General features: G+C 41.4%; 1 long non-coding RNA gene across 1 annotated transcript; it reads left to right on the top strand.

Annotated features, from left to right (window-relative positions):
• Window positions 1–13,745: 13,745 nt before the first annotated feature.
• LOC109282387 (uncharacterized) lies at window positions 13,746–39,910 on the top strand. The gene is made up of 2 exons (XR_002089356.2): window positions 13,746–13,893; window positions 30,542–39,910. It is a non-coding gene; the product is annotated as an uncharacterized LOC109282387 (long non-coding RNA).
• Window positions 39,911–72,089: the final 32,179 nt, after the last annotated feature.

Here is a 72,089-nt window from a genome sequence, read left to right as displayed (position 1 = left end):
GTTTTGCTGCTATTATGAGTAGTAGCTTGGCTCAGTAGAGTGAAGAACAGAAATTTTTCTTCTGCATTTCCTGAGGCGGTTCTGTTGCACATTGCTTCACTGCATGTTGACATACCTCAGGGCAGCAACTGTATCCCCATACTCAATACAGGGGTTTGGAGACCTTTCATACTCCCTGGGCATGTCTACACATACATTTGATGCAGCACCAGTTTACTCACAACTAAATTATCCATGAGTAAAGGGTCCTGGGCATGCATCTACACATGCAGGGAAGTGGGAGCATATTTGCTGCCAGTCTGGTCCCACTTCCAGGGGCCCTGTAATCAGCCTCTGTCACCACTGTGGAGAGCTCCTGGCTCTGGCTGCGGCTGCCAGCAGCTGGCAGCCTTCTTCAAAAGCCAGCCCTGCTAGGTGCTCCCCAGCCAGCCACTTCCCTGGTGAGGAGCAGTGTGTGCAGCACAGGGACAGCACGTGGCAACACTCTCCTTGCCACACCATAGCTGCTCCAGCCCTTGCCTCTGGCAGCAAAGACCAGTGCCCTGTGCTCCTGTTGGCCTGCCATGCAGATCACTGCCTGGCCTATGGCTGTTTCACCCATCTCAGCTCCCCCACATGCATCAACTACCTGCCCTCCTACCATGAGCTGTCTCAGGGCCATCGCAGTGCACCTGCTGCCTCAACCCCATTCACCTGACTGGACCCTGGCAGGGATGCCAATGATGGGTTCCAGATGCCACTGCCGGGGTCGCCATTGCCCTCCTGGGCCTCCAGCCCCACCATCCCTGGGTCTGCTGGACAGTCAGAACTGGTGGCTGCATGTCATCCAACACAGCTGAGATGACAAGCTGTGGCTGGAGACATTCTGTATGACCCAGGCTACCTTCTGAGATCTCCTGGAGTAGCTCTGGCCATGCCTGGAGTGGAAGGACATTGGCATGTAGCTTCCCCTTCCCATGGACACCCAGCTGGCCATCACGCTGCCCAAGCTGGCCATGCCTGCCAGCCTGCAGTACGTCAACCACCTTTTGGTGTGAGCAAAGCTGCTGCCGGGGAGGCTGTCCTAGAGGTGTGCAGCACCCTTTGGGTGCTCCACATGCATGACCCCCTGGTGATGGTAGCAGTGCTCCATTCCCTGGAATTCCCCCCATGCATCAGGGCCCTGGACAGGACCCACATCCCCATCACCTGCTTGCCCAATGGAGACTGCCCCTATTACTGTCAGAGGGGCTTTCACTCCCTGGTGATATAGGCCATTGTGGACCATGGCGTTACCTTCAGGCATGTGAGCACCAGCTGGATGGGCAGCATCCATGACACCCACATCTTCAGGAACTCCACCCTGCTGGGCCTGGTGGAGAGTAGATGCTTCACGCTGTGTGTGCCTCCAGGAGCCTCAAAGGCTGCTGGCACACCCTCACCGCCTGCCTCAAGTGCACCAAGAACAACCTCCCTGGGTCATTGCTGCAGTCCGTGTGCTGCATAACATCCGTGAGGCCTGGGGGCAGCTCTTCCACTAGGCCTGGGAAAAGAAGGACACTGGGTGGAGGACACGTGGCAGCAGGAACACCACTTGTAGTGGCAGCAATCTCCTGCCAAGGTCCCAGGACAGCTGAACACCCAATAGAGGGAGCCAGAGCACTGGGTGCGGGAGGCACTGGCAGACCATATCCTCCAGCACTCCCCACTCTAGGCTACCTAGACAGCTGCCAATGTACCCCCACCTACCCCCAGCAGCACACTCACTGCAGACACATTTCACAAGAACAAGTTTTTATTCCCCTTACATCAAACAGAGTCCCCCTTCCCCACCCCAAGTGGTGGGAATGGGTGTGGGCATGGGCTTCAGCAAGGAGGATGCCATCGGGTATCCTGTGTCAGCTCTCTGGGCCTCTGTGTGGCTGTCCCTGTGCTGCTAGGCCTTGGCAGCTGCCTGCAGTGCCCAGCACAAAAGCAAGGCACAGGACTGGCAGCTGTGCAGAAGAGGCAATACACTGTAGCACCTGCAGGCTGTGTGCGGCTGGAGCTAGCCCTGCCAGCCAGAAGCTGCCTGCAGCTGGGCCTGGGGGCTGGCAGGCCCAGCAGGAGGCTACAGCAGCCTGGAGTAACTTGCATGCCTGGATGCCATGGGCCTGGCAGCCACATGGCACTACGGTGCCAGGCAGTGGTGCCAGGGTGCAGATAGGCCAGTGAGGCTAGCCTGTGGCCCTCCCAGGGGGACACAGGACCAGGTGTGACTTTAAGCTGCCTGCTGGTTTGCCCCAGGGCTCAAAATGCTTGCAGATTTCCAAGGGCCTGAGGCAGGGGCTGGCATAGAGGCAGCCCAGCCCTGAGGTAGGAGAGGCTCCCAGCCCAGAGCTTGAAGCCTGGGGGCTAGCAGGTAGCAGATTTACTTGTGATTAGCCATTTTTACTGCACAGTATGCATATGCACATGTAGACGAATATGTTTACTGTGCAGAAAATAGGCTACTGTCCAGTTAAGCATCTCATGTAGACACGCTCCCTGTGTAGATAGATGTCCAGATAGGAAAATAACTGCAGTATAGTCATGGCTTAAGCACCAGAATCTGTATGTCACATTCCCCAGCTGGACTGGGGGGTTTATAGCTCTGACTATCCTCCCCCATGTGGATTGTTACCAAAGTACTGTACTTGATCCTGTCTCTGAGCCCTCTTCTCAAGATACTGGGTCTGAACGAGGTACAGACACTCTCTCTCAGTCCAGTTCATCAGGCACACTGCCTGACCTATTCAAATATTCCTTCTTGGCCTATGGGCTTCAGAGTCCAGTTGCTTGCTCTAGGCCTTAAGGACAGTGCTGACAGGATAAGCACAGACTTTCCCTCATGGGCACCCTGAATATTTGAAGACTTCATGAAAGTTAAAAGCAGGGAATTCACAGGCTTTTCAGAGGAATGTCTAAGTCAATGGGGTGGGGAGAGCCTTTATGGCAGGCATGCCACAAATTACCCTGCTGAGTGCCCCTCCTACCTATTCCCCTGCTCGGTCTGCTGCTCTGATTTCTGCTTTCTCCCTGCTCTGCTTTCTGCTTCTGCCTTCCCTGATGCTGTGCTGCCTGTCCCCTACCTCACCTGCTACAAGCCACATGAAGTTACCTGTGCTGCAGATTGGCCACCCCTGGTCTAAGACATATACAATTCTTGACAGATAAAGCAGAAGGGCTACATCTTCTGCATCTATCGACAACCCTCAGGGCCATATGTGTTAGATGTCACTGGTTACTGTGCAAGCCACTGATTGCTTAACACTATTCACTTCCATTGCTTTCTGCTGTCATTTCCACACTTTCTTTGGTGATGTGTCATCTGCCCACTACTAGTATTGATAACCACCTTACACAGTGGGAGTAGAATTGATTGGCTCTTATCAGGAACAGGAGGTCTCTTTTTCAGAGTCCATTTTTTCCATCTGCTTATCTGAACACCCACACAGCAAAGGGGCTGCTTGTGGAGTAACAGTCATAGAATATGGCCTCTTACATTTTAGAGCAATTTTCTGGCATAGATTCCTAAAATCTATGTCTAAACTTTATATTTTTAGTATCTGATTCTTCTACCATTGGACATTTTTCTGTTTACTTTAATCTGAGTAAGATGGAGCATTTACTACAGAACAAATCAATTCTGTATTTTTGAGATGTTTGTTTAAAAAAGCAAACCTAAAACGCCATCCCTTTTTTTCTTTCAAATAGAGCCTGTCTATTGGTCTAGTGGAATAGCTTTCTGCACAAACTGTATGAGTGTTTATGTTCAGAGTCATCTTAATGTCATGTTTGCAGGGGCTAAGGGTACCTCAGAGGTAGTGATGAGAAATGGGAGAAAGTTAGTGATGCTGACATCCTTTGTAAAATGCTTTCAGATCTACTGATGAAAAGCACTATGTAAGAGTTAGGTAGTATTATCATCATTACTGAAAGTATAAACACAGATTTAAAGAAAACATCTTAAAATACTTTAGATAGTGTTAAGCAGGCATCAGGAGCCCAATATAGATGGTTCTGTTTAAATTTTTAAAAAATGAAATAACAATAGATTCAACTGACCTGATGTAAAAGACTGCAGGTGCATGAGAAATAAATATAACAGCAGGCACTAGAATTTATTACCAAGCATATTTTTACATTTTACTCTAGTTCAAAAGGCAGTGTTTGTTGTCACCAGCCTTTTGATCAGAAGTTTAGAAGCATGAAGGAGTGCAAGCAATTGCATACTGTAGGTATGACTGACAGCTTGAGATTTCAATGTACACTCATGTTTATAAAACTCAGAGAATTTTCAATTCTCAGTTGGCATGTGCCAGGTGAAGAGGCGTAGTGAGGGAGCCAGCTGTCCTGAAGAGATGCTTGTTGTAAAATAAACAATTAATATAAAAGCATCATATAACAATATGCAGGCAAGAACATTAATCCTGGAAAATCCCACATTTTGATGCTCTATAGCATCATTTTAGGTGACAGATGCCATAAGTCAGTTTATTGATTAACAGCAAAGTATTGTAGAAACACAATGGGAGGACTTGTCAACAAAAGGCAAGAGGAGGGAAATAGAGTATGGTCTAAGGGGAAATCCATATAGCATGAAGAGTCTTTGCGATATTTGTCTTACCAGTCAAGAGAAATGGGTTAGCCCCAGATATAATAATTTTGTTTTGGAGGAAAATCTATTTCCAGAGAAATAAGGGTGAAATGTTTAAGTTACCACTGACAAAGGTTTGGGTTATTAAAGTATGCCACATAGCCTATATTCAGCAGTACGGCATTGTGCTGCATAGAGCAATTTAAACACACAGACATGCAGGAGAAGGTGGCTTACAGGAAACTGATTGAACTTTAATGGCCTTCTACTGTCGGGAAGCAGAATTCTCTACTCACATGAACAATGATGGAAACAGACCACTGCATATGCAAGCTAGACAGAACTTAATGATGTCCTATATACTTGGAGTAGGGTTACCTACAGGAATTGTTAAAACCACCAATTATCTAATGCACTGAATTCTATCACAAAAAGACAGGCTATTGATTCTAGTTGGGCTATTGTGGTAGTAGAAGGAAAGAGGTTCCAGTCCACCAGTGTCATTCTTTGTCACTCCACAAAGAATGACAACACTGTAATTCTTTGTGGAGTGCCGATGTGGTATACTAGGCCTTTTCATTACAAATGTATCCATTCATGAGAAATATGTAGGACTCGCTCACACAATAATGCAGATATTGGAACTAATATGCTAGGTAAGCTGAAGTCATCTGAAGGGGAAGCAGTGAACTTTGCTGCCAGTGTGAAAGGCTGCTACAATAAGTTCTCCTGATGTGGATTGTTTCTTACAGTGTTCTGAGCAAAATCTCTTTCTTTCCTCCTTTTATTCTCAAAGAATTAAATGGTTTGACTGGATGGCTGTCTACTCTGGTTGCCTTATACAACATCTGGTTCTACAAAGATTTGAATAGAGTTTTTCCTTTATGTAAGTCACCCAGAATGTATCTCTTATATCTTGTAAGCAATAAGAAATGCCACTGCTCAAATTCTTGGTAGTGCTAGATTTGTCTCAGCCATTCAGAATCTAACATTATACCGTCTTATGTTCCGAGTTGTCCGGTTGTTCCATTTTCATTTGCTGATTATCCCTAAATATCAGTTTGGAACTAGCAGATCCAGTCTTGCAACTATGCAAAACACTGACTCTAACTTCTAAACAAAAAGAGGTAGTAAGTGACATGAGTCTGAAGGAGGAAGGCAGGATAGAGATACACCTTATAGGCTACACAAATCAGAAATGCATAATTTCTGATGAAGTGATCTATTGCTCGTAGAAACTTATGAACCTCTGATTCAGGTAGTTTTTAAGGTGCACGTTTATCTTTCTAAGAATAGCAATGTGATAAGGAACAGCCAGCACAGATTTGTCAAGAGTAAATCATGCTTCACCAACTTATATTCCTTCTGTGATGAGCTTTGTTGCTGGAGAAAGTCATAGATGTGATGTATCTTGACTTAGCAAGGATTTCAGTTACCATGTCCCTTGATGTTATCATAAGGAAGCTAAAGAAATTAATTCTAAAATAAACTTTTATGAGATGGATGTATAATTGGTTGGATCATTGTGTCAAAAGACTCATAGCAAGTGGTAGCAAGTGGGGTTCACTAAAGGTCACCTGGATCCAGTGCTGTTTAATATCTTCATTAATGCCTTGGAGGATGGCTACCTAGCACATCTGTGGATGACAGCAGGATGGGCTGGGTAGGAGATACTGGGCACATCTACACATGATGTTACGTCATCGTAGCAACATGCTACAACGACGTAGTGTCAGCAGGCACAAGCCATGATGCTGCAGCTATGTCGCCATATCGATATGCCCCCTTCTTATAGCATGTTGCTATGGCAACGTAGGGGCTAAAAATAACCATGCACCACCCACATGGCACAGTATGGGCTGTTACTGCACAAAAGGAAGTACTAAATGACGGTGTAGTAACAAAGGTGCTATAGGGACATGTGTAGATGAACCCACTTTGGAGGATAGGATTAAGATTCAAAATGACCTTGATAAATTGGAGAAGCAGCCTAAAATGAATCAGATGAAATTCAATAAGGATAAGTGCAAAATACACTTAAAATAGAACTATCTAAGTACGCATATACAAATTGGGAAACAATGGGCTAAGTTAAAGTACTGCAGAGAAGGGTTTAGAGCAAAGTATAAGCTTTATATGAGTCAACAGCTTGCTATAGTGGTAAAAAAAAAAGAAAAAACAAACAAAAAATCAATAGCACACTGGGATATATTTACAACAGTGTAGAATGAAAATAACAGGAACTGATTTTTCCACAGTATTCAGCAGTGAGGCCTCACTTGGAGTACTATGGTTACTTTTTGGCACTGAACTGAACTTCAAAAAAGACATGGGCATAGTGCACAAACTCCAGAGGAGAGCAAAAAAAATATTAGAAGTCTAGGAAACATAACATACATGAAAATGTTAGAAAATTGGGACTGTTTAGCCATGAGAAGACAAGGCTAAGGGGGGATTTGGTAAACTCTTCAAATACAAAAGGCTGTTATAACGAGGATGGTAATTGGCAATTCTTAGTGTCTTCAGGGAATAGGACAAGGAGCAATGTCCTTAAATTGCAATTTAGGTTGAATAGAGGAAGGGACTTTTTTAACTATGAGGGTGGTTAAGTACTGGAACAAACTACCTAGGCAAATCTCCAGCACTACAAGCTTTTAAATGCAGTTCAACAAACAGTTAGCTGGGATGGTTTAGTGATGGTCCTGCTTTGAGCAGGGAGTTGGATTAGATGACCTCCTGAGGCCCCTATTTTCCAATGATTTTGTTATTGTTTTTATAGCTAATAGTCCAAACTATGCATAGAGTATCATTGAAAAAGAAATGTCATTGCTTCTTGAGGCTTATCACAGCTTGAATATAGCCTAGAAATAAATGCGTCCTAACTTCCTAAATTATACCTGCATTTTCAACTAGATACAATATTCTTCAGTGCCTGTCCAAAATTGTAGGCTGTGTGTTGAATTGACTGCCTGATTAGCTATCATGCTAGCCCCAATATGTGGCTGTGATTCAGCTGCGGGTGAAATGTGTTTGTATGTCTTATCCTGGAAAGCTTATAAAGTGCTTTGGAATCCTTCAGGATAAACTTGTTATAGAAACAGATCATCACAAACAAATAATTGAAAAAATGAATAGCACCAGGCAAATTTAATTAAAGTGTATTCGAGTTTTGATATAAAGGGTGAATCTGTTTTCAGATTAACCAGTGTAAACACACTAAATTGCTTTGCATTCAACTAATGTGACTTTATAGAATTGGTCTTACATTAATGTTCAATGATTTTTGTTGCACATATAGTCTAGAAGACCTCAAACCAAAATCTTATATGGGAGGCAGTTGATTAGAAAACCAGGTTTAGGTATAATATCACAGATAGGCCAAACAAAAACATTTTCACTTACTGGAGCAGAGATCATATCCAAATCCAGAACCACATGTGCCATCCCAAATGAAAGGCTGTGCCATTCCAGATGAAAACTATTCCAACTTTTCTAACTAGTGCAATTGGCATCCTTAAGACAAATTGTTATCACTTTAATGAGCATCAATTGACTAACAAATACTTTTCTTCCTAGACCCAGCCGCACTTTCATTTAATTTATTAATTTCACATATATTAAATATAGGATGCATCAAAAGGATGAAGACTGTTCTGCAACATCATTTGAGATCTTGACATTTCATATTGGAACAGAACCAAAATATTTTGAAAGATTTCCACAGACACTTAACAGTGTCAAAATGTCTTCCTGTCTGTTATCTCTCTTGCCAGATAGCCCTGAACCTCAGAAACCATCCAGATGGAAACTGTCAAGACTAATATGGCTCTGTAAAACATTCTGACAAAACAGCATAATCTGGTGGAAATACACTTCACTGAGACTGTTCCAATCAGCTCTATTAAATATATTGTGCTCTGTGAAAAGTTAGAACTTATTAAAGGCAGAATATAATTACGATACAATGTGGTTAAGATGCTGCAAGTGTTGCTGAACCCATTCAGCTTGTGTCAAACCATGTTATGGTGTCTAGGCGTTATCTTTTCTCTACCTCATAGTAAGCCGAATCTTGATAGGTGCTGAGTATCTGCAACTTAGTTTGAGAGTTACAAATAAACCAGACCTCTCATGATTTTTCCCAACCCTATTTCTGGTAGATTTCAAATCAATGTAAGCCATTTTTTTTACTTCCCTATAACATACATATTATAACTCTTTCTAGGCCAATATACTAAAGTAAGTTCTCTTTAAAATGCTTTTATAAATGTATTCACATATTCCAAATCATATGCACAAAATTCCCTATAGAAAAATTAAAGTTCTCATATGTTCCACTCCTTTTCTGATTGATTTTATTATGTTAATGCAATGACAGACTTAGCACTTTGAACATGGTGTGGGGTAATGTTAATGTGCCAAACTTTTAACTAGCTAAAGATGAATGAATTCATTAAGGTAAAATATGAAACAGCCTGTAGTAGTATCACCTATTCCTCAAGCCTAGTCAAATCCAAATCTTTGTATAAATCTGAATAAGTCTTCTCCAAAATTCCATACAACTTATTTCAAGATTTTGTTTCCTCATACTTTTAAGATCTAAGTTAGATTCTGATGTTCATCTTGTGTAGAACAAAGTGGAGGGAACATGCTATAGAAGAATACTTTAGGACAGGAGTTGTCAACTGGGGGTACACATACCCCTCGCTATACTTGGGAAGACTCTAGCGGGTATGCATGGGTGGGTGGGGATGGAGCACTGCCACCCCCCACCCCCACCTCCACCTCCTAGGAGCAGGCCCAGGGAGGCCAAGGGCAGTGGCACCCCTTTGTGGGCTGTCCAGCCCCGGACACAGTGGGGGAGGAGCTTGCATGCAAAAGCAGCCACGTGCCACCCCCTCATCTCCTGCTCCGTGTCCAGCTGCTGGGGTACACTTATTAAAAAAGATTGAAAATCACGGCTGAGTGCATTCAAGAATACAGCAGGGCTTTTGTGCCTGCTTAGCCGCATGGACCCACAAGACCATCTTCATTCTTTTTCTCCCAGGAATTCTGTATGAGAACAGGATATGGACCCCAGAATTACTATTTTCCATTTATATGATTTAACCACTGTAACATTCCCCTTTCCCTTTAGTAACTATCTGATTTTCTTCTGTTCTTATGTATCATTTTGCTTTCTATATACTTAATTGCACTGGGACACTACCATTGCCAACTACTGTTCTACAGCTTGTTTAGATGCAAAGGTACTAGTAAATGGCATTTCTCTTGGATTTGACTTGATTTTTCTAAGAAGTTACAGTTTATTGTCTCAGCTCCATGGACTCATGCTTGAATCCAGCTCTGATTCATTATAACAGCAGCCACTAATCCAACTAAAATAATATAGCCTGGAATGAGACCTTTTTCCCTTGAGCGAATTCTGCTGTGTTCTCTAGATTCTAAAATAATGAGTCACTGAAATAACATATTGCTGGAGAACTCTGTGGAAAACAATTATTTTCAGTTTAATTAAAACATTTTAAAATCAGCTTGACTTATGTTTCAGTTTATTTGAAAACTGCTGCTTTCATCCTTCTTTATACCGATCTCTATGAGAGACTAATTAGATATTCCTTGTGAATAAACATAGCTTTTAGAGGCCAAAATCTACCAACTTACATGACTAGCACTTGGACTTTAATGAGACAATAGAAAACATGAAACAATAGAAATAGCAGGCTCAACAGGCAAAGGATTGAGTTGATGATAGAAACTAAACAAATCTCTGACTCTTAAAGGTATAATAGTCCTTCCAAAAAAAGACTTACTAAGCCAAGCATGGGGAAGCTTACAGTACCACTGTCTGATCTGCACCTGTTTTATAGATAACTGTGGGACTTTAATTTGCCATGCTGTCAAGCATCTCTTTCACAGGCACCAAATAACATGGAAGATAATCAAATGACAAATCACAGAGAAGGATATAGGTGAAAACCCAGTCTAGAAAATGTCCTTTAGCACTGGTTTGACAAGTTCTAGTTGGTGGTATGACAAGAAATATTTATAGTTGTCCTAAGAGTGGGAACAGAGGGGATGGGAAAGAGAAAGAGATACTAGAAAGGAATTGCTAGTCAAGTTCTCAGGGCTTTCTTCATTTCACCAGTGTGACTTTTGCAGTAAAGAGTATAGGCATCATCTCTTTACTTTACACTTTAGTGCGTAAATTCAAAGCCCATCCTCTCAGGTTTGTGGACCAGTTGGAATCATAATTCTGGTTCTAGGACCACTTTTAAAACATAATTCTGGTTCTAGGCCCACAGCAAGAGGAAACGTTGCAAAAATTTGGGCTACTGAAAATATTTGCACACATTGGGCATGCCTGTATTAGACAGGCATGCCCAATGCCTGTATTATTACTGTATTATTACTGAGACACTGTATTACCATAGCAACGCACTATGGCGACTTAGCACTGGCAGGCGCAAACTGTGACACCACAGCTAGGCTCCCATAGCAACATGCTCCCTCGCTATAGCGAGTTGCTACGGTGATGTAGTGGCTAAAGATAACCCGTGCACCACAGACACAGTGCAGTACAGGCTATTACTGTATTGTCATTTAGTACTTCCAAAGGAAGTACTAAATGACGGCTCAGTAACAATGGTGCCATAGGGGCACATGTAGACATGCCCAATAAATAGTGATGAACAGAACAAGAAGCTCAGAAGAACCAAATTCATGATAAAGAGCTACTGAAAGGTCTCTAGTTACTTTTACCTACTCTGAAGACAGTTATCAAAAAAGAAAGTCTAGCAAATCCTCATTAGCCTTGTTCCACATCTCAGCCCTTTCTTAGCTTACCTTCTTGAGGGTAAAAGAGGACAAGTTTGCAAGTAGTTTCATACAACTATGCACGGGTTTGTGGCAGGCAGATCGTGCCTGACCAATCTAGTCTCTTTTTATGACCAGGTTACGAAACGCCTGGACACAGGAGGAGGGGTGGATGTCATATACTTAGACTTCAGGAAGGCCTTCGATACGGTATCCCACCCCATACTGGTAAACAAGTTAAGAGGCTGTGACTTGGATGACTACACAGTCCGGTGGGTGGCGAATTGGCTGGAGGGTCACACCCAGAAAGTCATGGTGGATGGGTCGGTCTCGACCTGGAAGGGTGTGGGCAGCGGGGTCCCGCAGGGCTCGGTCCTTGGACCGATACTCTTTAATGTCTTCATCAGTGACTTGGACGAGGGTGTCAAATTTACTCTGTCCAAGTTTGCAGATGACACAAAGCTATGGGGAGATGTGGACACGCCAGAGGGCAGGGAACAGCTGCAGGCAGACCTGGACAGGTTGGACAAGTGGGCAGAAACCAACAGAATGCAGTTCAACAAGGAGAAATGCAAAGTGCTGCACCTAGGGAGGAAAAATGTCTAGCACACTTACAGCCTGGGAAATGACCTGCTGGGTGGCACAGAGGTGGAAAGGGATCTTGGAGTCCTCGTGGACTCCAAGATGAACATGAGTCGGCAGTGTGACGAAGCCATCAAAAAAGCCAATGGCACTTTATCGTGCATCAGCAGATGCATGACGAATAGGTCCAAGGAGGTGATACTTCCCCTCTATCGGGTGCTGGTCAGACCGCAGTTGGAGTACTGCGTGCAATTCTGGGCGCCACACTTCAAGAAGGATGCAGATAAACTGGAGAGGGTCCAAAGAAGGGCCACTCGTATGGTTAAGGGCTTGCAGACCAAGCCCTACGAGGAGAGACTAGAGAAACTGGACCTTTTCAGCCTCCGCAAGAGAAGGTTGAGAGGCGACCTTGTGGCTGCCTATAAGTTCATCACGGGGGCACAGAAGGGAATTGGTGAGTATTTATTCACCAAGGCGCCCCCGGGGGTTACAAGAAATAATGGCCACAAGCTAACAGAGAGCAGATTTAGACTGGACATTAGGAGGAACTTCTTCACAGTTCGAGTGGCCAAGGTCTGGAACGGGCTCCCAAGGGAGGTGGTGCTCTCCCCTACCCTGGGGGTCTTCAAGAGGAGGTTAGATGAGCATCTAGCTGGGGTCATCTAGACCCAGCACTCTTTCCTGCTTATGCAGGGGGTTGGACTCGATGATCTATTGAGGTCCCTTCCGACCCTAACATCTATGAATCTATGAATCTATGAAAACTAGTAAGACTATATCTCGTGCCTAATTCACTTGCTCCAAATTCCATCATCTACTTCTGCTTTCACTGGAATGCAACATTTTTTTGTATTGCTTGTGGATTTGCAGAATCAAGGCCATTGCCAAAAACCTTCTCAGTTCTGCTAGGGAAATAATGTTAGAAAAAAGTTTTTTTCAGGTTACAATATTTATTTTTTTATTTCACCAGATCCCCTTACTTTTCCCCTTGTAATTTTGATCACCATTACCATTTTAGTTCAAATGGATCTCAAAAAAAGCAAAGACTGATCAAAAAATACTTTATCTCTAAATGTTCCTATCCTGGAATCTTATGACACTTTGAAATTATGTATTTGAGAAATTCCTTTCAAGAGGGAAACTATATATATATATATATATATATATATATATATATATAGGTGTGTATGTGTGTGTGTATATATATATATATTTATATACGTATAATCAAATGATATATATGTATATATAAATACACACACACATACTATATATATTCAGATACTTTATCAGCTATGAAGCCACTAGAATATAATATATTTCCATATTGATACATATAACATGCATGCCATAGTTATTCATGCTGCTCCAGTCTAATTATGCTCAAATTATATTCTTCTTTGAGAAATAACCATTTTGGGGAAAAAAATACTAATAACATGTAGAAATGGCCCCAAACATTATAACAACATTCTGTAAAGCTGGAATGTGTTTGGTCTATTGCCATGAGATAGTATTAGGTTTAAAGGGTCATATGGTACTTGTTAACCACACACACACACACACACACACACACACACACACACACACACACACGATGAAAGCTATTAAAAAATAAACGTGTCAAGTGTTTTCTGAAGTTTTCTCCTGTTAGGAACAGAAGGCAATTGTGTTGTAAAACCTGTGCCATAAAAGTTACTAAATGTTAACTTTTTAAAGGCAATCATTGAACCTGTGCTCCACCAGAGAAATCTTATGCCAGTTTAGTTATTAAGGACAGACTTCTACCCCAGGTAGTTAGTCTTACTTAGGGTGATATTTACTATAGAGAGAGTGGAGGATAACTAAGAAGACCACTTGGAGTTTGTAATAAGAAAATACAACTTGATCCTAGACAACAGGTACATACATCAAAATATGGGGTTATTTGTAGGCTGAAGACTGACTTTGTAGTTCAGATGTGCACATCTGGAGAATATTGCTATAGCTAGACTGAAAATAGCCAGATATGCCTGTTAAGTGGAGGGGGATTCAGAATCAGAAGATGTCATATATATATATATATGTGTGTGTGTGTGTGTGTGTGTGTATCATAAACTTCAAGAGTTTTTGCTGCACCAATAGTGCAATAAACAAAATACTTGAAAACATGTATAAATGGGTTTGTGAAGTCTAAAGAAAATTACTGCATATTTATGATTTTTAAAATCTCAACAAGGTTTCATGCTTATTTCATACTGTGACAAAATAGTAATCTAAATTGCTTTCTTTTTTCCCTTTTCTTTTATTCTTTGAATTTCTGAGCACTGGATAAGGTAAACCACTTTGTCTAAATTTTGACATAAGGAATTTTGCCCCAGCTGAGTTAATTTGACATGAGAACTTCATTTATATCAGCAAAGACAAAGACAGAATTGTGTTGGGAATCTAATAGTATTGATCTGTGAGAAAGTTATACTGCTGAGCTCTCTATAATTATGTGTCACAATCCAGTTTGCAACTGAGGAAATTTATTTTCAACAAGTTTCCATTAAAAATAGTTTTTATTGAAAAGAAATAAAATTCAAGTAACATGCACATGCTTGTACAGAATCAAAAGTCCATAATTTCTGCAGTGAGCTGCAGTTAAACTGGTGCTGCACATTCCTCCAGTATGTAATAAGTGATACTGGGAGTTTATGGCAGTCTGTTGTTTTGCATTATTATTAGTTCTGACTTCTGCAACAAAAAAGAGAAATTTCTAGTTACTGCAGGCTGACACCACTTGATATCCAAACCCATTATGTGTCATTGTACTCAACAGCAAAAAAAATAATGTACCTCACAACTGGAAGTGCACCAATGTGAATAGGGCAAATGATCTCTTGTGCAGCTGTAAATATTCTCTGCTGATGAATACAGATAACCTCCATATAAGTTACATGGGAGAGTTGCATAAATAATGCATGCAGTATTGGAAGTTGTTTAAAAATAAGGCCCCAAATACATTTCCTCACTCCGTTAAACAGCAAATAATATGAGCCTACCCTTGTTTCTTTCTTCCTTAATAGCCTCGCTGCCACTCAGCTTTTGTCTTTCATTAAGACTCCTGCTGGTGCTGCTTTAGGTGCAATATAACATAATGACACTGAAAACAGTAGGAGGACTTAACCCCACTGCACTTTTCCTCCATCATAGAAACTAGTTTATCTGAGATAGGATCCGACACAATGGAGGATAGACTTTTTTTCATGACTATTTAATCACTTACAACCCTGACAATCTCAGTTCTGAGATTATGACTGTGTCTTGCTATTGGTATAAGAGAAGAAGAAATCTTGAAGCTACTGTAACAAAAGTATTTATCTCATACAGCCAGTGAAGCCATAGCCTTTTGACTCTGTCTCAATGTTTTGTTCTCAGATAAATGACATTTGTTGTTAATCTTTTTTTTTCTTTCATCCCTGTGCCCTCTCTGTCTCTCGGGGAGTGCACACCATGCAATTTCCTTCTTTTAGAGCCTGTGTATTATAATAGCTAAGCATAGCTGTGCATCTTTTGTATGGCCACTAGATATAAAACTCAAATTAGAGCCTGTTAGTGTATTGACACAGAAGTTAATAAACAGGACCACAGTGAAGATCCCTATAGGTGAGTATTCAAAAGAGCTTAAGACACTTCAATGAAATGGCCACAAATATTCTCATCCCGCATTGTCCTCAGTGGGAGTTGGTGGATGCCAAATATTTTTGAAAAAAAAAATCTCTCAACTCAGATACCTGAATGGGAGCTGAGATCATCTGAAAATCTGACAGGCACTGAGGGCACTGAGCACCTTTGAAAATCTTGGCCCTAATTTCCAGAGACAGAATTCAGGGCCAGAATTTTATTCACACAAGCAGCATGTAGATAAGTAGTCTGATTGACTTGGGAGAGGAAGTGCTATTCGATGTATATCCTATGCTCAATGAGCTTTGCACTAAAAGCTGGATTCTTACACCCTTGTATATTAAACTCAGTGGGATGTCTTACAGCAGGAGATGTTAATTTTCCACATTCCAAATGTACCAGGTGAAACTGGAATATATTTAACCTATTTTCTTTAAATATGTATTCCTTCCATTTAGTAGGTAGATAAATTAGCCACTTGGTTTAGATTCCAGAGCAAATATAAGCAAAGAAATTTGTTAGTGCTAATGATGATTTAGCCAAGGTAAGCACATTACTCCAAAAGGGGGAAACTGCTGCCAACATAGGTTTTGTTTTCCTTAGTCAAATTAATTGTTTATTGGTAGCTGATTACTTACATACGTTGAAGTGTTTTGGATAAGAGAAAGTGATACATATTCATTTTGCCTATGTGCAAGAAATACTATACAGATGTTGTACAGTTTTTACAGGTGATCATCTAAATAAATCACACAATGCAGCTCATACAGGAATCTATATACTTCAAGGAAACAACATACAGAGGTAGCCAAGCTAGCTCTGTAAGCTATATCTTTGGAACCCAAAGCAGTATAACCCTGTAAGCTAATGCAGGCCAAGATATACTGCTTCTTGTCCTGGGGTTATCAAATGCTGAGCAAGCTTAGGTGCCTCTGCATAGTGTTGCCATGTACCATGCAGATTTATTCAGTAAGGCCCCCTCTGCACATTACGTGTATTGCACAATTAACTGCTCAATTGCACAATTACCTGGAGACCAGCTACACATGCAAAATAGCTATCACACAATAAAAAGCTCCAACCAGCTATAAAGTTAGACCTCAAAAATGTGTACTAACTTTATAGCTGGTTACTATCAAACTTAATTTGCACGTGTAGCAGGGTCTTCCCTGTGGCTGGGAGCCCCATCAGCTGACAGGACTCCCAGCCACAGAGGTGCACCATGCCCTGAGCCCTAGGGATTGTGGCAGCTGCAATCCCCAGGGTCTGGGAATTTCATGAATGCTGATCTTCTGGCCCCAGGGGTTTTCCACACCTCTGGGGCAAGGGGATTGCCCTGCAGTGATTCTCTGGCCCCAGGGGTTTTTCACACTCATGGGGCTGGCAGATTGCCCTACAGTGATCCTCTGGACCTGGGGGTTTTACACACCCCTGGAGGCAGAGAGATCACTGCAGCAGGGGTTCTCCAACCCCCAGGTATGCATGGGGTGCCCTGCAACTCAGAGCCCCTCAACTGAGCTCCCTCTGTACCAGCAATATAGTATGATGTGATCTAATTCACTATCTCACAATCGTGCCTGCTGCCATGCATGTGTGGCATGGCAGGAAGCACAATTGTGTGACTCATGCATCATATCTTTACCTGCACATGTAGAGGAGGTATAAGTCAGCTTTTACTTCTCCAGTGTAAATAACGGGGATGTTCTCTAGTCCTGAGGATGCACAGGCAAAGCAAACTGTTGACACATAATGCATTCGCTATTATGTTCTGCTATGTATTATGTTTTATTATTCACAGCTTGCCCTATTATTCAATTAATGATTTGAGCGAGGAGTCCACTAATTTACCTGAATAATGTTTTCTTAAGGAAATCTAAAACCAAGAAACAGAGACATTCTCATAAGATAAATCATTCTCATACAGTTTTTTAAATAGAAAGGGATATGTGTTTTTGAATATTTGATCAAATAGCTTCTAGTACACCCAAATTCCTTCATCTCTTACTGACTTTTCTCCATTATTTTCCAAAAGGATTCCATTAGCCTTACAGTCTTAATCAGAATGAATATTTTTAAGGGTAATTAAAATGGACTCATTTGTTGAAGTTAAGGAATGTGATAGTGAGCCTTACTGTAGAGTACTGCTGTAAACATAGTATAAATGTGATCTAAAGCAGTGAACTCCAAAATTGATATACAAATTCAAAACAATGAGCAATAGTAAAGAAAAAGTTGTTCATTAGTTTTGTTAACCTTCATAAGAAGAGGTCTGGCATACCCTGAGATTTTTCTGGTTTGTTTATTTCTTTCTAAAGCTACTGTCTGAAAGTTCCTTATTGATCATATTAGGACTGTATTCTTCATGTGCAGCAAAGATTTTTGCCAGCACAGCTGTAAAGTGCATGCATAATTTTCCCCACATTGAAGAAGTCTGCCCTGATAGATGAAGTATATAAAAAAAATTGTCATTCTGTGGATTTTTTCGAGTTCGCAGTACCATACTCAGGGTGCCTCATTGTCAACACATACTAGAAGGTCTGATGAGCCAATCTGCTCAAGTTCATCAATTTCATAGAAGAAGAGTAACATTGGAGTGCCCACAAAGGATGCTGCTGTCACAGTAACAAAAATAATAGAGGCCTATATAGTAACATAACAAAGGGGTGGCGAGATGGGAACCCACCCTGGGCACCAAGTTAGGACGGGTGCCAGAACCCTTCTTCCCCTGCAGAGTTCATGCCCCAGGAGGCAGAAACTCCAAAACAGGTCCCAGTTACTGCTGCCACTTTAAGAGTAACAGCCAGGGTTTGAATTACTCAGGAGCTTGGGGGGGGGCTTCTAAGATATGAGAGCCCTCCCATAAGAGATGAGAACCGTGCCATGGGATGGTTGGCACACCTTTTCACCCCCCACAACAGCCTGGAGCACATGAACCATCACACACAGCCCCCAGCCCATCATGCACCTTTCTAAGCAGCCCAGGTGGTGGTGGCAGTGGCCACTTGCAACAGCCACTGCTGCTGGCCTCAGCCCTTTGGTACTGGCAGGGCCTGCGGTCAGTTTTTATTAAAAAAATACTCTTTGATTTGGTCAACTAAATGATATCCAAACATACCCTGCACAACTCTGACCCCGGCCAATTTTTTTGGTAGACCCCCCCCAAGAGTCAAAGTGCAATTCGAACCCTGACAAAAGCTGGGTGGGGAGTTGGGGAGGGGGGGAGAGAGGTAACAAAAGTGGGAGGAGCATGCAGCAGCAGCTGAGCTAGGGACTGTTTAGGAGTTTCTGGCATGGGTAAGACTTCCCGTTTGAGGAAAGGGATCATGTTCTTTATCATTGTTTTACCCCAAATAATAAGACTTCTGCTCCCTGCCGCCCCTGCTCTCAGAACTGCACACCCTCCACCCCAGTTCTGGGGCCCTGTCCCCTGCCTTCAGAACCATGTGTCTCCCCCTTCCTCTATCTTCAGGGGTTTCCCTGAGTAACAACTCTATTTATTATGCCACTGGGCCCATACTGACTAATGCCAGTCAGAAAATCAGAGAAACAGCAAAACAGTATTGAAATGTGGCACACCATGTCCTTTCCAATGTGGGCCTGTGGTCAGTTTTTATTAAAAAAACTCTTTGATTTGGTCAACTAAATGATATCCAAACATACCCTGCTCCCTTAGAGGCCTGTGGAATGTTTATGAAAATGTATTATTTTAATACAGAAGAAAAACCCTCTCCTTTTTCTCCCATTTTTTCTATCCCATTTCTTCCCCATTCTTTGGCAGCCTGTAGTCAAAACTACACTAAGGCTATGTAGATTACCCGTGACTATTTCAAAGAATATGCAATACCCGGCCAACCAAAATGGCACAAAGATAAAGAAAATATACTGCATCTCCAAGTTCACAATTCAAAGGATCATTTATGAATAACCTATCCCTGGCAAGGCTTTATCTGCATTCTCTGTTCTTCTTTACAATACTTCATACTTTGCCCCATGAAAGCGTTGCTTTACTTCTGATGCTGTTTTATTAGCGTCATCTTGCTTTGTTTTGTTTCCAGTTTCATATTATTATTTACCCCAAAAGCCTTCTGCCAAGATGAAACATTGTAAGATGATCACATAGTTAAAAAAGAGCCAGTGAGGCTGTTTCCAAAGTCAACATATGTTTCTAAAGTAAATGTAATTTTTAACTTTGGGAAGTTGGATATAACATTTGTGTATATATGTACCTCTAAGTGCCTTACTTACTAGACCACTTTTACTTCTGGCTAGAAGCAGCCTATATGAAAGTTAAAAGGAATTGAGGAGCTTAAGAAAAAATGTATAGTAATCTTACACTACTGTTTTGAATCATTTTTCTCCACAGACAAAACCATGACTTTTAGTGAGACAGGCAAAGTGAAGATAGATTGGTGTATGCATATAGCACAAGAAGTTAAAAAGGTGAAGTTTAAAGACCTATTTATATTGCGTGAAATCTTTAAGATATATTAGTAAAAAAAGGCTTATTTTTCATGTGTTTTCCTCTGCCTCTTGTTTTATTTATTTTCCTCTTGTTTTATTTCATGTGTTTTCTTTTCTCATTTTATTTATTGCAAGAGCTATTTTCAAATAAAATAAAATAAAAGGATCACTTTGGTTTAGTATGTTACCTTATCCTTTTGCTTAGTAAGCTTCTTATAATTTTGTTGATATCAACTATTTCTGATGTCACAAACAAGGAGTTATTACAAAGGCTATGATTTTATCACACTCTGTTTTAGTGAATTTCATGGTGGGGAAAAATTATACTAATGGAAAAGTTATCATGTGTGCTTGCTGTGTGCTCTTCTACTCTGTAGTATTGCCTCATGGGAGATGAAGCTTGGAGAGTCAATGGCCCCATTGCTTCTTATAGGCTAGCACCCTGACTAAATGATGTCATTCTCTCCTCTCGCTGAGTGGTAGTGTATCATGAGAGTCATTTCCTGTAGCGCAGTGATTCTCAGTTAGGGTGCTGTGGTATCCTGGAGTGCCTTGAGATACTTTCAAGGTTGCTGTGGGATGCCATGCAATGTTAACACTATTAGGTATGCAAACATGATTCACAAGCTAAAACCCAGAGATTTAAAATTCATGTTAAAAACAGTCTGGCCTATTGTGGTCTTTTTGAGTTTGTAAAGGAAGACCTGTTTTATTAGTTTTTCCTGTAGTCAAAATATGTGAATAGTAAGAGCTGGCATTTTCTGAGGGTTGTCTTGAGACTAACAAGGGGTGCCTCAAGCTGAACAAAGGGTGCCTTGAATTTGGAAAGGTTAAGAGCCACTGCTTTAGAGTCACAGTCTCCATGATCTCTGTGACCACCTGGAGAAAAAAAACCAAAACCTGTAGTCCTAATTATGAACTTAGATCAGTAATAAGGGGCAAAATCAGCTAAATTCTGCATATTTCTTAAAAAGAGATAGGAGAAACAAGTATACATTGTAGAGATGTTTTCTAAAAGGAATATTTTCCATTTTCCTTTTGACTTAAAGCATAGCTCTATTATGAAAAGTATCACAGTTTTACTCAAGAGAGCTTTTCACAGAGGGCCAGATCCTCTGATGTAGCTTTTGGCAGATGATCAGACAGTGCAGTGGAAAGATGCCTTTAAGCCAGCTAAAGGCTGCCCTATAGCACTTCATGATTACAGGGTGGGATGCACTACTGTCCTTTCTAATGATAACAGTGAGTGCAGCCCAGTCACTGCTAGACCACAGAGAAAAATTCTGCAATTTATCCACTGGTTCTCAGTTGCCTGCCTTGGTACCAAACATGTCTACTTGACCTTTTGTTTAAGGGTCCAGTGCATTTGGAATTAAGGTGTATATATGTGCAGTCTGACATACACATTCACTTATCTCAGCTTAATTCATTATCCATAGCTCAGGTGGCTCCATCTTATTTTCCATTTCTAAATTAGTACACCTTTAAATGCTTCCAGTATGTTCCCTTTCCCTCTGAATCTTCCCAGCCTACCAGCTTTTATTATTATGACACTTGGGGCAGTCTCACTCAACTCACCCTCCTTTCTTTTACAGAACTGATCTTTTAACAGATCAGTGTCTTTTGACTTTCTATTTCTCAACATTAGCAAAATAGGCTTGTCATTAGCACTGTAGTTGAGAAGTCCTTCTTTATGGCTAACAATCTGGATAGTGCGTTTGAGCAGATACTTTTTTTTTTATCTAGGCCATTGATTTATCTTTTCTGTCTGGTTGTTTTAGCAAACCCTTTGCAGCCTACTCGATTTAATTTTATATTGTCAAATAGCCAGCTACACAAAGCCAAGTAGAGAAACAGTCATACGTAATAATCAACATCTTACTAGTTCATTGCACTATGATTGGCTAACTATGGCCCAAAGAGTTCATATTGGCAGTTGGAAATTGCTGACAGGAGCTCGCTCACTATGCTCCAGTTTTATCAAGCTGTCCCACCCTCACTTAAACCTGCAGAAGGGCCTAATAAGGGTGAGATTACACATTACAATTAGATCATGTTAAAAGAATTTAGAACTTGAATGATCATACATTAATGCTCATTAACTAGTACTAAGTGTTCTTTAGGTATTTTAAAGTTGTGTTACTTTGGCCCAGGATTTTCTTTGAGCTGGGCTACCTAGCTTGAGTTACATTAACTTCTGGGTGTTCACCTGAGATAAAACCACCAATTGGCAGTCCTCCAGTGTTCCAGGAAGCAACGCCCCCAGGTGGACTAGCTATCATCCAGAATTCAATGGCCCTGGACTGACAGCTGGGAACAGTCGGGCAATAGGTAGGTGGATGGGGAGGTACAGAAAATGGGTGAAGGTTGGTAGGTCAGCCAGAGGGAGGGGTACATGTTGGCAGGATTGGAGGGAAGAAGAGGCAGGAGGAAGGGGGTAATGTGTGGGTAGGGAACTGTTGGGTTGCTGCCCCTTCTGCCCCCCAAATTGTCCCCCTGATCCCCAAATCACTCCCTCCAACCCTAGATCACTCCCCTGCCACCCCAATTGCCCTCTCTGCCTCCCATCCCCCATTGGTCCCTCCACTCCTGGATCTCTGCCCTGCCACCCCAATCAGCCCAAGAGTGCTGGAGGCCTGGGGCGGGGGGGGGGGGGGGCAGGGTCGTTCCTCTTCCCTGCCTGCTCCTGGAATACCTGCAGATTACATTGCTCCAGCATACCTAGATACAGCCTCCACCAGGCCCTGGAACTGAAGGTGAGGCAAGGGGCCAGGAGCTGGTTCTAGGTGGAGCCTGGCACAAACTGCAGAAAGCCCAGGAATAGGCAGTGAGGGGAACTTCCACCCACAGCTCTGCTGCTGGTGTTGCTGTCCTTGGGCTGACTGGGAATTTGTGTGGTTGTGTGTGTGGTGGGTGGGGGGGATCATGGGGTAGAGGAGGAATCCAGGGTACAGGAGGGATCCAGGGGCTGAAGGGGTGCAGCAGGGTCATTTGTGGGGTGGAGAAGGTGATCCAAGTAGCACAGTGGCTTTCCATCTCCTCACCTACACCATGGCTGGAGAGCTGGCAAGCAAGGCAGGCATGGAACAAATAGCCACATCCCTGTTCACGAGCCCTCTAACAACAGGTCCAAGCAGTTCACATCAGAGAGGGCATTAACCCCAAAAGTGTGACTGATCAGTGACACTAGTTAACATTAATGCAGAGCAACATTACTTAGAATTAGCTCTTGCAAACTCTAATGTGTGATCTCACCCTGAGAAGATGTGCTGAGCAGGTGTAGCTCCATGCATTCTACCTACACTGCTTCAGCTGGTCCTTTTTTGCAGCTGGCCTGCATAGATATATTCTTTTGGCTGAGAGAAGTTTGAGTATGTTGCTGTTAGAGTACAGAAAATAGCTTAGGCTTGGATTCTTCAAGGGGCCTAGCTTTCTTGGATGCTTTTAAATCTTGTATTTAGTTGCAATACCACCTTTATAAAAAATTAAAAGAAGGGCTGAAGATAGACCTATTGCTAATGGGCTGTAGTGACAGCCACAGAGATGTTGTGTATGTACTCTTTGGTCATAAAAGTCCCCGTCCTCTTGTCTGTCACAAATCTCCCACACAAAATATATCATCACTATATCTACCCTATAACCATTTGGGAAATGGGATCATTTTCTTTATTATCATTATACTTTTGGAAGTACTAAATGAGGGCACAGTAACAGCCTGTACTGTGCTGTGTCAGTGGCACACGGTTATTTTTAGCTGCTATGTCACCATAGCAATGCACTATAACGAGTGAGCTCATTGCTATGGCAATGTAGCTGCAGCATCACAGTTTGTGCCCGCCGATGCTGTTGCCATGGCATTACTATGTCACTGTAGCGTTACTTGTAGATATTCTCTCAAAGATTATACTTATGCTCCTTGTCATCACAATGATTAGGAGTCCCAGTCTTAAGATCCAGTACTGGGCTGTCAGCACCATGAAAAACAGGACTCTGCAGGATCTCAAGGTGGACACGCATTTATGATTATGGATTATTTTAACATTTAAAATACTATTATTCAGTTTGAAACGTTCCACACCCAAAAGGACAGCTGCTCCTCAGGAGTTTTACAGCAATATTTCCTTTAGGTAGATGCCTCACATATCTTCCTTTCTGCTCCAGACCTTTGCTGTCCAGGTTAAAATCTCTTCAGGTGTCTTTAACAGCAGCTTATGATCGTGTATCTCTCAACCCCAGCTCAATATGACTAAAACAAAACCCGAAAAGACCCCTCCCTACTACCTCATTTCTTAATCACTGTGGACAGCACATCCTGCCTATAATCCATGGCCATAACCTGATTATGATCTGAAACTTAGGCTTTGCTCTAGGTCTTCACATCCAAGTCATGTCTAAGTCTACTGCATTCTTTCTGCATAATATTGCTAAAATACAGCCTTTCCTATTCATCTAACCTGCTAAAACTCCTGCCCAAACATCATGTCTGGGGTACTGCAAAATCCTTTTCTCTGGCCCTGACAAATGCAGTTTTCCCTGCTCATATGTACCCAGAATGCTACAGGAAAGGTATTTTTCTTAGCCCGCTGCTTGATCATATAATTCCTCATTTTTTTCTATTGGATCCTTCTTCCATATCAACACAATGCTTGTCTTCATTTTCAAGGCCTATCCCATCCCTAACTCTCATCCCATATAATACATGGTCAAATAAATGGCCATATTAAGTGGCCTCTACTTTGCTGTGACATGAGCATCCATTGCCCTCTTATTAAACAAACTTTTTTATGTTTCTTCTATCCTGTTGGTCATGTTTAGGAGAAGCACCTCGCCTCCATTGTTCTTCAAATCCTCATTCAAATTCTCTTTTTACAGCTGCATACGTGTTACAACAGGTAGACTAATGACATGTTACAACTGTCATGATGATAATCCTGTGCCACTGTTACCTTGTACTCCACCTTGTCTATACCTATTTTTTTCTCTTGCCTCATTTTAACTTCTTTATGCAAAGAACTGTCTTATTCTGTGTTTATACAGTGCTTAGCACATCGTGGACTTTGTACGTGACTTGGCTTTTGAAATCAGGCTTTCAAAACTTGAGAAATCCACATCATTAGGTACTTTTGAAAATATCATGTTTTTTGTTTAATTCTTTGGTATTATTCTTCTAGTATACCTCTATAACGTATTAAACTGCATGGGGCTTGAGTCACTGCTGTGTTACTGCATCTTTATGTTGGTGTAATTGCAGTGGTCAGACTCACAGCTACTAATTAGGAACATAATATCTCTTTGAAAAAAATAAACATCTTGCTTTACATTTTAGAACAACACATAGAAAATGACAGAGCTACTATACATGAGCTATCTGTAGTTTAAGTTTAGAAACTCAACTCTATTTTCTTTTTCTATTTTGTGTTTTTATTCCCCTGATGAACAGTTTTTCCTATTCATTTTAATGTGCTGTGATGCAACAGACATCAGCTCAGTCTTACAGTAGGTGTTTGCTTACCTGCTGTGAAATGAAAAAAAGATGAGGCATATTTTACAGTGTTGTAGAGACTGAGATTGGTATGCTGATTTTCTTCCACATACCTCATTTGACTGTGAAGACACGCTATATAAGCATCTGAAAAAATCAGCAATTTGCTGTGAGTACTTAAGCTAGTCTTAGCATACAGTTGTTAGTATTGTTGTATAATTTACTGTAGTCAACTTTCAAAGCACAATTCAAATTATCTAGCAAAGTTATGAAGAAAAACAAAACGAAACAATAAAACGATGTATTTCAAGTAACAGTCAATTTGTTAAAGAAATTCATTTTTTCCCATTTATTCTATAGAATAAACACTAAAATAGAGATGTGTGTTTTCTTCACATTAAATCATCACATATAGGTGGATAAAATTACTGTTGAGCTGGTGCAACTGCTTTTCAAATAAAAGAGTCTCTATTTCAAGTAGGGAAAGGACAACTATGAAAGGAATATAATTTTGGGTCATCTGCAAATTTTGTCACAAAACTGTCCATCTCCCTGTTCCAGGCTGGTAACTGATATATTTAACTGTACTAGTCCTTGTAAATATTACCTAGTGGGAACCTTGGTGTATTCTGTTGTATACCTTTTGCTTCTATTGAAAACTTATTATTCATAGCTACTTTTCCCCCCCTGGACATGTCTACACAAGGCGTTTACTCTGGAGTAGCCTAGCTAGCTCTGCAGTAAATGTCTCGGCATCTACATGTGCAGCCCTGTTAGGACACAGGAAACTAATAAACTCTGTAGTAGGTTAGTAATTGTAAATACAAGCTTTATCTTGCTGCAGAGTTCTGGGGGGGGGGGGGGTTTGGATGCAGAAGTGCATGTGTAAACACTCACCTAGCTGGTTGGGGTACACAGGTACTTTAGTGTGGGGGCTGCCTGCCCCTTGTGCCCCAAGCCAGCCCCTTCACAGAATGTTGAACCAGGGTGGAGCAGCCCTGGGGTACAAAGCTGGCCCCCTGGACCTCCTGCCAGCCAGGGCTGCACTGCCCTGGCTCCGTGTACTACGGTCCCAGGCACTCATGTAAATGAGGCATCCAGGAGCAATAAACTCTGATATAATATGCACCTGAGTTTATTTCTGTGCATTAATATGCACATGTAGCTAGACCCCCTATATCCTAGCCAGTTACTAATGATGGTACTTCTTATCTTATGACTATTTAGTTTCTTTAAGAGCCTCTCTTGTGGATTTCTGTTAAAGGCTTTTCGAAAGTCTAAATAAAACATGTCTTCAGTTCTCCATTATCCTATATATTGCTGACCTCCTAAAATAATTCTGTGCTAGAGATTATACCTGATAATGGAATAGATTTTATGGGTCCCAGGATTACCATTGACACCTGTCTTCATGAAAGCAGTGCTTTAGATTTCAGGATTATTATGTCACTCTAGATGTACCCTTTTCTGAAAACCTACAGCTCTATCAGAGATTTTTAAACAGTAACCTAACCAAGGTCTATAGTCCATAAACTCCTTCTGTCCACTACTGTAGCCATGCTTATATTCTAAATAACACAGTAAAATAATTAAATAAAGATTATTCATGGATTTAAATTCATGCATATTTTTCAGTTTTTGACAGGAGTATCATTTTATGAGCAAGAACAAGAACAAATTACACTACCGCCTGTTACCTGCTAATGCAGGGGTGGGCAATTATTTCAACTGGAGGGCTGCTTACCCAGTTTTGGCAAGCTGTCGAGGGCCACATGTGTAGCCCCACCCCTTGACAGGTTCCTCACTATCTTGTGATTGGAAGTCCCACCCCCTAACCCCTGACCTTTGCCACCAGAAGTCCCTCCCCTTGCTCCCAAAAGTACTCATTTCAGCAAGGGGTTTTGCCATCTTGGAATGAGAAAAATACCAAATTATATTCTAAAAAGCAAACATCTAAAATATTAATTTGATTTCAAAAAATATTTTGTCCTGTTTACATTTGTCTGTGTAGTGTGCATAGAGGTAATTGTATATAATAGCTTAAAATAAAGTCTTACTCTTGTATATTGTGGGGGGGGGGCTCAGGTTTGTGGGTGCAGGGGCATGTGGGGCATGTCTTTGGGGGGTAGATATGTGTGTGGGTGTGGAGTGAGGGAGCATTTGGGTGGGTTTGGGTGTGGCTATGTGGTGTGTGGGGCTTTGTGGGGGGCTTTGTGGGAGTGAAAGTGACTGGAGTATATGAGGGGGTGTGGATGTGGGAGTCTGTGTGCATGGCAATGCGAGGGGGTGTGTGGGTACATATGTATGGTGAAGTGTGCGTGTGGGACTCACCCTACAAACACATACATGCACCTGGCTACTGGTGCATCTCATGCTCCCTGGTCCTGGGATGCAGCTGGGAGCCTTGTGGTGCCGGAGCAATGTGGGGGCAGGAAGGCAGGGAAATGGCTGAGGGTGGGGCAGGGAGCCAGGAGCAGATAAATTTTTTCTAAATTTTTAGGGGCCCTGTTGGCAAGATAGAATAGTCTGGCAGGCAAGTTGCATAGGGATGGAAGAAAGGAAAAATAAATTTTGAGATCCATTTAACCATTGCTTTCATTTGCCTGCTGTTTCCTGTGAGCACTCAACCAATGGTGAAGAGACATTAGGAAAAAGGGTCTCCCTAATTACTGAGTAGGTTAATGGAATGGTGCTTATATGCCCTTCTCCCTATTCAGGGTACTATTTTACATCCATAAGTAACCCATCAGTCTCTTGGGATTCCAGTAGGATCAGCTTTGGCAGTTTGCTATGAGCATGGCTCCAGTTCCCTCCTAGACACTAGAAAGGTTCTTGTTCTTTTATTTAATCCCCTGCATTTTATATATTTTTTTCTCAGAAGTTCAGAGACTTGGTAGTTAGAATAGGTATAATAAGTTCATGTAGTCACAACTTGGTAAGTGGCCAATGCTGGTGCTCATTTTGTAGGTATCTGACTTCCTTGAAAATGAGAATTAAGTCCAAACTAGGGGAAGACAACTTATGCAGAATGTGGGACTAGAGGTCCTCGTATCTTGTACAGCAAAGGGCTCACCTATTTTGTCCACACCTTCAACTATCCTACAAAGGAAGGGCTGGAGGGATTCCAGCAACGGTTCTGACACCAAATTAAAAATTTGGATAATGAGGTGAGAGCTAGATGTATCTTTCCATTATTCAGTATGGATTTCAGACGTCAGGTTGGGTTGTCCTGCAAGAGTTAATGTTGAATATTTCCCTAGATGTGATAATAAAGTTGTAGCCTATTTAAGTCACCTTCCTGATGTCTTGTCTTGTTTCCTGGGGTGTCCAGAACAAATATATATTGCTGCTCTACAGAACTAATCTTCTCTCACAGTGATAATGTGTATACATGTTCATGCATTACTAGACCACAAATGGCCCAGGTGGTCAAGTAATGCAGTAGGTTGTACAAGGAAGATTAGCTTGAGTATATTAAAGCAGGATTTATAAACAGATTCGTTAGGAAAGTCATGTACAATAAGTCTTTCATTTTCATCATTTTAGTGAACATGCACAAAAACTGTCACTGTTACAAAGAGCTACTGCTCCTCTGGCAGAGACAATAAGAGAAAACAAATGCAATGGGACACTTTGGAAAAGTCATTTCACTATTCAGCATTTTTTGCTGCCATTTAACATTTCACACACTTTCTTTCAAACAGCGAGTTTATTATAAAAGCGTGACTTGTCCCAGATATTTGTATTGAGATTCACTAAGCTCTGTCTGTTCAGACTACTATGCCTTTCAAGCTATAAAGCAAAATTCGTAGGATTTTGTAGGGGTCTGTTTGAGCTTATAAAAAGTTTATGAAAGGTTGGTCAACTGGAGATGAACTAAACTATTTAACTCTTTTGTCTTTTATTTGCACTCCTGAGTTTTCCCAGTGTGTGTATGATATAGAAAATGACAAAATATAAGTACTCATTTTTCCTTCTAGGAGGTGGGAAGGGCACTTCATTAACATATGGATGCCTGTCCACTAGAAACAGTTCTGCAATCACCAGCTCATTTAACACAGTCTACATTTTGAAATAACTGTCAAACATAAAAACTTTCAGTCAGAATGAGCCAGATTTGTGATCTAGAGGTGAAAGGCTCTGGAGTTTGTTATCCTGCCTTGGAGCTAGGTTTTATCATTTTCTAAAAAAAAAAAAAAATCTCTTCTTTCATTGGCTCTAAAACTGAGAAAATATATGTGTGCAGAATAGACAATAGATTCTGTGTTTGTGCGTGCATGTATGTGTGTATTCTGTTTATATTCCTTTTTTTCTGTCATGTGTACATATACACCCATGCTCATACAGATTTATGAAATTTTTAACTTTAGATAAAAGACAAAGGGACATTTTGCTATATTTCTTCTTACAGAAAGACCACACAAATACTTCCCAGCAGAAAAAGCTTAAATTCCTATTAAGAGAACAACAAAGCAAGACATACAAAAGTATCCATGAGAGTCTGAGCTGAACTGGCCACAAGATGGCTCCTTTTCTGGAAGCAACATAATTGTTAAATATGCAAAACTCCAGAAAACAAAGGCATAAGAATGACACAGAAAAATAGATGACACCATTCTCTGTTAGCTGTTTTAAGTACTATATAAATTGACATACCTATGCCTTTCTAATTAAGATCTCTGAATGACTTTGTTTAGTAAGACATGTCATAAAAATTGAAGAATACCTTGTATACTTGCAAACAGTTAGGCAAGTAATAGTATTCTACCATTTTAGCAATCTGTGGTTTTAAAACTATTAAAAGTACATAACTATACTGGTGTCAGCAAAGTAGTTGCAGAGATTTAGAGGGTAAAAGCTAATAGTTAAAAGTTTTCCCCACTCTTTGAGAGAGAGGTTCTACCCTGCCTCCATGGTGATGTTCATCTTTATTCAGATCTCACTCTCATTCTGTGCAGGTCCAGCTGAAACTTCAGAAAGAATACTTATTCCTGTGCATAGATTCTCCAGATGAATCAAGACTGACATCCACGGCAAATAACAATTTCCGGTCTAAAAATGGGGAAAAAAGAGAGATTGCTCCAAGGAAAATTTCCAACAACTGACAGTGACAAGTCGACTGGAAGATTTGAAAGAGTAAGCGTGACTTCCTCTGATGATACATTGAAAAATCACCTAGTACATCACAGCTGAAGAGTACGCCGTGCAGTTTTTAAACTTCTTTTTTTAATGCTACCATTGCTGAACTGAAAAATCACTGTACAGTTTTATTATGTTATGGTAATATTAGTAGGCTAATTTAATTGAAACCGTCACCTTAGCCACTTCATTTTACCTTCATTTTAATTATTTGCTCTAGCAAGGTATTACTGTAGTTGAAAGAGTGAAAGAATGTAAAATTTCTATAAGCATTCATTCCAAATCAAGACCTGTATTGATTTGATAATATTCACAAGCTTTTTTTTATGTTCCATGTGTACTTGAATTAATAAGTTTTACTTGTGCTCACTAGAGCACTTTTTATGCCTGAATACTCAAATATTCATTGGAAGTGAATTTTGAAGTATACTTTCCCCATTTCTAGCTGCAATTTGTTTTTTATTGATTAGTTACATAAATAATGAGTAAAAACTGAGTAAGGGCTTCAGGGTGTCAACCATATTAGATGGCAGCACTGAAATAGAATATTACATTCCTGTATTATGTTGATGTTTCCATTCTGAAACACTGGTATTTCAGAATACCAAAATAGCTGAAATACAGTTTTATGTTTGCTTTTACTACTGTAAGTCAATAACATAATGAGGTGCTTTTTATAGAATGTTATGAATAAAAACTTCTGATAGTGACAGGAAACCAGAAAGAGATGAATTAAACTAAGGATGACTGAAGATCAGAGTGGGTGATCTTCCTGCAGTATATTTCTTGTAGCTTGTTATAGCTGTACTGTGTGCATCATGTGAGAGAAGATTATGGAGAAGACGTCTCAGTTTTAACTGCCTATTTTAAGAGGGAATAACTAGACCATCAACTTGATTCCAGACTAATATATTATATACAAAGACTTGCCTCAGATATTATGTTAATATTCTTGCAAGTTCACTGAATACCACTTTAACAATATCAATATAATTACCCTATGTAATAATTGGAACAAGTGGGTTTGATCCATTATAGTTAAGGCCCATGTAACTTTGTAAAAATCAGAGTAAAAAAACCCAAACAAACCTCTGCCTGCAAAATTCACATATATTTGATTGTTTACATTGATGTGGGAAACTATAGCAATAATAATTGAGATTTAATGGGTGCAAATAAATATCTAAATGCCATAGGATCTACCACATACAGGAAAAATGTGTGTTATTAATGAAGATGTGACCTTGTATTTTCACAGTGTCTGATTAAGTACACTGTGTTGGCTGCTCATCACATTGTTTGAATGGGATTCACTTCTTCCTCCTATGGAACTTATGGCCACTATAGTCACAGTTCACCGACAAGTGATGATTTCAAGCTTACTATTTCACAGGTTAGAGCAGCACCTGTATAGTAGTAAATGTCACTGGAATACGTGTGAAATGGGCTTCAGGCTCAATAAGTGATAACTGTCTCCCTGATGCTCCCTATTTCTCACTATCAGTGCTACTGAAGGTGGCTGCTGCTATGAGCCTGTTTGACTTGGGTAGATAACAAATAGCAAATACTGATTAAAAAATACTTCATAAACAAGCCATGGATGTAATTTGATACCACAAACTATTAAGTGAACAACTTGAAATAATGAAAAAAAAATCATGAATAATCACAATCTCTCTACATCTAATTTACTAACAACAAGAATAAAGGGACTGTATTCAGTGAAAAAATAATTAACAATGAATAATTTGGATGACTCTTCTATTCATTTTCTTCCACTGCTTTATTGTTCCCTGTCAAACTCATGCATATCCCTTTTTTCCTCCATACAACTTTCATCCTTGATGGATAGAGTTTGTGATTTGGCAGCCATCTCCAGCCAATGACAGTATGAGATCACTTATGGAAGCTACTGTGGCTACCTGACTAGCTGGGGACTAGGTCATTTTAGTCATCCACAGCATTTGATTCACAGCTTTTGAAAGACTTAAGAATAAAAAAGGGGAACTGAAAATCAAATATATTCTATGGCATGCATTCTCTTAAGAGGATAATTAGCTATTTCATTAGAACACCAGATTTAGATGCAGACCAAAAACAAAGTATGAATCAAAACATACCTAGAACTAGTCTATAGTTTAGGCTAAGGATGGGCAAAGTCTGGCCTGCAGGCCAGATACGGTCAGCAGAGGACTCCATTTCCCAGCTGCTCCTGTGCATGGTTGGGGCTGCTCAAGGCATGGGGACCAGCCCCTGCTGTGCTGCCAGGGCATGTGGCAGAACAGGGCAGGGAGCTGCTCCAGAGCCACTGGGATCTTGTGATGGGGGCAGCTTGCTCTGGATCCAGGGCACAGCCATGATCTGTAGCCTGCATGCTCTGAGCAGAGGCACTCAGGCAGGGGATCACAGCTCTGCCCTGGGTCCTTGCAGTGGTGACAGCCTGATCTGGAGCAAGGGCAGGGCCTCAATCTCCTGCCTACATGCCCCTGCCCAGAACATAACAGGCTATAGATCACAGCTCTGCACTGGATCCAGAGCAAGCTGCCCCCATCATAAGATCCCAGCAGCTCTGGAACAGCCCCCTGCCCTCCGCTGCCGCACACCCTGCCAGCCTGGCTGGGGCTGGTCTCCAAGGCAATCCCAGCCTTAAGCTTTCACAGTGCAGCTGGGACTGGGGTCTCCATGGAGACTGGCACCAGCCTTGCAGGCAGGGGCTGCTGGGAAATGGAGTCTGGCCAGATCAGCCATTTTGTTGTCATGTCCCACCCCCTGCCCCCCAGTTTAGGTTAATTTAAGATAAATGAACCAGAATTCCAATCAGAAAGATGCCCCAAATCTGAAACACTTGAGTTTGTATACCCATATGTGGACATAAGATTGACAGCACGGTATCATCTCTAACTGTAAGTAAGGCCCTGCTGCTCGTTACATATATTATGCAATTAACGGGTGAATCGCACAATAAATTTAGACTAGCCACCCATGCAAAGTAATTATCACACCATAAAAAGGATTATCTAGATATAAAAGAGCCAACTAGATATAAAGTTAGTGATTGACAATGTGTAATAACTCCAGAGCTGGTTTCTATCCAGTTTTAATTTGAATGTGTGGCAGTGCTCTAAGCTCCTTAGCTATAACTGGTCTCCAGTTTAAGTTATACTTTTCTCTTCTTGTAAAATGGCCTGAGCCTTTGTTGGAAACGGGAGCATAGAAATCAAATAAAAGAGTAAATAAATAAATATGTAATATGTAATAAACTTTTGGCCGCTGATTTTTCAAAATCCAAAACCTTACATTATGAAAAGAGTTATAAAATGTTTGGTATTCACCAAATATATTAAGATGAAGAAGACGAAAAAAATATGAATTGCTTGCTAATCTTAAAATAACCCAAAATTTAAATTTTAATTAACAAAAAGCATATCAAATAAAGGTAGCAATGGACATAGAAAACACAGGGTAGTATCTACAGTTTCCTGCTGCACAATATGGATCTAGTGGTAATTTATGGTGATTAGACAAGTAATCTCACAGGCAACACCTTACATTTTCTGTATACACCTTTGTGATTTCTTTTACAGTTCTTTAAACATAAAGGTTGAACAGGGCACAATTATTTTGCCTTCAACTTATTCATGTAATGCAAGTGACAAGTTCCAGCAGATAGAGTAGACATCAGTGTCACTTGCTTTGTTTAAAATAGTGGAAATTTTGACCTGTATTCCCATGAAAACTGCCTTATCCATTCATCTTGATAAGAAATGTACTATTTCTCTGCTTATGTTTTACTCTAACAAGAAGGCAGAGCTATTCCAGTGTTGCCTAATATTTATTTTTCTTATAGAATTAAAGTTGGATCCTTGTAAGGGCACAGGATGGGGATGGACTGTTGATGAGTTCTACCTGAATTAATGTATAGGACAAGTCTTTAAAACAACTTCATTCATAGTTTATTTTATGTTGCCTTATTTAACAGTACCCAGACATATACTAGATGTTCTACAGAAAGCTACAAGACAAAGTTATTTCCACACATACTTTATAGTCTAACTTTAGAGGCAACACAAGAGGTAGTGGTGGGGAACAAACAATTGTTGGGAGTTGAGGAGGAAGAAAAAAGTTACACACTAATAAGGTCACATAAAGCAAGGTTATCTCTAAGCCCTCCTCAGTCACATGTAGTAAGAACCCCTCCTCCTTCTGCTCTCCAGCAAAAATAAAGGCAGTGAAAACTGAAGCTCTGAAAGTGCCTCACCTTTGAGAACTACAGTCTGCATTGCTCATAGTTTGCTGAAGAGGGGAAGGAGTTCTTACATAGTGGTGTATTACAAAAAAATGCTCCCTGGCTCTCACAAAAATCAAGCTGGCTACCTTTCCTTCTTTTTACTTTCCAACTTGCCGAGAGTAGCTAGTTGGGTACACAACTGTGAGTAAGCTGTATCCCACAAAAAAAGGGACAAGTTATTTTACTTGTGACTATCGTTCCCAGTAAACAAGCAGGTACATGGAGTGAGGGGAGGGAAATGGACCATGTCTTTTTGCAGCAGGATGCATTCATAGAGGAGGCCCTAATGAGGGTAGCACTGTTATGTCCTGCCACTTATACTCAGGTAGAAGCCTAATGGTTCAGTGTACAACTGGTTTGTCTTCTGACATCCCTTTTGTGTCACAGATCAAAGAGAAAGCAAAAGGGACTAAAGCAGGAGTGGGCAAAGTCAAACCCATGGGCTGAATTGGGCTTGTGATGGACTCCATTTCCCAGCTGGCCCTGCCCATGTCTTTCCAGCTGGTTTCCATGGAGACTCCAGGAGTGGTGGGGCTGTGACAGCGTGGGGCTGGGGTTTCCATGGATATTGGCCCGAGCAGCACTGACTGGGTGGGGAGCTGCTTCGGGGCTGGGATCTTGTCCTGGTGACAGATCATGCTGGAGCCTGGGCAGAGTACTCTGCTGCAAGATCCCAGCCCGAGCCCTGGAACATCTCCCCACTCAGTAGCCATGCACCCTGCCAGTACTGCTTGGGTCAGTGTTCATGGAAACCCCAGCCTTGCCCTGCCACTCCTGGGGTTTCCATGGAAACTGTTTGGCATGACATGGACAGGGGCTGCTGGGAAATGAAGTTTGGCTGCCCACCCCTGGATAAAGCTTACCTGTACTCCTAAAGCCATGCTGCCACTACACTTCCCACTACTTGACTTGTTGTCCCTTCAGCAACCACAAAAGGTGCTGCTTTTCCAGCTGTCCTTGCAACTAAATGGATGTATCTACAAGTGCATGTTACAGTGCAGTAGACTAATTTGCTGTTCAGTAAAACATCACTGTCTACTCATGCACAGCAAGGGGTAGATGTAGACTAATTTACAGTGCTGTCAGATAATCCCATTAGACACAGGTACTATCTACCTGAAGAGTAAATTCATGCACTTAAATACATGTGTAGATGGTGATGTCGGGATTAGTTTACTTTGGCTCAAATTGCACTGTAGTTTATTCAGTCACATTAATTGCATGTATAGACATTCCCAATGGATGCCATTTAGGCATATCCTGCTCTTGTTCAACCACATGGAGAGGAGGAAGGGGAACCTTACCTTGTCCAATATCCTCTTGGTTCATTGCTTAAATTATTATGCTTCAAATTATTACTAACCTCTAAGCCTGATTTGTAATATTAAATATTAAGAATTTTAAAAATCCTTCACTTCAAGCTATAATTTCTCATTTAAGTCAAAGCCTCCTAATATCCTCTGTGAGTGTACTTTGTGAATGTCCTATACTGCAGAGACTGTAAGGGGCACTTGAGGACTGCTTCAGACTGCAAGAGCTATGTAGGTGGCAATAGTATAAATGAGAGTCAGGTCCTTAACATCTGATCTGGAATCATAATCACAAAATATGAGAAATATTATTTGAAAGAAGTAGGTGCCAGACTGAATGTTATTAAATATGAACTAATAACAAAATTACTCTTGTATAGCTCTTTTCCTCAGAAAACCTCAAAGTCTTTTACAAAGAGGCTCCTCTTATTGTTCCCATTTTTCAGATGGATAAATGTGAGGTACAGACAGTGGAAATGATGTACTCAGGTGGCGCATCTACACATGCATTTGATCTGATATCAGTTTACTCGCAAGTAAACTACTAACAAGTAAACACACCCAGGCAGATGTCTACATATGCTGGGAAATGGAAGCAGATTTACTGCTAATGGCAGCAAACTGCTCCCACTTTCTGGGGCCCTACAATGGATCCCTGCCACCACCAGGAGGGTGCTAGGCAAGGAGCTGGTAGGGAGCACCAGGCCAAGAGACAGCTGTCTCCTGGCCAGGGCTGGGAGATTACATCCTGCTTCTGGGGCTTGCTGCTGCTGGGGTGAGGACAATGTCCCCCTGCCCCAGAAGCAGGGAGCTCCTGGTCCTGGATCCTAGATAAGGGGCAGGGGTCTTGGAAAGAGCTGCATGGGAGGGGCAGATCCCAGTTCCCTGCCCCAATCTACTGGTGAGGTAGCTAGCAGCTAGCTCACTGCTAGCTGCTCCACTGGCATCTCAGGACAGGGAGCTGGGACCTACTCCACCCCTGCATCTCTTTTGAAGTTGTGTGCCTTGATTGCCTGATCAGGGCATGGGGCTGGGACCTGCCTCTGTCCAGGACAGTTCCCAGTCTCTACTCCATGATTATGGGGCAGAAACTGAGAAGTCTGTTCCCTGCTCAGTTTCATGAGTGTGGAGTTGGGCAGGGAACAGGCTGGGGAGCTTGTATAAGCAAGTACTTAATGACTGCACAGTGACCCAAGTTACTGTGCAGTAGTGCCGTCAAATGGCTTTTTTGTGATGCTATTTTGCAGTAGCCCCCAGACTGCTGTGTAGTAATGTTGCGTCATGGGATATGCCATGCGACGCTACTGCGCAGTAGTCTCAGGCTACTGTACAGTCAATGTCTTGTGTAGATGTGGCCACTAGGTTTATTTTTTTTGGTACAAGATAGACTTTTTGTGTTTGGTAGAATTTCTCCATCAGTTATTGTAGTGGTCTTATTTTATATTACATAGTTTGAGTATGAGATTTATTTTACTTTTTAATGGATGCATCTACATGAGACGTTTACTGCAGTTGCCTAATTAGCTCCACAGTAAAGTCTCGGCATCTACACATGTGGCCCTATTAGGTCACAGTAAACTAATTTACTGTGTCATAGGTAGGTACTTGTAAACATAAGTACTATCCTATGGTGGCATTCGTTAGTGCACAGAAATGCACATGTAGACACTGATGGAGTTGTTTGGGGCACAAGGGTGTTTCAGTGCAGGGGCTGCCTGCTGGCTAGCCCCACCCTCGAGCACTCTTGTACCCCAGCCAGTGCCTCTGCATCATGTTGAAGTTGGTTGGAGCACCCTCCAGCTGGCAGGCTGACCCCCAGGGCCCCTCCCAGCCAGGGCTCCTACAACACACCTCAACATGGTGAGGTCCTAGGCGCACCTTCAAACATGGCGCCCAGGAATAATAAACTCCAGCACGATATTTGCCAGAGTTTACTGCATCACAATTTCATGTGTATATGTACCCAGTAATTAACAGATAAAATCTGTTATAATAATGCATTTATATATCATTGCCAAATAAAAGGTAACCACCAGATGGTACATTTTATGTTAAGCTGAACAGCACATTATATTATGCCTTTGTTCCTGTGTTTAGTAAGATGAAAATTTATTCTAGAGCTACATTGTTCCTTATATTATGGGGTTGGTGAAGCTGATGATTTTTTTTTACATGGAATATCGAGCATCAACCATAAACATGGTGAAAATTAACATCTTAGGGCTCAGTTGTAGTGTATGGTTATGAAACAGCAGTAGATTTGCTCTTGTTACTAAAACATCAATTCCTACTATGAGGATTTTTTTATAAATCCACAATATTGAGGATTTTTAAAATATTTTTTTTATATTGATAAGAATAGCATAGAGTTAGGCTGGAATTACATTTTGTTATTCTGTCTTACTTTGTTATTTTATTGTGTTTTATAAGGCGGAGGGTGGGGGGGGTCTGTGATCTTTTGTTGTAAGCAGCCCTTGGACTTTTAGGGAAGAGGTGGCATATAAACCAAACACATAAAAACATAAAGGAGCAAGAGTAGTTATAGAACTTAACTTCTCTTGAAGTGCTGTTCCTGTCTTTGGATGAAACTGTTTCCAACTGAAGTTAGTGGGAGTTTTGCCATTGCTATCAATAGGGCCAGGATTCCACCCCCTCCCCGCTGCCATATTAATAGTATCTCAACCTTTTACTAACACTGTCATATTTGCCAGCATTTCTACAGTATTTGGCTTCAAAGTTTTGCTAAATATTAACATTTTGTATGCTGAATCAGAGGGAACACTGAAGAGAATGTGGTATATTAACAACATATTTGATTCGTTCTGGTGGAAACATGCTTAAAACATAATTAGCTTGTGTTTAATGGAGGGAAAAATTAAGAATATCTGTTAAATACCTTACATAAGAACAAGACTGAAACAAAATGCAGTTTAAGAGGACTGAAATTTGTAAGCAATTGGAATAAGTATGAAAGTAATACATTTAAAAATTATTTGGGAATCAAAATTAGAGGGTTTTTGAAATGAGGTAGTTTGTCTCTTGCTTTTTTAATTTCTTCCTTCAAAGCTCATATATCCTATTGCCAGTTTTTGACATCTATTATATCTCTGTTACCATCATGGGATTTTTCCTTTTGGAATTCTGGGGAGAAACATTTTTCCTCCATAACTGATTTAAGCTGCACCAATCTGGAGTGTGGCATTAAAAATCTGACATTGTTCTTTAGGCAATGACCTATGTCTTTAAAATGAAGAATATACATTAAATTTTAATGGCTTCATTTACTTGGATATTATTGTTGACTTTGTAATTCCCTCTTCAAAAACACAATGCTAGCTAATGATAACAATCTTTGTTAGGAAAAATCCCATCTCTTTCACACATGATGGCAGATTCACCATCTTGCCATTGCTGGATTTAGTCTAATGTCAATATTTCTACAAAGCTGAACACTGCCTGTGAATGCTGTATTTCCTCCCTTGTCATCATTCTGTGTAAGGCACATTATTATTTCCTTTCTGTTTTCAGCTCCAAATAACATATATACTGAAAGGTTAAGAAATAAACAGCTAAACTGCCTAACCATTTCATTTTTTCTACCTTCAGTTTTTCCTACGTGCTTGAGTTTGGTGACTTTTTTTCATCATATATGCAATTTACAAAGAATTTAAAAAAGAAACAGTCTCAGATGGACTGATACTAATAATGAATTTGGTTGGATTTGGCCAATACTTTCAGCCAAAAGAAAAAAGGAAAATTGTATTTTGTTGGAAAAGAAAAAAAATATATTCTGATACTTTTAAAACATATTTCCTTTTCTTCTTTTCAAAGTTATGTATTTATTTTGCCATTGACTTCAATTTTTAAAAAGTGTGGATAAAGGGATAAGCAATGAATGCAAAACTGGAGGTGCACAACAAAGCACATTTTGGGTGAAATGAAATGTTCTGAGTTGATGAAAACAAGATTTTTGGCTTTTTAATTTTAGGGTTGGGGAACCTGAAAAAAAAAAACATTGAAATTCAACCCGACCCCTAATTTTTTTTTGACAGTTTTTTAACACTTGTTATTTTTTTTACATTTTAGCCAGATCACTATAACATAACTCTATCCTTTCCCATCCCAGTGGGCACATCTACGCATGCAATAAATTTGAAGTGGACTTACTGAACAGTAAAAATACTGTGCAGTAAGTCTCTTGCGAACAGATTTGGACCCAATGGGAGAAGCCAGAGGTAGTTGCTCCCATCCTAATATGCCGGCAGCTCCTGGGGGCAGGGGGCAATCTCTCAGCCCCCACTGCAATTGCAGAGCCAGGGCTGGGAGCTCCCTGCTGCCAGGGTAGGGGGACATTGTCTCAGCCCAGGCTCCACCATTGGAGCCCACCTCAGCAGCAGGCAGCTCCCGGGGGCTGGGAGCAATCTCCCGCTCACTGCTGCGCAGCTAACAAGGACCAAATTTGCTTCCAGTCAGATATCTAAATGTGCCTTACTGCTCAGCAACTACTCCACAGCTAATTTGCCACCTGTATTATCAGGTGGCAAATTAACCATGGAGCAGATCAATTTACTACACAATAAGCATCTGCATGTGTAGATGGTAATGTTTACTGCATAGTATATTGGTCTACTGCACATTAAAGCCTCTTGCATAGACATGCCCAGTGTTACCATACAAGACTCCGGTGATTACCAGAGAGCCATAATTGCAACATATATTTAAAAACCTATTTTTCTTATATCTTTCTTTCTAGGAGATATATATGTAACAGCTCCACGACTTGCTTGGCTGCAAGCTAAGTGGGTGCACCATGCTTAAGAACCTTTGCAAAAAGGGCAGCAAAATGCTTGCACAGGGTGCTGTGGCTTTTCCAGGCAGGAAAGTGTGCTATGCACCATGCCTGATTTTTATTGGATCATTTGCACTATGACCAGAGCCCCCATTGCAAACTGAGGGCTCTAATTGGCTGTGTTTGCACCATAAAATAGCCAAAAAGCAGGAAAAGGATCCGATTCTAGTCTGGAGAGAGGGAGCAGAGTTGCAGCCTTCTCCACCTCTGCAATGGGAACTGAAACTTGCTGAGGGAGTGCCATGATGGCACCCCATGACCAGTGGTGTCCCCCAAGGCTCAATCCTTGGACCTGTACTCTTTAATATCTTTATTAATGGTGTGGACAAGAAGGGTTTCTACAAGTATGTCAGGAGCAAGGGGAGGACCAGGGAAAGTGTGGGTCTCTTACAGAATGGAGGAGGCAGCCTTGTGACACGGGATGCAGAAAAGGCTGAAGTGCTCAATGGCTTTTTCACGTCAGTCTTCACAGGTAAGGTTAGCTCCCAGACTACTGAACCCGGTAGCACAGTTTGGGGAGGAGGTCAGCATCCAACAGTGGCAAAGGAACAGGATAGGGACTATTTAAAAAAGCTGGATGTGTACAAGTATATGAGGCTGAATGGGATGCACCTGAGGGAGCTAGGGGAGTTGGCTGATGTAATTGCAGAACCACTGGCCATCATCTTTGAAAACTTATGGTGATTAGGAGAAGTCCTAAATGATTGTAAAGGGGAAAGCATAGTGCCCATCTTTAAGAAAGGGAAAAAGGAGGATCCAGAGAGCTACAGACTGGCAGACCGGTCAGCCTCATGTCAGTTCCTGGAAAAATCATGGAGTAGGTCCTGAAGGAATACATTTCTAAGCACTTGGAGGAGAAGAAGCTGCTTAGGAACAGTCAGCATGGCTTCACCAAGGGCAAGTGATGGCTGACTAACCTGACTGCCTTCCATGATGAGATGACTGGCTCTGTGGATGCAGGGAAACCAGTTGATGTGGTGTACCTTGTTTTTAGCAAGGCTTTTGATATGGTCTCCGACAACATGCTCACAGGTAAGTTAAGGAAGTATGGGCTGGATGGATAGACTGTAAGATGGACAGAAAAGTGTTTGGAGAATTGGGTTCAGAGGGTACTAATCAGTGGCTCAATGTCTAGTGGGCTGTTCAATGACTTCATCAATGACCTGAAAGATAAGATGGTTTCCAGATGACACCAAGCTGTGGGGAGTAGTAGTACTCTGGAGGGTAGGGTTTCAGAGTGACTTAGATAAACTGGAGCATTGGGCCAAAAGAAATCTCCTGCGGTTCAACAAGGACAACTGTAAAGTCCTGCACTTAGGACAGAACAATCCCATGCACTAGTACAGGCTGGAGGCTGGCTGGCTGGGCAGCATCTCTGCAAAAAAGGACCTGGGGGTTACAGTGGACAACAAGCTGAATATGAGCCAAGTGTGCTCTTGTTGCAAAGAAGGTTAACGGTATACTGGGCTACATTGGTAGGTGTGTCGCTAGGAAGTCAAGGGAAGTGATTATTTTCTTTTATTCAGCACTATTGAGGCCACATCTGGAGTACTGTGTTCGGTTTTGGGCCCCTCACTACAGATAGGATGTGGAGAAATTGGAGAGTCCAGCGGAGGGCAACAAAAATGGTGAGGGGGCTTGGGCACATGACTTATGACGAGAAGCTGAGGGAACTAGGCTTATCTAGTCTAGAGAAGAGAAGACTGAGAAGGGATTAATAGAAGCCTTCAACTACCTGAAAGGTGGTTCAAAAGAGGATATAGTTAAACTGTTCTCAGTGGTGGCAGATGCCAGAGCAAGGAGCAATGGTCTCAGGTTGCAGCAAGGAAAGTTTAGGTTAGATATTTGGAAGAATTTTCTCACTAGAAAAGGGTAGTAAATCACTGGAACAGGTTACCCAGAGAGGTGGTGGAATCTCTAACCTTGGAGGTTTTTAAGATCCAGATAGACAAAACTTTGGCTGGGATGATCTAGTTGGGGATGGTCCTGCTTTGAGCAGAGGGTTGGACTAGATGACCTCCTGAAGTGTCTTCCAACCCTAATTTTCTATGCTTCTATGATTTACAATCTTCATTATACTTGCTCTCAAAACACCCCTGTAAGACCAAACAGTATTACTGTTGTTATCCTCATTTTACAGATGGAAAACAAGTGAAAAGAGATTTCAGTGGGAGAGAGGTTCATAGATAGGAGCCGGGTTCCTAAATAACTTTGTTGACTTGGCCTAAGTCATTTGCTGAAGATCAAATAAGAGATCTGTAGCAGAATGGGGATCTATTGAGAGGCAAGTCTTGTCAGTTTTAATTACAGCATTTAAAAAATGTTACTAAGAAAAGAGCAAACAACTAACAAAACACAAGGCTTTTTGCTTTAGTATTTTTTATGATTTTTTAATTCATGTTAGGACTTATGAATGGTGTGTTGAAATACTGGTTCGGGCCAATTCTTTGCTTAAAAATTAATTTTGAATTTTGATACATAAAAATAATCTTAATAATTAAAACTAGACATGGCAGGTGACACAAACTCATTCCTGGGTGTGTCTACATGTGTCATTAGGCAGCAGGAATAAACTGCAGAGCTTATTGCTCCACAGTTTACTGCTCCCAGGCCCGCAGTTTACATGTCTGCCTGGACCACAGCGCACTGAGCCAGGTCACAGCAGCCTTGGCTGGCAGGAGAGTAAGCCTGATGGTCTGCATGCTGGCCTGGGGCTGCTGTCACAAGGCTCAGTGTGGTACGGATGGGCTGACTGGGGTGCTTCAGTGCAGGGATAGTTGCTGCTCATGAAATAACTCCACAGCAGGATAGTACTCGCATTTAAAAGTACTACTCTGCTGCGGAGTTTATTAGTTTTGTGTGTCCTAATAAGGGTGCACATGTAGACACTTAGAGGTTTACTATGCAGTAAATTTGTCAACTGGGCAGTAAACCTCTTGTGTAGGTGTGCCTTCTTTTCCTAATTTAATCCTCTCCACCCTGCCCTCCCAATAAAGTATTTCATTTAAAAAATAGTTTTTTGTTTTAACTTTGATGGTTTATACACAAGTTTGCTCTCAGCCTTTTAATTCAGCTTCTTCTGATTTACCATAATTTGAGAGGAGAATCATGCTCACTCTGTTGTTTAGTGAATGGATTTAATGGAATATAATAGATTTCCAGTTTGAGCATCTTGTCCTCACCTTTAGCAATATATAACTTCAGCCTTGCCTATAGCTCTTATCTTATTATTGTTTCTCCCTTATTTCTTAGGATCGTAAACTGAAATGTGTAGGACTGGGCTCTTAGGTATTTGATACAGCACCAAGGTTATGCATTAATAAATTTATCTCAGTGACATCTTGTCAAGCTTTTAAAAAGTAAATTTTCCAGTGCTGTCAGGAGATAATTTTGGTCTGCTATTTTCTCTTGTGTCTCCCATTCTGACTCATATGGTGACAGGAAGGAGTGATTCCCACCCTCTCCCCCATCTCATTTTGTATGAAGCTTATTCAGTTGCTGGTGATTATTGTGAAAATGAATTTAATGGATCATTGTTTTGTGAGGGATAGTTTGATAGTCATTATAGCTCCATTTTTCAAATTTGCTTGTCTAAACTTAAGTGAATGAGAATGCAGAAACTTTGATAGTTTGACTATTTTCACTTAGTTGCCAACAAGATTTGGGTGCCTAACTAGAAATGTCAATGTTTAAAAATGTTGTTCTGCTCTCTTCAAAGGCCATTTGTAGCTGTTTTATGTGGAATTGCAAGTTTCATCCAGATGTAGCATCAAAAAGCTTGAGTGTCAATACAAAAGAGAAAGCAACGTACTTTGAGTGCACTTGCCCTCATTAATCAACACAAGAGACTTTGGGGAAAATTTTAATTTTGAATGACTAGTTTGAGCTAATTAACAGAGACGCATCTGATGTTGGATACTTTAAGATATCTTCAGATTGTTGGTAACTACCCATAAGAGTGCCTAAATTTGCTTGAGTATTTCAAAGAAACACCTGCTTAAAATGAGCTGCTATTACATCTCCCACCAATCATCCTTGCCAGAGAAGATATTTTTGGAGAAACTGATGTTCAAAAGGGCTTTAATGGAGTCATAAGAGAAATGATTTTGACTCCTGAACTACTTTTTGGTTTTCATTACAAGATAATCCCTCAACCTCCACAAGAAATCTTTATTACTCTCTTCCTAACTTTTCCAGTATATAAATAGTTTACTAAACATAAGGCGTACAGGACTTACGTTACTACAGGGTTGCACAGAACTCTACTCACCTGTCACTATTATGATGAAACCAAAACTGCATCATATAATTTTGCTTCCATAATGCATTACAAGCATTACAAATATACATATAATTTGTCTATTTCAGCACAGCTCTTTCAAAACATTGTTTCTTTCCAGTTTTCTAGTCCCATTGGCCCTGGGTTTGGCACAAGAGAGGCATTAAAGTCACATTTTACCAAAAGAAAGCTCATTTATTTATTTATTTTTGTCTTTTTTATTATATTGTATTGTTTCTCTGCTATTACTTGCATTTACAGGCTTTTGATTCACTGCTACCTACTCATTTAATTAGTGTGCTGTTACACCCACCTGCCCTAGATCACTAATAAAGGTTTTAAATGACACAATCACCTCCTTAATGTCACACAAAAATAGATTATTGAGGAGCTTCAAATGACTGAGAATGAAATTCACTTTATAAGTACAGAAGTCATGTAACTGATCTTCTGAGAGTGAAATGCCTCAGCGTTGTTATCTCTATTGCCTCTGCACAAGTACCTACCCCTGCTCCATTGGCATCATAACATTTTCTGTGCCAGGGTAAGCACGCACACAAGGAAAATTTCAACTTTCCAGCAAAAGACCCAAGACTGAAATCTTTTGACTAAAAGCTAAAATATCTGTATCACAAAAAGTAAGTACAAACATTCAGGGAGGCTAGTTAAAAATGGCCACTCAATCTAAGGTCAATTGGGATGGGGAGGTCTAGCGCGGGGGCTGGGAGGATTGGGGAAGCAGTCAGGGTCTGAGAGGGAATAAGGAGATTGTGGGGGCAAGCAGGATCTGTGGGGGGACTTGGGGAGAATGGGTGCTAGTACCATCTGTGGGGCAGATCAGGGGATCAGGCAGGGCTTTGGGGGGATTGAGGGGGATTGGGGTGGGCAACTGAGGTCTGCAGGGGTGATCAGGTTCTGTGGGAGAGGGGTTATGTATCAGAAGTCTAGTGGGATTGAGGGGAACGCAGGGTACCTAGGCTTATGAGATTGGGGGGCAAGCAGAGTCTGCAGGGTGTACTGTGAGGAAGATGGGGTCTGTGGGTGGTAATTGCAGGGCTTGGAGAGACAAGGGGACAAGTGCGGTCCATAGAGGAGCTGGGGGGCAGGCAGGGTCTATATTTGGGTCGTAGGGTAAGCAGGGTCTGTGGGGAGCTTGGGGGATTGTGGGGGCTCTCTCCCCTCCCTGACAAGGGGGTATTTTTAGCCTGAAAAACTCACCCCACCCCCTGTTGAACCTATTTCCCTTCATCCTGCCCACCCCAACTTACTTCAATCAGCTCCTGGCACCTGTGAACCCTGGAGAAACTGGCACCAGGAGTGGCTTGCAGGATGGAGGGTAGTGGGCTTGTGGGGGTGGGGGCAATGCTGGTTGGTCCAGGGTGGGGGAGGGCTGTCTTTCTGGGGGAGCGATGAGGGGCTGGGGACTAAAAATAGGCCAGTGCCATGGGGGTGGGTAGCAAAAGCACAGCCCTGGGGTTTGGGCCAGCAGCTGGGCTTTCCTAGCCCTAGGGCTATACTGGGAACTGTACAGAAGTTCAGTTACATTGTTTTCACTGGACCTGATCTAGGTTAGACTGCCTCGGAGGGTTGGTCATTTTTGATCCCTAGTTAGGTCAATCTAAGTGTAAGGTCTGCACCAGGGTGAACTAATTTAGATCAGGTTGCCATTTTTAATATGACCTAACCTCTCTCTAACTTCCCTGAACATCTGTACCTGGGAAATGTAGCCTTCACATTCCATGGAATGTAGTTCAAGTACTTTCTTTTCCCATTTTCTGCAAGGGTTGGATGATGGGCTTCTGCTGTGATTCATCAGTCTCCCATCTTGTGTGTGGACATGATAGATCTTTAGTAAATCAGGAGCAAAAGCATGGAGCATAAGGCACCCAAACTGCATTTCCCATCAGAGACAACAGCAGCACTTCAGAATCCAAGCGTTTTAGTCTGTGTTCAAAATATTTTGTCTACTGGGGAAAGATCTTCTTTTACAACAACAGAATTTTTCTTTCTAAAAACAAAGAAAAATATCTTTAGCAGAGCAACAAAAACTTATTTTTCCATTCAGTTTAGTTAAAAAAAAAAATAACCATCCTTAGTATTTCCTTTTACATTACCCTCCTTCAAACTGCACTTAACTCTAAATGAACACATATATACTATGCTGAAACACTGTAGTTCATAGTGGCATTCACAGTGATTTCACAGTGATGTACACCATGAGCAAAAGCACACCCATTGTATGTTAGACATTATTTACACTAGATCTGTCACACTTTTCAATTACTATAAATCTCTGTGTACTCAAGAAGGCAATTCACTCAGGAACACTATCCAGATATTCTTTTCTTCTTCCAGATATACTTACTGGCAAGAAAAAATAAATATCTGATGCACTTGGTGCTAATCAAAAGTTCATATACAAAAAGCAAGTTTACTGTCAGTCAAAAGATTAGAGAAAAAAGCCTGCAAGTAAGTTTCAATATATCTGTTTTGTTAACATTAAGTGTCAAACAAGTTTCATATCTCACTGTGCTTCTGGCTTTTTCCATCTTTTTTTCATCCTCTTAGGTCATAGGCTATGAGATTCTGGAGCCTGGATTTTTCTGTTAAGTGGGATGAACATTGTTCATATTTTTATGTCTGTGGCTCTCAGTTTGCTGAGTGCCTATCCTACTGATTTCAGGAGAACCTCCAAGTCAGCCTGTGAAAAGTGGGTCAAAAACACATTTCCCCCCCAAAAGGATTTCTACGGAGTGCACTGATTTAATTTAGGCAGACAAGGCTCTTTGGGTGACTACGATATCTTTTATTAGACCAACTTAAATAGTTGGAAAAAAATATATAGCCAGCTTTCAGGTTTAAAAAACCCTTCATCAGGTTGAGAAAGGGGTTTTAAACCCGAAAGCTTGTTATAAAAATTTTCCCAACTATTTAAGTTAGGAAGGTAGAAGGACTTTGAACCTGTATCTTCCCCTCTGTCCATTGCACAACCAAGCGGAGATGATGTGTGAGTCCAGGAGAAGAACAAGCCAGAAGGGTTTGAAACTTATTTTCAGGCTTTTTTCTTTTTTCTTAGAGCTTAGTGAATAGGCAATGTCCTGAAAGATAGGGGGCCCTTATTTCTGACCCCTGACACAGTGACTTATCTGCACTTTGTATTTAGTATTCATTGGCTCAAATAGATAAAATGCCATGGATTCCCCATTGAGATAAAGTCTCCCCTGCCTGAATGAGGGAGGAAAGACTCTGTATTCAGCATAACCAACTATGATAACCTGCAGAGAGCCAAGAGCCTTTGTATGAGGTGAAGCACAGTTCTACTGGAGCTCCCTGCCCTTGGGAGAGTTTTGGAAGTGCTCCTTCCTGTAGTAATTATAAGGCTGAATAAACACAGGCATACATGGATAAGAAGAACTAAATGTACTTCAATTGTGGAACTGTAGGTGACCTCTTCAGCCTCTTTCTCTAACTCAGGGAGGAGCCATGTCCCACTTACCAACTTCCTCAGTCTCCTTTGTTAGGAAGCACCTCCAAATTAAGAATTAAATCACTACATTTCAGACTGCAGTAGGAGTTACTGAGTGACTGCAAAGCTCCAGAGTCAGGCTTTGGATTTTTCCATCCCTTCCCTGTCCTCATAGATGTAACAGGGAGCCAAAAGGCTCCTCTTACTTTAAGAGGAAAGTATAGCAGGCTAAGCTGAGTCACAGAGAACAGGTAGTGATATCCAGGGGTCAAAAAAACCCATGGAAAAAAAAGCAGAGTAGCGCATGCACAGGCAGCATGTGGCTGCTGGCCAAGCTCTGTGTGGCAGAATTGCTGCTGCTGCAGGCCCAGGAGGCCCCCAGGACCCCTGGTGAAGCTGCTAGGTCCAGCCAGGCCCTGGCCCCAGCCTCCCCTACTACCCTTGGGTTAACTTGCATATATGGCATGGGCATTCCCTGGGGACAAGTAGCTGCAGTGCAGGATGCGTACCGCTACTTGTCACTGGGGAACCAAACATCCACGCTGGTCTGGACATGCCCATAGAGGCAAACTACGGAAAGGTGACTCACCCTGGCAAGGGAGGCAGAGCAGAAAAATGCATCAAAGGCCGTCAGTGAGGCAGCCCAGGAGCAATCGGCTGCAGACAGATGATCTAAGTCCTAACAGGAAGAAGAGAAAGATCATCAGGCTCAGAGGAGAAACTCCTATGAGTGCCTGCAGAGTTGCATGACCAGATGGGGCTGGGCTTAGGAGACTCTTAAAGCCAGTACCTGAGTCTAGGCAGGCAGTCTGACTCTGCTAGTTACGGAGTGATCCAGCTCCTGCCCTGGAAAGCTGCAGTGTGAGGCTCTGCTGCCTCCTGGAATGCGCTGACAATACCAGTAATGCTTGCTGTAATGGGGATAGGATCTAGGATAGGGGCCAGATCTTTTTAGACAGCCAGTTGGCTTGGAATTTTATCAGAGTGCTTATGGATTTTGTTTGAGTTTTAACCAATTGCTTGGGTTTGGGACTAGTGGGGCTGCAAGGAGGTTCCAGAGAGCCAGGAAGGCATAAGAGGCCTGGATCAGGGGCCAAGCTGCAATGTAGCCCAAGAGGGTAAGACTCAGGGTGAGGGGCCCACCAGGAGAAAGAGCTAAAGCGAGAGGGAGAGGACCAAGGGCCCAGTGCATATGAGAGATGCAGCAAGGGTTGGGGACCTACAGCTGAAGAAGGGCAGATACAGGGCAAGAGAGGGCTAGAAAAACAGGGCTAGAAGGTGGCTGAGAGTAGGGCCGGGGCCCACAGGCCAAGAGGGCCAAAGTTAAGAGCCCAAGAGGGTGATAGAAGGGCCAGAGCCCAGGAAGCCAGGATCATAGCAGTGCATCTAGGCTAAAAGGGACTAGCCAAGTGGCAGAGGGTGGGAGGCTGGGAAGGTTGAGTGAAGACCTGAGGTGGCCTGGTGGTTTGGGGGAGAAAGTGCCCACGTAAGTGATGATTGGGAACATCTTCAGTGCATGGGCATAGCTGTACATTGGGGTGGGCAAAGTCTGGCCTGAGGTGCACTCCATTTCCCAGCAGCCCCTGCCTACATTGCTGTAGCCAGTTTCCATGGACACCCTAGCAGTGATGGGGCCAGGACCGTGCAGGCCAGGGTTTCCATGGAGATTGGCCTGAGCAGCGCTGGCAGGGTGTGCAGCTGGGTGGGGAGCTGCTCTGGGGCCAGGATCTTGGAACTATGACTGTGTGATCTGGAGCCAGGGCAGAACTGCAATCCACTTCCCGCGTGCCCTGGGTGGGGAGGCTATGACCAGCTGCTGCAGCCCAACTTCACGAAAACCCTGGCCCTGTGCTGTCACAGCCCTGCTGCTGCAGGGGTTTTCTTAGAAACTGGCAGGTAGGGGCTGCTGGGAAATGGAGTCTGGCCACCAGCTGGATCTGCCATTTTGCCCACCCCTGCCATTAAGGCAACAGGTGCTCTGGGGCACATGTGGGCCAGGAGGGCCCAGCTAATGGGAAAGGATGTTTGGGATCAGTGGAGTCTGAGAGAGTGAAGTCCATTGAAAGACTTGCTCTAAGATCTGTGGGTTGCCTCCCTTTCTACATTTTTAAGAATATCAAGGCATGGTAGGAAAAAAGCAAAGGAAAGGTACCTTAGAGACTAAGCTGGGCAGGAACCATATGGCTACCAGGGGGCATCATGGCTGCCCCTGGGGCACTGACCTGTTACAGTGGGGAACACAAATAAAAACAAAACTTTCAGCCAAAATCCATTGATAAATAATTTAAAGATAAAAATTCCCCTAAGATGTACATATAGTATTAAAGCAATAGAAAAAGTTAAATGAAATCCAACTGCAGACTATATTTTCTTTCCATAAATTATACCCTTACAGCTTACAAATTGACAGAAAAAACAGCCAATGCATTTTTTAGCTGTATATGTTCGTTTGTTTTCTTTTTCAGTTACATTAAACAATGTGTTCAGTGATTTCTAGCTTACCAGAACACCTTCCTTCTAGCTTTTCTATTGATATTTAATATATGCCTCACATACATAACTCCTGGTGCCCATTTAGCTTATTGGGGAAAATAATATTCATATCTTGTTTTTCACATAGCTAGTATTTTACTTTTTCTCAACCAGTAACCAGTTTAACAATGATTTGTTTGTTTGAAACAGTTAACTGAAGTTCTCAGTAATCCATTTGTTTTTCACTTTCATTGGGCTGATGCGATATCATCAGCCATGTCACATAATAGTATCGGACAGAAGTAACTAGGCATGACATCTCGCAGTGAAGACCCATCAGCCTGGGAAATTCTAAATGACATGCATTGCTGAAAATAGCCCTTACAACTAATCTGTTTTTCAAACTAACTGCAGTGAAACTCTTCAAATGATTAAGGGGGAAAAGGGACAAATTAGAAATTAACTCCTATCCTTATGAAGTGTAAAATTTGGAGGCTAAATTGCATCTGGATCTGTGTAGATTTGCAGGTACCATCCACACATTCCTGTACAGATACCGCTGGGAAATGTGCCTATCTTATAGTTAAGACTACCATTTGTTCCATGAAACATGGATAGAAGAAGCAAAGTGGGAGAAGTTTCACTTCCCCTTTGCATTCACCAGGTATTTTGTCTGGGTGCAGGAGGGGACTGAATGCTATGAGGCGGGATTTAATAACATCCTTCAACTACTTGCGGGGTGGTTTCAAAGAGGATGGAGTTAGACTGTTCTCAGTGGGGCAGATAAAAGCACAAGGAGGAACAGTCTCAAGGTTCAGCAAGGAAAGTTTAGGTTAAACTTTCTCACTAGGAGGGTAGTAAAGAACTGGAAGAGGTTGCCTCTCTAATTAAAGCGCTCAGAGTGTCATGTGTATCAGTGCACTCACTCTGAAAAATGGTGGTGGAAGCGCTTTAACTAAAGCTCGTTGAATGAGCTTTAGTTAAAGCACCCCCATGATTTTTTAGCGCAGGGACAATGATACATGTGATGCTGGAGGCTGCTGGAGTGTGCTAATTACCACACTCCAGCAGATTTGATTAATCAAATGTACTCTGATGCACTGTGATTACAATGCATCAGAGCAGCTTCACTGCACATGTATAGGTACCCACATGTTTCAAGTGCAGTTAACACATCCTCAGTGTAACATGGCCATTAGGCCTGTGCGAAGCAGCAAGTATTTGCTTCAGACTCGGCCGATTCAGAGGGACAGTGATTTGATTCAGTGATTCAAATCACTGTCCTGATTCGATTTGGCTGATTCGGATCCGGAGATTCGGCACCAATTCAGAGATTTGGCCATACACTATACAGGCAGCAGTCCTCGATGATGCTGGACACAGCTGCCTACAGCTGGTAAGTCTGTTGTGGTGGGTGGAGTGGGAGGAAAGGGGCATGAGGGGACAGATCAATGTCCCCCCAGTGAGGAAGGGATTGTGGCTGGGGCTGGGACAAGCTGTCCGGCTGAGGGAGGAGGGCACGGGACTCAGGGGGGCACTCTTACCACTTAGTGTCACTGGTTCGGGAGCTATTCTTCTGGTGGCTCCTCCAGTGGCTCTTGCTCTTGTGTGTGCCCCTGGATCTGTGCATGGCAGGCTGGGCCGGGCTGTACTCCAGATGGGCAGTGTAAGGTGCTGAGAGCAGGGACTATGCCCTCCTACCTCTCACCCAGCTGGGGTGGGGAGGCATGGGACAGTGCTGCTACGCTGCCTCAGACAAGTGGTGCATGGTGATGGAAGCTGCTTCAGCCTCCCCATGATTCCCAGACAAGCCATGACTTTGCCCCATCCTGCCTTGGCTGGGCGAGCAGTGGCAAGGCATGGGGGTAGGCATGTGCACCCGAATTGTGGCGGGGCCAGTGGCAGGGGCTATGGAGAATTTTAGGCTACAGCAGGCCCTCCATAGGTCCCATTCCACTGTGCTCTGTGGGGTGGGCACAGTCAAGGCTGCGCTCTGGGCTGCAGCTGGGGCTAGCTGCCTGGAGTGCAGCCCTGGCTCTACTTGCCTTGCAGAGCACAGCCCAGTGGCAGGGAGTGATGTGTGTATAGTCTATGGCCAAATCTCTGAATCTCTTTGAATCAATTCGGAGGTTTCTGAAATGATTTGGACCTTTTAATGGGTCTCCCGATTAGATTTGGATTTGGAGATTTGGCCACCGGTCTGACTCTCCTCCAAATTGAATTGGCTACTGAAGCTTTGCACAGCCCTAATGGCCATCATTAAAGCAAGCATCCTATAGCTTGTTCTCTTTCCAGCCTCACAACTTTTTTCTTCTGTCTTGGCTGCCTGGAGGACCAGCTTTTAAACAGGGGCTGGAGAGGGGGTTAGATGATAACTATGAATTGTGGTTCCATCACTGTGTCAGGTAGTCAGAAGGGCTAAAAACAGATTCATTTCTCACTCCCCCCACCCTCAAAAAACCTTTTATTCTGGGTTCCTACAGATCTTCCCATCTTAAATACCTGTGAAGTACTGAAATAATGCTTTGTCCTGGGGCAGTTGGGGCTTATGTAAGATAACTGCCATTCAAGTTGCATGTATACATAACTGTCCTGTTTTGATATGAGTAAAAAAGCCTTGAGATAAACTGGTCATCTATTTTTAGCTAAAGATGCAGATTTAAACCTTCTTTGGGAGAGAGAAGCCTAGAAGTTGGGTCTCCAGTTTTCTGGGTGAGTGCCCTAAAGGCCAGACTATTGGGCTAAAATTTGGGAGGGATCTCTTCTGTGTAACATTAGTTTATGGGTTTTTGCTGGGTGTAATTTTATGACTTATGCCTGACCAGGTATGCATGTGCAGAACTGCATGTACAAACCTGAGTATCTGAATGGCAAAAGTGCAACATATTGTGCTTGCTCATAATTGTTTAGATGCTTATGTGTCCATGCTACATGTTGAATAGGATCACAGATCACAAGTAAGTTTCAAAGATGGTACTTAAATGGCACTGTAGCTACTGTTTGGGCCCTTAATGTCTTTGGACTGAGCATTAATATGGCTCTATAGATAACACTCAAAGTTAGGGTTAGGGATGTAGGTTGTAGCCATGTTGGTCTGAGGACATGGGCAGACAAGTTTCTTTGGGCAAATCTGATATGTTTTATTAGACCAACTCAAATAACTGGAAAAATTCTTCTTAGCAAGTTTTTGTGTATAAACACCCTTCATCAGGCTGAGGAAGCATCTGCATATGGTCTGTGCTCTTCCTGGATGGAGTGGTAAAGCAACCAGAGGCCACTACATATGCAAGGAAGTCAGTAGGTTAAAATGTAAATTCAGTGGTCAGTAGGTGAGAGACCGATGTGGGGGAGGAAAGCTGTAGTCAAAGGCTAGGAGACAGGAGGGTGGAGGGGAAGGGAATGAGAATAGCTGGTAAAAAGTGGAGGGTTTACCTGGAGAGTCAGATGTTAGGCAGGTTATAATGTGTCATAAATCCAATGTTTATATTTGGTCCCTGATTTTTTGTATCCAGTAGATTTATAGAAGGTAGCAATTATTTGTTATTATTACTAGTAGCTATTATAGTATTAGTAGTAGTTTCAGAGTAAAATGATGAGAAAAAATAAAAGAATTCTGAATTTTTGCAGAAGGCACCAACATCTGTGAAAACAGTACAGGCAGGAAGCTTGACTTGCCTAGGCCACATTCTCAGAATGTCAAATAACAGGTTCATTAAATAAGTTCTATTTTGTCAGCCCCAGGGCCAAAGGAAAGAGAGTACAGCTCAGCACAATGAGGTCTAAAATAGCGTATATTTAAGTTAGCAACTTGAGCAAGTAAAAAGAATAGGCCTAGAATGGAACTGTTTAGAGATGACTGACCTCTACCTTATGACACTTACAGTATGAAAACTGGCTTGGATTGCAGAAAATAGAAGAATAGCAGCTCCATCCATCAGTCCCATTCAAATCATATCCCAATTGTGTGTTGCACAGTAAAACAGTTTCTGCTCACAGACCTTTTTATTTCCCTGTTAAAGAATCAAAGATCACTTCATAAATGATATTACTGTGCAGTAAAGTGCTCTTTTGCTTGTTTTGCATTTTGTAGTCACTCTGAGATTAAATAAATATTTAGCAAAATGGTTAAAAATGAGAAAATTTTGTCTCAGTGAAGCTCTTGATTGAAACTTACTTTTTTTCCTTATGACCTTAGCAAAAAAGCAATGGCCTTAGAACTTGAAAAGCCTAAAATAGTTTTTAAATGATTGTTACCCTATCACTATATCACCTGAACAACTCCGAAGCACGTATGTATTTATCATCACATCAACCCATGAATTTTTATAGATAAGAAACAGAGGTTTAAAGACCTAATTCTGTGTCACTTAAGTTGTTGGGAATTTTCTCTCTCCTTTCTTCCTTTGACTAACTGGCTGGGCTTCCACTTTGTCTGCTTTGCTTTGTGCCTCTTGGCTGAAGTGAAAGTTACCCTCTGCATGGATGCATTTGCTGCCCTGAAGGACCACTTTACATGATGAGCCTTCCATGATGGCAGCTTTCTAAACAGACCCTCTGATCACTGTCTATTTTTCCATTTGTGGACAGCACTGTGAGTTGTTGGCCTGGTACCTTGTTGCCTGTCCTTCTGCCAAACAAGAACAGGGGTGGGATCTGTTTTGCGATCCTGTCTGGAAAGGAACTGTATATGTGGACAGTCAAAGTATATCATGCCTATGTTCTCATTGCCAGCCCTAACATGACCTGGAGGCCATGAAGAGCGCGTGACCCTGGAGGCTGGGTGGGCACAGGGACTGCCAACAGGTGGCAGCGGGGAGTGGTGTCAGCAAGTGGGGAGCTCTCACAGGCAGCCATGGTGGTGGGGAGGCTGGAGGGGAGAGGTGGTGAGTGCTGACGGGTGGTTCGCAACCAGCCACAGACACCACCAGCAGCATCGGTGGTGGCCTGCGGTGCTTGGTGACCACCTGCAGATATCGCTGGTGGTGTTGGCACTGAGGGAGGGGGGTGGCGAGCAGTGACTGCCCGTAGGCGCCACCGACAGCATTGGTGGTGCTTCTTTCAAGGGGTCCACTGTAGCAAAACCCCCAGGTTTTTATTTTTTTTTTTTTACTTAAAAATACATTCCCTCCCCTTCCCCAATGATTTCTGACTCTTTCTCTGCCCCCTCTATCCCTTATAAGTAGTTATAGGTAGTCATAGGTAAGCTAAATTCTTATATTGCCTTATAGTAACAAGCCCCTTTTATAATGTAAATAGTGCTCTGTTATGTTTGTATTGATTCTTATTGTTTTATATTGAATGTATATGATTTAGGCATGTGTCTGTAAAGTAATGTCAAGTTTCCATTTTGTATGAAAAGCCTCCATCTTGTATCTCCTGCCCAGGTATAACCTACTGTATAGTATGTTGTAACTGTGACTCATGTCTAACCAGTCTCATGTAAATTGGTTCCTGAATTAATGGGAATGAATGAGGGTGCTTGAGGCATAATGGTAGCAGGCCTCTACTGAATGACCAGTAGTGACCAGACCATCAACTCAACGACCAGACCATCAACTCAATGACCAGACCATTGCCTTACATTGAGTTACCCAGGAACCACAAACCTCACCCAGGAACAGATGACAGCCAGCTTGTCATCTGGCTATCCAGCTGGGAGGCTCTGGCCAGGAAGGCTCCCGGTCACCTCGGGGCGTTTTTCCTCGGTGTCCTTCGCGGCCGTCTTCGAGCAGAGTACCACTGGGCAATAGCCACTGGCGAGCTCCCGCAGTTTGTCAGCCGGTGGGCGCTGTCCGGGGTGCTCTGCTCACTGTCCCCTGGAGGAGCACTTGTTTTGGCCCTTTGACCCTCACGTGCACACCCTGTTTTCTTTTTATTTGTCCCACGTAATTAGTTGATTGTCCTTTGGTGCCCAGCCGCCCAAGCATGAGCGGCAGCCCCTGATTTTTTCTATTTTCTGAACAAACTCAAACATCAACTGTCTGGAGCAGCAGCACCAGCACCGGACGCCAGTTTTCATCGCCAGCCGTCAGACCGAAGGCGGCCCTGAGTTACGAAGCTGTAAAGCTGTAAAAAGGACATCAAATAGTCCCAGGAACAGAGACAAAAACCAGCATTTGAAAGATAAAGAAGCTATAGGAACCCAAAATTTGGAAGGCAAAGACCCTACAGAAACCAGCAACCCCACCATTGTGTCCCACCAGACAATGAGGAAACCTGGATCTGCACGTATGCATCTGAGCAGGACTGGCCTTGTCTGGGCATGCCCTTCCCATAGGAGACACAGGTGGCCCACCCTATAAAAGGGGTGATAGAGTATGACTTTTTTGGAACACCCTCACCATCTGGACCAGCACTACACCACATCACCTATCCACCCAAATGTCCTGATGGCGACCCACTCTGGACAACACCTTGCTGGAGGAGACCCCGACTGGCCAACAAGGATCAAATCACTTATCTGCCTCTTGATCTCCCAGCTTTCTGCCTCTCAGTTTCCAGCCCCAATCTCTCAGCTTTCTGTCCCTCTTTTCAGCCCTGATCTCACAGATTTCTGCCTCTCAGTTTCCAGCCCTGATCATCCACCTCTCTGCCCCTCCATTTCCCAGCTGTCTCTTCCTTGCCACTGGGCATTTTCCCTCACTTCCACCCCAGCACCAGGTGACCCCAAGTAACCCTGGGGCCTCCATTAACCTCAAGTAACCTCAAGCCCCAGTGACCCCAACTAACCCCGGGGCACATTAAACCCAGTTGACCCAAAGTAACCCCAAAGGCACCTTGACCTCAAGTAATCCCAAGCACCAAGTTACCCAAATACCCCCTAGTGTTCACACACAGCCACAGAATTGTGTGGTGCTGGTCAAGCCATAGACAAAGGGACCCAATTGCAAATACTTTAAAGTTACTTTATTTGATGGAAATTCTTTTCTTTCCTTTCTTTTTTTACCAGTGTATTCTCCTCTTGAAACACTCATGTAACTCCATTAACATCAAGCACCTCTGTGATTCTTTTATTTTCATATAATCTTCCTGAACAACACTTTTTAAAAGCATATCACTTTATGGTTCCCTATATCACAGTGATCAGCAGGTGCTACATTGCTGTACAGCAGATATGATAAAGAGATATATCAGTCAAAACTGATTTTTAGCGTTTAAATTTAGGTCAGAGAGATTCAGGAAAAAACAGAAATGAAATTTCTGGTGGAGTGTTCAATATGAAAACCTCGTAACGAGGAAGACCTTCACTTCCTATTGGAACATAAAACTGCTGTGATAGTCAATGAAAATGCAATATAGGGCCATCAAAATGTACAGGCAATGGTAAAACTTGGCCATTTTAAATTCAGAAATGCTTAAATATATTATATAATAAATTGAGAAGCAAGTTACTGGAAAAAATAAGGAACATTCACACTCCACAATTTTCTGTAAATTGAGGTCATACTGTTTTTGCTTGCTCTTTAGTTGAAGTGTGACACATTGCAGAGGGATAATAAATATAATGGACATATCCTGTTAATTGGTACACCAGTAGGAGACTGACCTAGATTGCTTCTTTTTGGAATAAAATTTCCAGAAGGAGAGAAAGAGACTACATTAAACCAACCCTGTTCCAATTTACGTCAGAGAAAGAGAGGAGGGTACACTTCATTACCCGTGTTATATGAGTCCACTTTTGACTTACACTGACTGAATATTCTTTCTTAAAAGGCAATTTGGGGGATATAAACATATACATTTTCAAATTCAGTGAACTTTAGTGCTCACAAAAGCTTTTCCACACAAGTTTGCCAATGTAATATCAGCTCTTATTAGGATCTCCCACATGTACACACAGAGAATTGTGCCAGTATATACATTATCTGGAACTTCTGAAATGTGGACAACTGTTCAGTAAGGATGAAGAAACTACTAAACAACATGCATTGATATTAAATATAATGATGTTATCCAGCTCCCACTGCATTCTCTAGGGGAGAGATGCAATTTTATTAATCCTGTGCAAATGCAAAGGTATCATATGATCTTCATGGACTGTATACCCAATTTTCTAAACCTTAGTCACCTAAATAATTCTTGCTCATGTGACTGGGCCTATTTGCATGACTGAAGTCAACTCATGTAAGTGAGAGTTGTTACAAATTGATCTACCCTATGCTACAGCACACTTGTTAATGTTACTTGGTTCTCCATTTCCATTTCAGCCAGTTGTTCATTTGCTTGTAAAAATCTTGGTGTTCACATTTTTAATCTCTTCAAGGAACTCATTCTGTGTTTCTACACTTCTACAGATAGTCACCTTCCTATGGCTGAAACCTCTAAGATTAGCCAGAATTCTTAAAAAAAACAGTTAAATAACCATGCATCATATAAATATACAAAAGAATATGGACAAAAACCAAAGGTTCCATAGCAGTACTAAATGTAATGTGCAATAGCAATGGTGCATTAATATACATGTAGATGTGCCCAGACTCACTTGTCTACATAAAGAAATATATCCTCAAGTCCACATATGCTCACTTTGTATGCAGCAATTTGCATGTGATTCTTAGTTAATGTCCTAAAGCAACCTTTTTTTTTTCATAATCTGACAAATTGAAATAAGAGAATAAACTTGGGAGCTGCCAATACTCATTAACAAGGAACATAGAGGAATCTTGATTATCTATGTAAGGCTTTTTATCTTGTTCTTCAATACCATAAAATCATAGTCTTCATCATTTTTCTCATAAAACTGAATGTACTTCACTCATAAGTGTATCCTCCTTAATATAATCTGAAACATCTATTTTATTCACAGCTCATTGAGAACCAAAAGGGCCAATTATAAGTAAGAATCAAGCTAAATAATAAAATCCCATCCTATACTGAGAGAACAGGGTTGCATACTCTATCTTTATTACAAAGATATAAAAACAATTTAATTTAATCACTTTGAATTACTAAGTACTGCCAGAGAAATAGCCAGAAGAGTATACATTAACTAAGGCAATGCATATTTTGTAGTTTATTCCCCAAACTGCACTGCCACTGCACAGTTATTATATTTTTATTAACTTCTCCAGTTACTGTTATGGAAAAAGCACTTAAATTAGACTTCACCAGCAGATCTTCACTGTAGAATTGTACAATACCAACAAATTCTGTCTTCTCTGCTTTACCGTATTTAGATCTAAAACAAATAAAATAAACAAACACCAGCTCCTTTTCATGGCTTCATTTCTTAAAGCGGAAAAAAAACCCTTTCAGTAGCACACTATGCAACTTTATCCTGATATATCCTATTACATATTCAAAAACAGCACATATGTAGATAGATTTATAGGCCACATCCAGATCAGTGCAGATGTACAGTATGTGGCACCTCAGGCGCATCTGTGACACCACACACTGCATATCACATGCAGGCATTTCCTATGCTACTACCTTGCAGCATGCGGGGATGGAGGGGGAGGGGGGTCCTGGCCTTGGTAGATCCTGGAGTCAAAAAATCCATGCCAAAAAAAGTGAGCTGGTATACATGGTGGCATCATGTGCTCCCCAAAAGCAGAGCCTGGCTGGCCACAGCCACACTCTGGCTGTTGGCCATGCTTTTTGTTATGGCTGCAGCCCCAGGAGGACCCCTGGTAAGACTGCTGGAGGCAGCCTCCCCTACCCCAGCCCGGGTAACCTGCCATGCACCATAGCATGTGTGGCACAGGTGTTTTCTGCTGTCAAGTAGCAGCAGCACAAGGTGTGCCACTGCTACTTGTCCTCAAGGAAACAAATGTCTCTGTTCATCTGGATATGCCTTTACGTCACAAGCTAAGCGACACAAGCTAAGCAAACCAATACTTCCAACACTTGAACGTATCCCTGTTTGACTGTAGAAGTAAGTTCTATAACTTCTCTACTAAGGTCAATGCGATACTCTACATACTTCCTCTTTCCTCCTTGATACAAAGTTCACCCTAAGTGTCAGAAGTTCACAGGAATTCTTCTTCATTCCCCAGTCGCCATTTTGTATTGAATCCACATATTACACATATTCACACTTTGGGTGTGAGTTAAGTTTTACATACAGTCTTGAAAGAAGGTTGTTCAATCCAAAATCTACAAAGCTGTACTCTCTGAAGCTGAAATAGTTACATTTTAACATTTATTCTCTCTTGAAATATTTAAAATTAAATATTTAAACGCGGAATATCACCAAGCACGCACTAGTACTAAAAGTAGGAAAATCATGAATCAGTAGTCCCTCAGAAATCAAGAAAACTTTTAAAGTGTTATCACTCAGACTGTAGTAAGCGCTCTCATTGGGGCACCCACTAGAAGACAACATCAGCTGCATTCTGATGCAATAATACATTGCGAAGTATAACTATACTTTTCAAAAAGACAAACTTCTTTTGGCATTCAGAAGAGGAAAACACTTATTCCTAGAACTCTTTCAAGCAAGGCCATTCTGTAATGTGTTAGTTTTCTACTTGGCCATTAATCACTGTAAAAGCCTATAACACTATTTGGTGGTGGATCTTTGACAGCAATCAATCTGGAAGGGGATAATGCCCCTGGATAAACTAAGGCCCTTTAAAATCAAGAAAGAACATCAATTTGAAGGAAAACTTCATTTTCCTTTTATCATTATTGCAATATGCTTTAAAGGGTTCTTTACCTTAGTTCATGCCTTCTTACAAAGTTTCATATTTTCCTTGCATGTAAAATTATTACATGTTATATAATGAACCTTCCTGGTCCCAAATGCACCTCAGCAAGGTTTTGTTTTGTTTTTTGTGCTGAAATGAAAGTAATGGACAAGTTCAGTAGTATAATATCATAATTTATTGTTTTGATAACTTTGTTTGATGTACTAAGGGCAAAAGTCTCCTCAGAGTTTTGAGATTTGCATAGTAGATCTCAGCAGATATTCTCCTGTACCCTAATATGCACTGGATGCCAGTCATGCACATGTGGCAAAAACAAAACAACAGAGTTGACATCTGCCCTGTGGACCTCAGAGCAAAATTTGCCCTTGCCTTTATGAAGAGGAACTCCCCACTGGCAGAAAACAGAGCAGTTTCTAATGTTAGATGCTCTCCCTGACAGAGAGGATAGATGGGGAAAGGAGGGAGAAGGTGGAGCTCTGCTCAGCAGTGCCACCTCCACTAATGCAAGGTCCTTTTGCTTTTTGTCAACAAAGCAGAGACAAACAAAATGGAGAAAGGGGAAATGAAATGTAAGTATTTTTTATTCTTTCTTTTGCTTTGTGTTTTCCTCCCACAAGCATATGTACTTGTCTGTGCATGTGCTTGTGTGCACACATGCACCTGCACATGTTCATAAACTGGCCACTTTACAACACTGGATCTGAGCCTACAAGAGGCCCAGAAGTGATGGTATTGGAACTATGGGACTGGGAAACAGATTTGCTCACCCAAAGGTGCTAACAATATTTGAAGAATCAATACCATGAAGCCATGTACTCCAAACAGTTGCATGTTACAATTATACTCTTGATTGTAGTGTGGCAGGCTGACCTTAAAAAAATTAACTGGAAGTTACACCACATTAAGGATTTGTCAGCTTTAACAGGTATTGTGAGACAGAGAGAAGCCTTCATTAGCCCTGTAGCCCTAATGATTCTGAATGGATTGGTTAATGAGATATAAAGCCAGCAGCCAGTCCAGGGAAGCAAATATACTATAGATGGCAAGAGAATCCTTTCTGTCTCTCTCTCTCTGTTTTACACAACTCTTCCTGCTTGTAGCTTAGTCTGGATTTATAGCACATCTGGTGACCTGAGCCTTTGTTAGTGGATAACAAAGAGTTGGGCACTATTTCCAGACACTTAGTTAAGACATGTATAGTCACTTCAATTTGAACCAAGTTTCTGGTAATAATCCATTTCTCTTTGCAAGACCATGCAGACAAAGTTTCACTCCAAACCTTACACAATTATTTCACTTTAACTTCCCAATGCCCCTTAAAGAGCAGGAGGTAGAATGAGGTAGAGGTTTTCTCAGTGAAAGATATTGCATTTGGCATTTAAACTCTGTGTCAAACAAAACACTTCCTACTAGGTCCCCAAACAAAAACAAAACAAAACAAAACAACTTCCTTCCCACCTTCTCCCCCCCCCCCAAAAAAAAAAAATCAATGTAGCAACCAGCCAAAACAGCTCCAGATGCTCTTAGCAATTTTGGGGGCCATGTAGGAATGTCACTGTGTTCATTAAACTCCTGGACAGCACTTTCCTTTTCACCATGAAAGCTGTGCTGACCTTGCCAGTCCATTAAACTCTAACAAGGGTCTCCACAGGATCAGAGTTCTAATTATGACTCGGTTTATAGGACCTCAGCAATAAATACAGTCTGACTTGTTCCACTGTGGGTTGATCTTTGCTCTAGTATTTGCCAAATAAACAATGGGTTGGAGGCAGAAATTTGATTTTTGTTTTGTTTGTTTATTTGATAAAAAGATGTCTGGAAATGTATCAGTTAAAACATCAGTTGGGTTAATGAGTAACAATTTAGTCTTCTGTTAATGGTAATTATTGTGCTGTAAACCTGATGGGCAGGAATGAAATTTGTATACCAATTTCCAAAGTAATATAAATAAAGAAGTGATAGACTATCTACTGATACATAAAATGTATCCTCTACAGATCAGATACATGTATGATAGCATATCATTACCAGCAGGCTATGGAAAGACACATTAGTAGTCTTTTAATGATAATAGAAATAAAAATAAAGATACTGTGAATGAATTTTCAACAGAACTGAGGAATAGAAATAGGAAATAATTTTAGACTATCAGGGAAGGCAATAGGAACTATAGATTAAAAGAAGATTGGACTATTGCTATATCATCCTATGCTATTAAAAAATCTCTAACGACTGTGGTAATGGGCCTTTACGGTCTGAGCTTCCCAGAAAGACAGCCAGAGGGCAAGGTGTGGTAAATTTCTTGTTGTTATGCACAGCAAGCTGGAACTAGCCACAAAATAAAACAGATCTGCAAGTATTGTCAGTGCTGTACACCACTGTAACTTCTAGAATACAAATGTCTGTGCCCAGAACTGATATGCAATTGCTATGGCCCTGATCCTCCAGAGAATCATGCAGGAACCAGATGTCCACAAGGGGTTCTCTTGACTTTGATAGACTGGCCAAACAGATTTTTTTTTGCAAGATCAGGAGCTAAAACATTTTTGGAGCATAGTAGTTACATAGCTGTTAGGGAGCCACTGAACAGATGATTAATACAGCAGAAGTATACACAGGTTGTTTTTTTTTTTTTGGAATGATCCTCAAATTCCAATTCAGCAGGAAATGCAGGTTAGTCATGAAAACAATCTATGTATCTTCTTGGCAGGTATATGTTGCTTCTAGAAAAAAACAAGTAATAAATAGTATGCCCAGAAGGCTAAAAAAACATTTTAAAAATCTCAATAAGCAAATCTATAATCTCTCAACATGGGCAGAAAATTTAACAATATTCCCTGAGAAGTTTTGTAAGGAGGCATTGTCAACGGATCCCTACAATGGATGGATTTACAATTAGGGGGAAAACTCAGCATTTAAAGAAAAGTAATGAAAAATACAAAATAAAAAGAAAATGCCGAGGATTTTAGTCAGTTTTAACTGAATTTTACCACATTTGTTTTTGAATATGTAAAATGAAACTTGCAGACTACACTTGAATGAAGGCAAAATGGGATTCTTTCGGATTTTCATGGTTGGAGCATGTTGTCTTTTCATTCTTATGGTAAGAGTGAAATGTTGTCTTACAGTACTTCTTTACATTTTCAATAAAATTGTTTCTTCCCTATTTTTATACTTGGCATTCACATTTATAAACATTTATGTGACTTTTTGTAAGACAGAAGGAAAATTTTAAGTTGGTATCATTTAATATTTGTGGAAGGGTTTAAGTTGTAGCCATGTTGGTTTAAGGATATAAACAAGCAAGGTTCTTTGGGTAAATCTGATATGTTTTATTAGACCAACTCAGCTAGTTGGAAAAATTCTTCTTTGCAAGCTTTTGGGTATAAATAACCTTCATCAGGCTGAGGAAGCTGTGTGCTCTTCCTGGATGGAATGAATAGTAAAGAAGCCAGAGGCTGCTTGCTCTTGAGTTCGGTTTCTTTCTTTGGGAAAGAACATTTTACATTCACATCCTTTCTATGGCTAAGTACAGACAGTCAAAAAGCCCAAGGCTGAATTGATTCAGTCTTTGCAGTTTAGTCTAAACTGAAAAGACTGAACCAATATGTAAATAAACAGACATTCACTTTTGATTCAGGCAATGCAGCCACATGCCTGCTGTGGCTCAAGCCAGAAGCAGGGTGAGGGGCATGAGGGGCCTCTTTAATAAACTTTTTTAAGATCTTCCCCGGGATAGAAGTCAGGCTGATGGGCCTATAGTTTGCTGGATCCACTTTTTGACCTAAATTAGTTAACTCTCATACTACATTCAATCAGGTTTGTCTTAAACCAGTTTCAGTCATCTTGAAATTGGTTTATGTGCATTGAACTTCTGTTCTGTTACAGGTTTAAACTAGTTTCTGATGACTTAAACTGGTTTATGTATAACTTCTATCCCTAGCAAAGATGTATGACACAAATCACATTCTAAAAACTGTAAAAATCCAATCAGAGAACAAAAACAATGTAATATGGCCTATGGCATAGAGTAAATGGAATGAACCAAAACAGGTCAAGTACTTTCAAATAAAAAACAAATTTGATCAAAATAAATTGTGATATTATGAAGCAAAATTCCCTGAATCTTTTAAATCTCCAAATCCTCAGCTTATAAAATTAGTTGCAAGCCCATGCTCCTCATCAGAACTAGACCAATTTATACCAGTAGAGGATTTTTATTTTTGGTGTTACAGATTCATTCTAATCCACAGCATCCAGATTTATATGAGAGAAACTCTCAAAACTGAGGTAGGAACCCTGAAGCAGAAAAAAGCATTTGGAAATATTAGGAAAATTCATGAAGCAGTGAATATTACCTACATTCATTTCACAGTGTCTCTTTGTTTCACTGATGTGTTGTCTTGAATAGATGTTAAACCTGGATATATTTTTCTTTATTGTGCTGGAAAAGAAAGGCAAGTTTGTTTCAAATTTCAAGGCGGAATTGGAAAAGAACATTCTGTGCAACACAAAAATATTGACAGACAGAATGGTAAAGGTAGAGAGTCAGTGAAGATCAATAAGTCAGTGCATCACAGCAAACACAAATGAGACACTCTTACACCCCAGGGATGTTGAAGGCATATGCCATGTGAGCTCAGAATTTTTCAGTTTTCTAGGGGTGACATTCCCTATGGGGTACTAGCAGATGTCTTCTTTCTCATCAGGTCTTTCAGGACACTACTGCATAGCTGTTTCTAACTGCATGCACTGTGTAAAGGGTCAAACTGCACACATGCCTATTTGGGGAGAATGTGGACATATTGTGACAGACAGGGATCAGAAAACAGATAAGCCCATGCAAATATGACCTTTGAGTTGTTAGTTTTCTCCTCCATTCTTCTTTTTTCCCCTTTACCTTCAGTTCACTTGCAAAGAAGAAACATCTACAGCATTCAAATGAGCCAGTTTCAAATACTTACAAGCCTTGATCTTGTCTGATGCTGTGGCCCTAAACAAGACGATCATCATTGTTCCAGATGAATTGAAGAGAAAGCGGGCAAGGTTAAACCTAGAGTCAGTGCTACTGCTACATAAACTGAAATACTTTCAACTATCCAATTAGCAATATAACCAAGTGGAGCATGGGTCAGAGCAAGCAGAAAAGTAACAGCCCCTACTACACCTTTCAAGTTGGAGCACAAACATAGCCTAGGATGGAGTGATAAACTGAAAATCCTTGAGAAGACACTTTTTTCTCAAGTCTTTGCACTGGAAGCCAAGCCTATTAAGTACTAGCAGCAGGGCAAAAAGCAGGGCAGTGCTTACCCCAGGTTTCTATGTAATTTTGTCCATACCGTTAATTAGTACTGACTAGGAAACTCAACAGGAGACTGTGACAAATCACACACCGTTACTTTTACTGTAGTGAGCTGTTACTTCCAATGCCACCTTCACTCAGGTATATTTAATCTACAGTGTGTTTTATGCCATTTGCACATGATTGCAAGACATGAACTTTGGTAGATATAGATATTCCTGCTTCAGAAATGCCATATGATTGGTATCAAAGAACTTTTGAGGTGTGAGAATAAAATATCATTATTCTTTAGTGTACTTTAGTTTTCATTCAGTTTCACAGGAATGGAAGGTGACAAAAGGAACTAATGGTACTTTTAGTTAAATAAATTATTTGGGATTATGAACAATCTTTTGTTTCTGAAAACATTTTGTGATAGTGCTGATGATCCTGGTTTTGCTATAAGGGCCTGATTCTTGGATACAGTAAGGCCATTTATATGCACTTCAGTGCCACTTTCCAATGCTAGTGTGGTCTGAGGTGACCTTAATGTAAATGAGAATCACCTTTCTCCCTCAGCCAAAGTGCAGAAGAACCATAGCTGGGGTCAACAGGAGTGATCAAATTTGATATAAAGAGGGGATTGGCCAGAAGTAGCTCCTTTGTCTCCAATCCAAAATGCCTTGAATTAGATTAAATCCTGGGTATACTGCAGAAGACATTTGTTTCATAATTTAGGTAGAGAGCTGCAGGTGTATTTCATACAATGGAGAAGGCGTGGAGAGGAGTTTTTGTTGGTGGCTGGCTGAATTCCTGCTGAGTAATGCTACTTAGCTTTAATTGTGTTTTGAATGCTGTGGCTGGGCATGTAGCTCCTTCTGTAGTAATCTTTCAGTTGTCATTTAAATCAAAATAAATGAATAGCTAAAATCTCAACTAATGTTCCTAACCATGGAGCTTTGCTACATCAATTTACATCCATTCCTAAATGTGTACTTACCGTTAATTCTCATTGGAGACTAGAGGAAGAGACAAGCTGAACTTGATTTGGGGGTGTTTGAATTTTGAGCAATTTGGAACGTGGAAACTAAAACAAAGGGAAAGTCTGGGGGATGGCTCAGTGATGGCAGCAGCAAAATCAAAAGTACAGACAAAAGAAAATGGGAAATGAGAAGTTGTTTTTTTTTTCTTTCCTTTTGGCACTCTCAGCATCGAATAAGAATATTGATGCATTATATCTCCTGAATGCAGAGTCTGGCAATGTGTAATACTCGCTCCAGAAAGAGACATGAATTAAATTAAATAGGAGAATGATAGAAATTAGAGACATTAGGTCATCAAGTACATTTCCTCCTTTGTTCATCTAGTTTGAAACAGCTCATGATATGTGGTTTATATCTTTTTTCCTTTGGAGTCCATTCAAGAGCCTCACAGTCAAGATGTTTTGCCTGATATTTAGCCTAAACTTTTTCCTTCTAAATTTCATCTAATTAATTCTAGTTATACCTCCTTGCAACTAAGTAATTCTCTTTCCATAAAATTTATAACCTTTAGATATGTGTGGACTGTTATGATATCTCTCATAGATGTTATTTAGTCAAGTCATGTACATTTAGTCATTTTACAATTTTCTTATAAATCAACCCTTCAGCCTTCTATTCATTTCTCTTCCTGTCCTCTGAACTCCCACCAATTTGTCAATATCTTTCTGGTATTGAGTAGCTCAGTACTGAATGCAATATCCTAAATGCCGTCATGCCAGAGTGGTATAAACAGGACCTGTTACCCCACTGCTTCTGCAAAATATCCCAGGATTACATTGGCCTTTTCACTGCCATATGTTGTTATAAAGTCATGTCTAAATTGCTATCTGCTATCACCCTTAGATCTTTTCCAGTACTATTGCTCTCTTGAGGTTTCCCTGTTACACTGGATGAATGCTTGTTTTTATCACTGTTTTTTTCCAGATTAGTTTTCCCTCGATATATTATCTAGCATTTTTCTAAGTCAAATGTCATTTTATTATTTTCTGCCCACGTTTCTAATCTTGCTTGGTCCTTAGATATTATTTTTCTCCCCAGGAGTGTTGGTAACACCTGTCAGTTAAGCTCATCATGCAAGTTTCATTAACATGCTTTTTACCACTTCTTCCAAATCATAAAGATGATGTTATAAAAAATGGGATACTGCTCTGACCCCTGCAGTTTCACACCAGACAACTCCACTATCTCCATTAATGCTACATACTACTGCATATTGTTCTGGAACCTTAATTATAGTGGGCAAGATCCTCTGGTTCATTAGGACAGGCTTTGCTGGAGCAAAGCTCCTCTTTAAATCTGATTTGACTAGCAATAGGGAGGATTCTTAGGAAACTTAACGTATGTCTCATTGGCTCCATACCACTCTGAAGTCCAAAAGATAAACCTCACCTGCCTACCTCCACACACTCCAAACCCACAGCTGAGGCAGCATTCTCAGGATATTCCTCACTGCCTCCTTCAAGCATGATGGAGACAGACCTCAAAAGCTGTATTGCAGTAGTATAACAAACGGTGGGTCATCTAGGACACCAGCTCTGTGTGCTGTAAAAATAGTAGCAGCTGTTGCTACTGGCCTGGCTACTGCTTATGCCACCAGCAGTGCAGGCCCTGATGCTCCTCTGTGTGTGGCTACCGTCCAGGGCAGCCAGTTACACCTGTGCTGTAATGAGATATGTCACTGAAGTGACGTGGAGTGACTGGGGCAGAAGTGGGTGGTCATGGCTTGTTTTTTTGGAGAGTAATTCAGAGCCATTGCACACATATCCTTACAAGGTTTTTTAACTCTTTTTTACATCAGACAGCATGGTTGGTGGCTTGCTTAAAAGGACCACAACCTAAATGATCCAGTCTCCCAGTGATCTCTGATTGCTTTATTTTTATACCACTTAATGCTATTGTGGACAACCAGATATGGAATTACAATCCCCTTTATACGGGTGGGGGCACATTTGAAAAGTTGATCAAGAAGGTTAAGTTTCTATGCAGCAATTTGAACAGCTCATTCCTGGTTTACCACTGTCTAAATAATATAGCCCATATCCCAAACTCATGCAAATTAAACCTTTACAGGACAGTATGTCACTTTGTGGTATTTTTACCATTGTCCATATTTTTGCAGACAAAAATATCATTTAAATATATTTAGATACTCAGAGGGTCAGAAGAGGATCTCCTTGGACACTAAGGCTAGGTATAGACATTAAAAAAGCCTGACAGTCTAAGTTACATGGTTTTCTGTAAGCAGCGTAGTATAGATCAGTAGTAAACAGAACACACATTTCCCCTTTGGTCAGGGAGGACACCTTAGACTGGGTTCTGCCATTTTAAACCAGTCTGTGTATGCCAAATGTCTGTAAGAGGTATAGACTGGGTTCTGATCACTTACACTGCTAAAAGTGTAAGTGTCACTTACACTGCTAAAAGTGTAGTGTCTACATGTGTGGCAAGAATTTGAGCCAGGGTGGAGTAGGCCCGGAATGGCAGGGCACACCAGGGGTTATCCCTGGCCTCCAGGTGGTGGTGTTGGGTAGAAGAGGGGCTGGTAGGAGGCAGGAGTTTGGCCACTGACTGGTTGGGTTAACTAGGCATAATCTGTGGCTGTGGTCACTGTCCACACATGCATTTGATCACAGTTAATTACTCTGCTGTAAGATAGTACTGCCCCCACTCTTATGATGGAATTAATTAGTTTACTTCACCCTACTGGTTTACTGGTGATGGGTAGATGGTAATGCTTTCCTGCAGAACTACTTAGTCTACTCCACAGTGAAGCACACCTGTAGATGCACCCAGTATTTCATAAAATAAAAAATGGAAAAGATCATTAGGCAAAACTGCCAGGGTAAAAGGAATTGCTTATCTTTGTTTTGCTTGCAGTGTCACTTTTTGCAGATGCCCACATTCTACTTTGCATCAACTTAATTCTTTGCTACATATCAAGATTTCCCATGCTTCTCTAGTGGTAATCTTGGTAGACTGCTGCAGGTGGTCTCAGTAAAGTAAATGGCACAGTTATCACTAATTTCAATGCAACCAAATTTTACCTTTTATTTTTACACATTCACCCCTCAACGCACACCTACCACACCTAAGCATGCATGCATGCAACTACATGTAAAAAGCATTGTTGTGGTTGCAAAGCATGTGTTCAAAATGTAACAAGCACCAGAATTAAGCTTGCCTGTTCAATCTTTTAGTCCTCTTCTGTGCAGGAATGATGAAAGTCTTTAATTATAAGAACTTATACCATTTTCCACAAGCCCCCTGTTTCCATCTGTCTACTGAATGGACAGTGCTCAAGAAATGAGCCGCTCTTCAAGATTTTCACCACTGGAAGATCTAGCCCCATTTTCACTTTTATGCCATAGCTATAGTACTACTGGCTACCCTATGACTTCGTTGTTGTTCATCCTCATATGCTTTCTGTGGGAATTGATTAAGTATGAACTTTAGTTTCTAGCTCTGTTCATGCTGGGCATTATGTCAAGGCAGCCCACAAAGTAAACTGCTGCTTAGCTTGATACTTATGGGCTAACTAATGCCTATGGAAAGTTCCACTTTCTTTCAGATTTTTAGCTCAGCTGCATTCTGTGTTCCCATTTGTTTCACATTGTGCAGCTAATAGAGCTTCTCCACTACTGAATGTTTCCATCTTAAATTTAAATGGGATTAATGCTGTGAAAAGTTCTTTTTAAATGATTAGGTTAATAATCTGGAAATTATGGCT

The sequence above is a fragment of the Alligator mississippiensis genome, chromosome 3 (genome assembly GCF_030867095.1).
Source record: "Alligator mississippiensis isolate rAllMis1 chromosome 3, rAllMis1, whole genome shotgun sequence".
Classification (NCBI taxonomy): domain Eukaryota; kingdom Metazoa; phylum Chordata; order Crocodylia; family Alligatoridae; genus Alligator; species Alligator mississippiensis.
The sequence above is the reverse complement of the archived record's forward strand: the minus strand, read 5'-3'. Positions and strand labels throughout refer to the sequence as shown.